General features: G+C 34.3%; 2 protein-coding genes and 2 non-coding genes across 11 annotated transcripts; 3 read left to right on the top strand and 1 right to left on the bottom strand.

Moving 5' to 3' along the window:
- The first annotated feature begins 7022 nt into the window (after positions 1–7022).
- LOC128032178 (small nucleolar RNA R71) lies at positions 7023–7129 on the top strand. Its single transcript, XR_008188307.1, has one exon. It is a non-coding gene; the product is annotated as a small nucleolar RNA R71 (small nucleolar RNA).
- Positions 7130–23198: 16069 nt separating this feature from the next.
- LOC105791377 (uncharacterized) lies at positions 23199–28438 on the top strand. Of its 5 annotated transcripts, none has more exons than XR_008198844.1 (10): positions 23199–23322; positions 23598–23832; positions 24066–24149; positions 24237–24279; positions 24384–24656; positions 24737–24780; positions 25021–25080; positions 25197–25316; positions 25702–25935; positions 28199–28438. It is a non-coding gene; the product is annotated as an uncharacterized LOC105791377 (transcript). The 5 variants fall into 5 exon arrangements; XR_008198843.1 differs by having other exon boundaries at positions 24595–24656; XR_008198841.1 differs by lacking the exon at positions 24237–24279 and adding an exon at positions 27592–27795 and having other exon boundaries at positions 24595–24656.
- Positions 28439–34518: 6080 nt separating this feature from the next.
- LOC105791380 (uncharacterized) lies at positions 34519–37621 on the top strand. Of its 4 annotated transcripts, XM_052634656.1 has the most exons (5): positions 34519–34859; positions 35302–35457; positions 36034–36105; positions 36581–37078; positions 37377–37621. In XM_052634656.1, exons 1-5 carry the CDS (start codon positions 34728–34730, stop codon positions 37386–37388), a joined length of 870 nt encoding a protein of 289 aa, XP_052490616.1. In that variant the 5' UTR covers positions 34519–34727; the 3' UTR covers positions 37389–37621. The 4 variants fall into 4 exon arrangements, with proteins under 4 accessions (XP_052490616.1, XP_052490615.1, XP_012474889.1 ...); XM_052634655.1 differs by having other exon boundaries at positions 34520–34859; positions 36581–37621; XM_012619434.2 differs by having other exon boundaries at positions 34521–34859; positions 35302–35454; positions 36581–37621.
- Positions 37622–38774: 1153 nt separating this feature from the next.
- On the bottom strand, positions 38775–40880 carry LOC105791381 (reticulon-like protein B3). Its single transcript, XM_012619438.2, has 5 exons — positions 40567–40880; positions 39866–40046; positions 39634–39775; positions 39359–39428; positions 38775–39270 (listed from the first exon to the last, which is right to left on the bottom strand). The coding sequence occupies exons 1-5, from the start codon at positions 40757–40759 to the stop codon at positions 39089–39091; spliced, it is 768 nt and encodes a 255-aa protein (XP_012474892.1). The 5' UTR covers positions 40760–40880; the 3' UTR covers positions 38775–39088.
- Between the last annotated feature and the right edge of the window lie 31209 nt (positions 40881–72089).

Consider the following 72089-nt stretch of genomic DNA (forward strand, 5'->3'; position numbering starts at 1 on the left):
ATTTTTGAATATCTCCAGAAAGCTTATTGCTACCACTACATATGTTGCATGATGTCCATCAACTTTGACAGCTTATCTCCAAGATCTGGGTGAGGCGATTGAGTCCTGAACATTGAAGTTGTGACGTCAGGTCCGGTTACTAGTTCCATTGGTTCTACCTTATCAAGGATTTCAGCTGACTGTATTGGTTCGATCTCTGTGGGATCTTTTTCTTCTTTTGCTTCGAGATCCTCGCTCTCTTCAACTCATTGTTGTATAATAGAGTCTCTGACTATTTGGTAGAGGTCCCAATCTGTGATTGTGCCCTGACTATAACATGTCTTCTTTATGTTTGCAAGAATTTTAGCTTTCAAGCACAAAATTATTATCGTAAAGGGAAAGTAAGCTAGGCCAGAACATCTAGTGGCACAATTCTACATTTCTCTCAAGATGATTTTTCCCACATCCATGGACTTTCTAGTTAAAATCGAGTATAATAAGACCATTCGCTCTAATTAAATAATAGTCTCATGTGAAATAGGCATAAGGTTGAATTGAATGAAATAGAACCATACTTTCGCTAGTGGTGTCAAATATTCTCTACGACAAGTGTGAATTCCTCACTTTGACATAATCCACTTAGAACCTAGAACTGTAAGTTCCTTGATAATTTCTTGTAGATTTTCAAACTCAATATTGCTCGTCAAGGAAGAATATTCATCGTCTTCGAAATCAGGTAACTCAAAGAATTCATTAATAGCGTTTGAGGTTATTGGTATCTTGATTCCTTGAATAGAAACTTCTGTTAATTCGTTTGAGGTCAAATTTTCATAAAATTCACTAACTAACTCCTCATCTGCACTAGGTCTTTTCTCGCAAAATAACTCCCAATTGAGAGCTTCAGCAATTTGTCAAATGCGTGCAATGAAATCAATATAATTGCTTTCTTTCAACGTAAATCCTTTTTTCTGGGTTCATCTGTTGATTCTTGAAAACGCTTTCATATCTCACTTTGGCTTCTTCACAATGGAATTTGTTTTGTGATTCATCAATTTAAGCTGAGGCACGAGTTCTTTTGCATTGCGTGATTAACTTGATCATAAGATAAAACAAAGATTTTCTCAAAAAATTAATTAGTATAAAATATTAATAATTCAATAAATTGAAAAATTAAATAATTAAATAAAATTAAAATTTAGGAGAAAAGTTTATCTTACCACCTTTTTATAAAGATTAAGAACTCAAAGAAAATAAATATAAAGCAAAAGACGTCGGTTTAGGGATGGTTGTAGGGTGTCTTGATGGTGTGGTGCAATAAGCAAGGGTGTTGGTGCGAGTAGCAAGGCAGCAGCAGCATGCTAGGGAGCAACGTTGCGCTAGGCGTGGCTTGGAGCGATGGAGGTAGCAGTAATGTGCGGATCTTTGCGTGAGCAGCAGTGCATGCATGTGCTTCTTGCGGATGTTTGGAGAATGGTAGCACTTCAAAAGGCCGAAAGAGCTTGGTGAGTCGCTAGGCGCACGAGTGATGGGGAGGCTCTTTGGAGCCGGCGTGCGGGCAAGTGCAGCGACAAGGAGCAGGTTGTTGGGTTGTTGGCGCACATGGTGTGCGTTGAGGTTGTTGGTGCCGAATGTGGGTGTTGGCGTGGCTAGGTTGAGGTGATGCAAAAAAATGGAACAGGTGGGTGAAATTTATGAAGGGAGTAGGAGTTTGATTAGAATTCTTAAAACAAATTAATAATTAAAATATTCTAAGTTCTAATTTTATATAGAGTTACCAACAATTAATAATTAATATAATACATATTAAGTTATTATTTGCTATTAATTTATTGAACAACTATAAAATATGACCAAATTTAAACTAATCCTAATTCTATGCAAAGTTGATAATAATTAATATATATTATAATAAATATAATTATATACTAATTATTACCATCTTATTTATTAAATTAAATTAAAACATTTATTCTAGATGCCTTTGAAAATATTTGCAACAAGAGACATCTAATTTTTTAATATTTACAAAAAAAGCAACCAAAATTTGAAAATAGTTCAATTAAGTACCTAGACTTAAAGAAAATTTGAAATTGAGTTGCAACTTAAAACTTGGATCAAAATTGCCCCTTTTATTTGAAAACTAAAAATTTATTTTGTCATTTAGGGAATAATTTCTCGGAAGATTATGTTAAAATCAATTCCCAGGAAAAATTGGAGGGGTCACAAGCGGTCCCGCTTAAGTTCTAATCTCCTAGACAGAATTTATTTAAACATACTAATCCTGAAAATATACTCTAAATAATTTATTTAAAAAGAAAAACAAGAAAAATTAAATATATAATAAAATGAATGAGATTTGATCCCTATTAGTTTTATCTTCCCAGTAATATTTTAAGCGCTGAGCATTGATTTGAAAATTACCTCCCTTACTTTGAAGTTCAAAAACTCCGTATGGATAGACTTGGTGAATCGTAAATGGACCGGACCAACGTGATTTGAACTTACCTGGAAAGAACTTTAATCTGGAATTGAATAACAAGACTTGCTGACCTGCTTCAAATTCTTGAACTCGAATGTGCTTTTCATGCCATCTCTTAAGTATTTCCTTGAGTAATTTAGCATTCTCGCATGAGAACATTTGAAATTCTTCTAACTCATTGAGTTGAAGCATCCGTTTCTCTTTAGCAAGCTTATGATCCAAGTTGAGTTGTTGGAGAGTCCAGTAAGCTTTGTGCTCTAACTCCAAGGGCAGATGACAAGCTTTCCCAAGACCAACATATAGGGTGACATCCCTAAAGGTGTCTTGTATGTTGTCCTGTAGGCCCATAAAGCATCATCCAGTCTTTTGGACCAATCTTATCGATTTAGGCAAACTACCTTCTTGAGTATGCCTTTGATCTCTTTGTTTGCCAGTTTAGCTTGCCCATTTGTCTGCAGATGGTAAGATGTGGCAATCTTCTGCTTCACTCCATGTTTGTCGAGTAACCATCCTTCATCAGTGATGATAGCTCTTGGGGTTCCAAACCTTGTGAACACATGCTTCTGCAAAAACTTCATCACAATCTTAGCATCGTTCGTCGGATATGCCTTGGCCTCAACCCACTTAGACGCATAGCCTACTGCTACTAATATGTACTTGTGACCAAAAGATGGAGGAAAAGGACTGAGAAAGGCAATACCCCAAGCATCAAATAATTTTACCTCAATGATGTTTGTTCGGGGCATCTCATTTATGTTGGTGATGTTTCCAACCCTTTGACATTGATCACAACTCTTTACGTAAGCATATGCGTCTTTGAATAGTGTTGGCCAAAAGAATCCAAATTGCAATACCTTGGTCGCAGTACGTGTACCTCCGAAGTGTCCCCCACTCGGAGTTGAGTGGCAATGATATAGAATCTTATGTACTTCATCTTCTGCCACGCATCTCCTAATCATTTAATCTGCACACTTTTTAAACAAGTATGACTCTTCCCAGAAATAGTACATCACACCGTGAAGAAACTTTTTCTTTTGATGATACGTCTTATCAATCGACATCAAACCACAAGCTAAATAGTTAGCAATATCAGCAAACGAAGGGGTATTACGGACCTGATTTACCTTCAGTATGTGTTCATCTGGAAATGTCTCCTAAATTGATATAAGTGGAGAATTCCCTTCTTGCGGCTCCAATCTGGACAAGTGGTCTGTTACTTGATTTTCTACTCCATTTTGATCTTGAATTTCTAGATCGAACTGTTGAAGTAGAAGTACCTATCAGATAAGTCTCGGCTTAGAGTCTTTCTTGGCATGTAAATACTTAATTACTGAATGATCCGTATAGACAGTCACTTTGGTACCTACAAGATAAGATCAAAACTTGTCAAAAGTAAACACAATAACAAGTAACTCTTTCTCTGTTATCGTATAATTCAACTGAGCTCCCGTTAGAGTTCGACTTGTATAGTAGATGGGATGAAAAACTTTATTCCCTCGCTAGCCCATGACAGCTCCAATCGCGAAGTCACTTGCATCACACATCAATTCAAATTGCAAATCCCAGTCTGGTGTGACAATTATGGGTGCCGAAACTAACCGACTCTTCAAATCTTTGAAAGCTCTTAAGCACTCCTATCAAATTTGAATGCTGTGTCCTCCAATAATTTGTATAAGAGTTTAGCAATTTTGGAAAAGTCCTTGATAAATCTTCAATAGAAACAGGGGTGGCCCAGAAAACTCCTAACACTCTTTACAGATGTTGGAGGTGGGAGTTTCTCAATAATGTCTACCTTTGCTTTATCTAGCTCGGTTCCATGTATTGTTATCCGATGCCCTAGAACAATACATTCTCGTACCATGAAATGACATTTTTCCTAGTTGAGTACGAGGGTTTGTTTCTTCTCATCGCCTTAGTACCTTGGCTAGATTGGCTAGGCAATCATCATATGTATCTCTGAATACTGAAAAATCATCCATAAAGACTTCCAAGTATTTCTCAACCATGCCAGTAAAAATAGACATCATACATCTTTGAAATGTAGCAAGTGCATTAATAAATCAAATCGCATGCGTCTAAATGAAAATGTACCATATGGGCAGGTGAATGTTATCTTATGTTGGTCTTCTAGTGCTACTGATAGTCTCACCTTACGAGTCTATCTAGCATTTGGTCCAAAAATGACAAAGGAAAGCAATCTTTCCTAGTCGCCTTGTTCAGCTTCTGGTAATCGATGCAAATTCTCTATCACGTAACCATTCTAGTTGGTATCAACTCATTATTCTCATTCTTAACGACCGTAATACCTCATTTCTTTGGCACGCACTGGACTAGACTTACCCACGAACTATCTGAGATGGAGTAAATTATACTCGCATCTAACCACTTGATGATTTCTTTCTTTATATCATCCTTCATGATAGGGTTCGGTCTTCATTGTTCATCAATCGTCCTTTTTCGCCATCTTCCAAGATGATCTTGTGCATGCATACAAACGGACTAATACCACGAATATCGGCTATGGTCCATTCGATAGCCTTCTTGAATTGTTTCAATACTAGAATGAGTCTCTCTTCTTGCTCAACGGTTAATTCCGCTGAAACAATAACAAGTAAAGTAGAAGCGTTACCTAAATAAACATATTTTAAATGTGAGAGAAGTACCTTCAGTTCTAATTTAGGTGGCTCCTCAATTGGCACTTTTGGTTGGGCATAATCTCTATTCTCTAATTTCAAAGATTCAAAGTGAGATTGCGTATTAAATCCTCTTTGATTAGCTTCTATCAAAGCTAAGTATTCATCCTCCACTTCATCACTTGGAGGGTCTGATGTCAAAATTTGCTCTAACGGGTCCTCAACAAAGTTAAGTTCCCTTTCCATGATTAATCCCTCTAAATCAAACACTGTAGAACAATCATCAATTGTGACAGGAAATCTCATAGACTTAAAAACATTAAATGTTACCTAATCGTCCTGAACACTCATAATAAGCTTGACCTTCTGCATATCAATAAGGGTCCTTCCAGTTGCTAGGAAAGGCCTTCCTAAGATGATTGGCACTTCTTTGTCTACTTTAAAGTCTAGAATAATAAAGTCAGCAAGAAAAATAAATTTATCTGCACGTACCAATACGTCATCGATTTTTCCTTTTATCGATCTGCTAATTGAAGTGTAGCCGTGGTAGGTCTAACTTCACCTATCCCCAACTTCCTAAATATTGACATGGACATCAAGTTGATACTCGCACCCAAATAACATAGTGCCTTACCACAATATGTTGTTCCAGTGTTGCAAGGTATGGTAAAACATCTAGGATCCTTCAACTTCGGGGATAGTTTCTCTTGAAGATATGCATTGCATTCCTTCGTCGGGGCTACCGTCTCAAATTCTCCTAGTCTTCATTTTTTAGACAGGATATCCTTCATGAATTTGACGTAGTTCGACATTTGTTCAAGTGCTTCAAACAACGGGCTGTTGATATGAAGTTGCTTGACTACGTCTAGGAACTTCTTGAATTGAACTTCGTGCTTCTACTTCTAAAGTCTTTGAGGGTAGTGTGATGGAGGCTTTTTTATTGGAACTGGTTAATTTATCTTCTGTGGCAATTCTGCATCTAACGAAGTTGTTAGTTTATCAGAATTAGCTAGTTCAGAAGTTCCTTATCAGATTTTACAGATTCAGGTTCCGGTGAAACTAAAATTTTAACACTCGGTTGAACTTCCTCTAAGTCTTGAGCATTAGCTATCTCCTCTTCAACTTCGATGGTGTTGGGCTCTAATGTCAATTCGCTCCTCAATGTTAATGCTTTACAATGCTCCTTCCCAAGATTCCTCGAATTCTCCGTATCACTAGGTAAAGCACCTTGTGGTCAGTTTCTGAGTTAAATTGCAAGCTGGCCCATTTGGTTTTCCAGGTTTTTCAATGTAGCTGATTGGCTTTAGATTAAGGCATCATTCTTGGCTATGTATGCCTTCAACAAGTTTTCTATGCCATTGGATGGTATAACTTAAGATTGTTTCTGAACTTGTTGGGTAAAAATAGGTGGTTGGGCCAATCTAGGTTGGGCGTATGTGTTACTGGGTCCAGCCTATTGGTTACTCCAGGAAAAATTAGGGTGGTTTCACCATGATGGGTTATAGGAATTGGATTGCAATCCTTGCCTTCCTCGATTTTGGTTTTGGTTACCCATGTAATACACGGATTCTGGGTTCGATGAACATTCTTTGAACAAATATTCTTCCCCACAATAGACACAGGCTATATTTTCAAATTGATTGGGTGGCTGAGCTGCAAAACTATTAAAATTTTTAAGCATTGAAGAAATCGAAGATACTTGAGATGGAAGTGGAATGAGAGCGTCTACTTCATATATTCCAACGACTCATTTTTCTAACGCCGATCAATTGGTTGGCCATTGATAATTGTTGTTGGCAATCCTCTCAATGATTTCATAAGCCTCGTTATAAGACTTAGAAAGGAGAGCACCATTAACAGTAGCGTCCACTACCATCCTCGTGTGAGCATTGAGGCCATTATAAAACGTCTCAAGTTGGATACAATGTGGGATTCCATGATGAGGGCATTTCTGTAATAATTCTTTGTACCTTTCCCATGCCTCATACAAGCACTCATCATCCATTTGTTGGAAAGCAGTGATCTCGTTCCTCAACTTAATGTTCTTGCTAGGCAGGAAATACTTCATGAGGAATCCTTCTACTAACTCTTGCCATATTGAAATTGAATTTGGTGGCAATGAATTCAACTAGGCTCGAGCTCTGTCCCTTAGTGAATATGGGAACAACTTCAATCGTAGCGCATCTTTAGGTACTCCGGCTAATTTGAAAGAATCGTTCACCTCTATGAACAGTCTTCAATGCAGGTGAGGATCTTTGGTAGGCATTCCACTAAATTGGTCCATTGTCTGAAGCATCTAGAACATGACTAGCTTCAGCTTGAACTGTTGTGCCTCGATTTCGGGTCTCCTAATACCAAGATTAAGATTATTAAACACTGGCACGACATACTGTCTTAGAACTCTATCCCTATCATCTGCGATAAGGATAGGATTTTGAGCAGGGTTTGCTCCGTTTCCTTGATTTAGATTTTCAAAGTTCATCTCCTCGGTCCTTCTCTGACTTGCTTGTCTTCTTCGTTGTCGAAAAGTTCTTTCAATCTCAGGGTCTACGATGAGTAAATTAATGATTCGATCAATACTCATAAACACCTAAAACAAACACAGAAAAATTAATTAAGTTAAAATCAAACAGAAAAATAAACCAAAATACTAAATTACTAAATTAAAAAATAATGACTTTTTAAAACAGTCCCCGGTAGCGGCGCTAAAAACATGAAACGAAGGAAATGTGCAAGTGTACACCACTGCAACAAGTAATAAAGTGACAAGTAAATGTCGAGTTATCGTACCCACCGGGACTGTGACAAGAATTATTTATGAATGCAATTCTAAAAACACTTTGGTGAAGAAAAAATATTTTAATTTGAGGAGGTGATTAAAAACTAGGATTTTAACTAAGTAAAATAAATAAAAATAAAATAAAATTTCCAATGCACGATTCCAAAAGATGATTTTAATTAAGATGACATAATTGTTCTAGATTAATTACATTTCTTAACTTAGAATTATTAAACTCATGTTTATGTTGTTACGAATAAATTCACGAAAACTCGGTAATTTGCTAACTTATGAACATACTTACCAACCAAAATCCATTTATCTCTTGACTATATCTCTATGTCAATTCAACCGATTAAACAAATTTTACTAAGAAAATGTGTTAATGCTCATACATACTTATGAAATTAAAATAATCTCTTGTACATATCTCTATGCCAATTCAAACAATTAATTCAATCTCATGAGCACCTAAAAGATTACGTGAGGTAACAATTTATTTCTACCTTGAAAAAGTTTAATCACAATAATCTTGCAAGTTCTGCAAGGCTAACGTATCGTTAGATACTGTTGCTAATTTAAGCCTCAGCTACCTTAGACGATTAAACATGCTCTGATTAAGTATCGTGTCAATTATTTACAATTTAAATCCGGTTAAATAATTAATTCATCAGTTACCTTAAAATTGTAATTCAAGAATAACTTAGTCATGGTTTTCCTTAATCAAACATCTTACCGAGACCTATAACAACACAAACACAATTTTAATAACTCAAGTAGACAAAATGCAATAAACCTAACACGAATTAAATTTAAGTCATATTAAATAAATTAAACATATCAACATCCCAAATATTCATAGACATGTTCATCATAACAACAACAAAAATAAAAGGATAGGGAACAAGAATCAAATCCAGTATTTCTCCGAGGCTTGACTAGTTTGCTCCGCTCCTCCTTCTCCGCTTGTTCTTGTTGAACCAAGGCTTCCATGAACACTTAAATGCTACTCAAAATAGTGGTTGAATGACTCTTTTTCAAGAGGTGAAATTGGCAAAGGAATAGGGGAAGAAAATGAAGAACAATGGAAGGGAATGAAGAGAGAAAAGTGAGAGAGAAGTGAAGAATGAAAGGTTTTGAGATGTGTTTGAAGTAAGCAGCCAAGGGAAATATTTATAGGTTGAGAAGGCTGCTAAAAATAGCCAAAATCAGCAGCCAAAGACTCCCCCCATGGCCGGCCACACATGTGGCATGTTTGAAGATTTCAAACATGCTATTTTTAGGTAGGGGCAAATCTTGAAAGGCATGAATAGTGGAGGGGTTTGAATGCAATTTGAAGGATTCTTCAAGGGCTATTTTGCAAGCCAAATAATCAGTCAAACAAGCTGATTGGGTCAGCATGTGGGACTGTTTTGGGCTGCCTAGTGCTCGATTGGATTGGTTTTCTCGGTTCAGCTCAACTGGGCCACTTTTCATAATTAATTAATAATAATTTATTTAACCCAAATTAACTTGGATTAAAATTAAAATTAATTATATTATGAATTAATTCACATAACTTGGACCATCTTAGGCTGAAAAATTAATTCGCCTTGATGGTTCAATATTGCTTCTCGATTTTGCGCTTTTAGCAGTGTCTGCTGAGCCATTTTTCACCCTTTATGCAAATTTTTCGAAAATAATCTAAATTTGATATAAAATTAATTAAAATTAAATATTTTAATAATTGGAGTGTAATTTAATTATTTTATATTAGTTATATATTTTCGACAAGAATTTTACTGAAACTGCATGAATTTGAGTTAAAAAGTGCATGAAAAAGTGTGTATATTTTCGTGTTTCCAGTAGTTAGCATATAGGCCAATATCATACGGACCTGTATTCTCTGGTCCTCTTAATGGAGCACGACGTGTGGGTCTACCTTTACCCAGCTCCTATGGCTCATTTCCGGTTCCACCTCCTAGGCTGTCAATTGCTTCCTCTGGCCCAATAATTTCAATCCTGTTTGCTTCTATCGAGAGACCATTACTTTGTATCCCGATTCTGGTGCTACAAACCATGTTCTCCATGATGCCTCAGTGTTGCATGACTCAAGTAAGTATTCAGGTAAAACACCTCTACTTATAGGTAATGGAACATGTGCCAATATTGCTCATTTAGGCCATAGTGTCATATCTACTTCATGCAAACTTTTGCATTTGACAAAATATGTTACATGTTCCTACTAGTCGCAAGAATTTGATCTCGATTTCTCAGTTTTTTTGGGATAATAATGTTTCTTTTAGTTTCACCTTTTTCATTATCTTATAAAGGATATCTAGATCAAGAAAATTCTGCTTCGAGGCCACACGAATGATGGGTTGTATTGGTTTTCTTCGGTGCCCTCCTCCACTATTTTAGATTTCGTTCGTAGTTTCAGTTTCTCCTTCAACAACATGATTTGGGAGATAGTTCTTGCTTATCTACTAAATGTAAGTCATTTGAATTACGGCATCATTGATTTGGGCACCCGTCTTCTAGTGTCCTAAGTTTGGTTTTAAAATCTTGTAACGTTCTTATTAATGCAAATAAAATGTAGCATGTATGTTCTGCATGTCAACAAGGGAAATCACATAATCTTTCATTTCTGGCTTCTACCACCGTCTATCACAATCCATTCGATCTTGTTGTCTCCGATTTATGGGGTTTGGCTCTTATTAATTCTAGGTCCATTTGGTATTATGTTTTGTTTGTGGATGTTCATAGTCAATTTATTTGTTTGTATCTCATTCAAAAAAAATCTCAAGCTATTGATTGTTTCATGCATTTTTAGAAATTTGTTAAAGTGCAATTTGATCGGGACATAAAGAAATTTTAAAGTGACTATGGTAGTGAATTTCGTTCGTTCACTTCTTATCTAACTAAGCTTGGCATCCTTCATCGTGTTACATGTCCATACACATCAGAATAAAAGGGAATTATTGAAAGAAAGTAACTTCATGTGGTGGAATTGGGCTTACATTACTTGCTCAAGCCCATTTATCGATGAAGTATTAGGGTAATGCTTGTAACACCCCTAACCCATCTTCGTCGTCGAATTAGGGTTACGAAACATTATTGATCAAGAGGAATTCATTTAGCATCATATCATTAAATATATTAAAATTATTTAAAACCAGCCCATCTTATGAATTTTGTCCTTAAATCGAGCCTTCGATGCCCCAAAAATAGTTTAGAAGCAATTCAGGACTAATTTGAAACAAATCAAAAAAATTTAGGAAAGCGTGACAATTTACAAAAACAAAGGACACACAGCCATGTGGAATGTCCCAGGCCGTGTAACTTTCAAAATAAGGACACATGTTTGTGTCTCAGCATGTGTAACTCACTGAGTTGGGTCACATGGCTATGTCGCAAGTCATGTGCCAGACCGTATAACACTCTGACTTGTGACACACGGCCGTGTCGCATTCCGTGTGCTAGGCCGTGTAACATACTGATTTGAAATACACGACCGTGTCTCTGACCGTGCGTGGCATACGACTAAGTGACACGAGCATGTCTCAAGTCGTGTGCACCTAAATGAACCTTAAATGACAAGTTTACTATTCCAAACTTTCTTAGACACTAAGTAAACCATTTACCAACCAATAGACCTATCCAAATGACATTAAGCAAGCTCAAATCATAATATTTTCTATCATCTTAAGTGCCTAACCAATGTATCCTCATTGGTAACACAAATATACACCTAATCAACAATATAAACCATCATCTAAAACATGCAAATTCACACAACTTAACTTCTAACCAATATGCCTATCATAGGCACCTCAAATCTTAACAAGTCAATTAAACCTCTTAGTCATACATATTCCACAAGTTTATTCAAAAACATATTCCATCATTCAAATTCCATAGCAAGGCATTAACTATTTACATTAAAATCAACATTACACATACCCAAAACAAAAGGAAGATCACAACAAGCCTATTACATGCCATATAATCCAAAATAAACATTCCAAAAACTACCGAAAATAGGTGGATAATGAGTGATGATCCGTCCGTCCAACCTTCAAAGGTATCTACAAGAACAGAAATTAACACAAGTAAGCTCATTGAAGCTTAGTAAGTTCGATATACAGAAACAATAAATTTTATCGAAGTAAAAACAACATTTCAACCAAAAATAACTTAACTACAATTTTTTCCTGTCATCCAAAATATCAACCCGGTGAATTGCATAATTCAATTCAAATCTCAATCAAAGTTCTCCGAGAATAATATACATATCCACAATATAATCAATTCTAGATATCAATTACATATCATGCCATTCAAAGTCATTATTTAACTATAATACAATAATTTACGATCTGATGAACGATTTACAAATACAAGCACAGTAATCCATCCGAAAATACGCCAAATGCTCATAAGAGTTAATCCAACCAATACACGCCAATTGCTTTGAAGAGCTAATCCAACCAAAAACACGCCAATTGCTCTAAAGAGCTAGTCCAACCGAAAACACACCAAAACAGGGAGTATAACACGAGAGTTCACAACAAATGCTGAACCTCGTCCTACTCGAGAAAAATGCATGTATAACACCACATCAACCTCCACTCCAATCCCCATATACACATCGTCATTCAATTGTACTCTATCACGCATTCATCTGATCCAATATTGAAATTCAATGACATTTTTCAAACAATTTTAATTTAACAATAAAACAATTAATATCCATTATATCATATTATATCATCAAACAATTCATATATATATATATATATTAAATTATAAACTGTACGAACTTACCTAGACTAAGTTGTAAGAGTTACAGAAGTTTAGGGACTATTCCTCTAATTTACCTTTTCCAAGTAAATCAACAGGGTCTTGATCTTAATGCAAAATTCCTAATTATTAGCTTACATTTCATATTCCAATTTATTTACATTTCATATTCCAATTTAAGTTACATTTTATACCCATATATTTTTTGAAATCACACAATTACCTCTAACTTTTAAATTTTTCAATTTAGTCCCTTAACCCCAAAATCATCAAATTAATTATTTTCCTCAAAATTAGAATATAGTAAAATATTCTAGGCCCTAAAATAGTCCACAAAAAACCTCCTATTCACCAATAAACCATGCGATTTTAATATTTTAACAATTTAATCCTTTAATAAAAAACTAACTAAAATCACTTTACAAAACAACCAAAAATTATATTCAAAGCTTCAAACACATTATTATCATCACAAACAACCAATATTCATCAATGGTAACTTCCAAAATTTTTAACAGATTCAAAAATAAAGGAACGGGTTAGCTAGACCTAGTTGCAACGATCTCAAAAACATAAAAATTACAAGAAACGGGTATCAATTTCACTTACATGCATCCACCTAAAGCCACCAAAACTTTAAGCTTTTGAAAATGGAGGTTTCAACCATCCAAGAAGAAAAATGTTGTTCAATTTCATTATGTTTTAAGTAAAATTTTAACTTGTTTACAAATTTGCCATTAAACATATTTTATTTTATCATTTTCATTCAAGTTGTCGTCCAACCATATTAATTAGGGATAAACTACCATATAGGTTCTTCCTCATTTAGTTATTAAGCTATCTAATCATCTAAATGAAATAATTACTAAGTTTTGCACATTTTACAATTTAGTCCTTTTTCTTTAATTAGCTATCTAAACGTTAAAATTTCTTAACCAAATTTTAATACGACCTGAATGACTCCATAAATATTCTATAAATAATATTTTCAGGTCAACACGATGGAAATTTGTGGCCCCAAAACCACTGTTCCGTCACCATTGAAGAACAGGTTGTTATAATGCTTTTTCATGTGTTTGTCCATATGATCAATCGATTGCCTACTCCAGATTTCCAAGATCGGTCCTCATATTTGGTTCTTCATGGCATTCCTCCAGATTATGATCGTCTTCGTGTTTTTGGGTGTTGTTATTCGTATCTTCATTCATTCAATCGACATAAGTTGGAGTTTTGGTCTCAACCTTACACTTTTCTTAGTTATAGCCTACAACACAGGGGTTATCAATGTCTTGCTCCAAATGGTCAGGTGTTTGTTTCCCGTCACGTAGTGTTTGATGAGGACTAATTCTTGTTTGAAACGTCATCAAGTGCTCACTATGTGTCCCTGCACTTAGACCGTACCAACATATTCGTTCCTGCCCTTCGTTCCTGTTCAACGCACAAATTATCTAATGTCATAGTTGTTTCTCCCTCGATATCTCAGAGGTTCACTTTTTTGTGCCTACAAGTGTTCTGATCTCTTTTATTTCTCATCGTGCTCCTTCTTCGGGGTGTTTGCTTACATCTAAATTTCATGACCTAAATCCGGTTGAAAGTAGTGGTAGTGTTTGTTTTTATAATGGCTCTACTGCTCTATTTCCTACACTAAAAGTTCTAGTTCTTCTTGATGATGTTCTTCCACCGGTTAGTCCTCATTCTACCAATACTTATTTTATGGTTAACTGGTCGAAAATTGGTATTTTTAAACCAAAAGTCCTGACGATTGAACTTGTCGAATGAGAACCCTGCAACATTGAAGAAGCTTTTGCTAGTGTTAAGTAGAAGACGACTGCTTAAGAGGAGTATGATGTTTTACTTCGTAACAACACATGGTATTTGGTTCTCTTACCTCCAGGTCAGAAAGTGATTGGTTACAAGTGGATTTTCAAGATAAAACGGAATCCTGATGGTACAATGGCTTGTTGAAAAGGGAAATTGGTTGGAAAAGGATGTTCTCAGGTTCCTAGGTGTGATTTTCGTGAAACGTTCAGTCTGGTGGTCAAACCTTCTACAATTCATACAATTCTTCTTGTTATTATCACTAAATGTTTCCAATTGTGACAGGTACATGTCAATAATGCATTCTTTAATAATGATTTAACTAAGGAAGTGTACATACAATAGTCTCTTGGTTATGTCCAAACAGATTAAAATTGGCAACCACTTGTATGTCGATTAAATAAAGCCTTGTATGGTTTACGACAAGCTCCAAGAGCCTCGTTTGATAAGTTGAAGGCATTTATCGTTTCCATTGGTTTTGAGCTTTCCAAATCCAATGCCTCCTTATTTGTTCGCATTACCAATATGTTTTGTATGTGTTGGTTTACGTGGGGTGACATAATTATTACCAGTGACTCAAGTACAAAGATTGAAACATTTGTCAACCAATTGTACACTGAGTTTTCACTCAAGGATATGGGGTTCCTTCACTATTTCGTAGCCATTAAGGTAAATTCACTCAAGTATGGTGGTCTCCATATTTTTCAATAGAAATATGTTCTTAATTTATTGGAACGATGTCTATGTACAAAGCTAAAAGAGTACCTACACCCATGATTAATTCTTGTCAATTGTCAAAGCTTATGAGTGAACCACTTTTCGATCCACATGAGTATCATAGCATTGTTTGAGCATTAAAATATGTGGTTCTTACTTCACCTGACATTGCTTATGCAATTAATCTTATATGTCAGTTTATGCACGCCTTGACTAATGTTCACTTTGTTGTAGTCAAGCGGGTTTTGCGTTATCTATATGACACTATTAACTATGGGTTACAAATTCAATCATCTGAACGACTATCTCTAGTTGGGTATGTTGGAGCAAATTAGGGTCTTAATTTTAACGACCGTCACTCAGCCACTGGGTATTGTATGTATTTTGGTGGGAATCCGGTCTCTTAATATTCCAAGAAACAATAAGTTGTCTCTTGTTCAACAACTGAAGTAGAATATCGAAGTATAACAGCTATTGCAGTGAGTCCTTGTTGGTTGAAATTCATGTAGCCCTAAATGACAAAACCACTATTTGTGTGATAATTCTAGTGTGATTATCGTTGCTGCTAACCTGGTTCTCCACTCAAAGTTCAAACATGTTGAACTTGACTTTTTCTTTGTTTGTAAGAAAATTACGGATAGAAAGTTGATTGTGGGTGAAACTCCAACATATGATCAAGTGGCCAACGTTCTTACCAAACCTTTATCATTGTTCCATTTTTTTCAGTTAAGGGACAAACTCTGGGTCACAAAAGTTGTAGATGATGAGTGAATATTAAAGTTAGTTGAACATAATTAGTTAGATTGTTGAGGATTTTGTTATGTTGTTAGCAGTAGTTTATCAATTGTTTAGTTGTGTATAAATTCATTCATTTGTATCAAAAGTAACCAAACTATTTATGGTAAACATGGTTTGCAGCACTAGAATCGAGATACCAAGTAGTAGTCTCAATAGAAGCAAATGAGACTAAAATTGTTAGGCCAGAGGAAGTAAGGGACAACCTAAGAGGGGGAACTAAAAATGAGCCATAGGAGCTAAGCAGGGGCAGGCCTACACAACGTGCTCCATCAAGAGGACCAGAGAATGCAGGTCCGTATGATACTGGCCCATATGCTGGTTAGAAGGAGACTTAATTTGCTTGGACCAGGGGTTTGGACTAAAACATCGGGCTAGTTAGAAAAACTGGTGGGCCAGAGAAACCCAATCGTGGTTGTGACCCAACATAAAAAGAGAAAAATTTTGAAATAGGGTTATAGCCTCCCATCGAAACCCTATCTGCCACCGAAAAACCTTTAAACGACCTATCAAATCGATAGTAGCATCGTTGGGCAACATGCCCTATCCAGCCACACAATTGACACTGCGGATGGCCACAACTACTCCAACCGCGACTATAGTAAGAACCAAGACCACCACGATGTGAAAAACTAGTCGTACGAGAATCAGCCACGGCGACATTTTGTTTAGTAGAAGACAACGTGAACTGAGCAGGAGGTTGTTGAACCAAATTCATCTGAATAGAAACCTCGGAGGTGAACTATTTCTGTCTAGTTTCACACTCAAAAAGCATGTTGACAAGTCAATCCAAACAAAATAGCTCAGACGCAAATGAGACACAGTTAGAACAGACTCAAATTCCACCGAAAGGCCAGCAAGAATAATATCTATCTGTTTATCATCGGAGACAGTATGGACAGAGGCATTGAGCAAATCACAAATACCTTTGATTTTAGTTAGATATTCCTTCACCTAAAGATGACCTTTCTTTAGAGAATGCAAGGTATGCTTGAGCCAAGAAACCTTGGCACTAGAAGTAGTGACAAACAGGAAGCATGCCTTACTCCAAACGGCGTGAGTGGTGTTCGCACCTGTAAAACATAACAACACATCGCTACTGATAGTTGATAAGAGCCAAGAAGCCAAGAGTTTGTCTTGTTGACAATAAGAGGTGAAATCAGGTTAAGAAATTAACTTCCCTTCTTGATCCAGCACAAACTGAGGAGAAACAGTGAAGGTTCCAGTGACATAGTCAGTGAGCTCATATCCATCGATGATGTGCATAACTTGCTACTGCCATTGGACAAATGTGTCCTATTAAAGCTTGATCGTGTCATGCCAGGGAAAGAATGCACAACTCGGTAAGTACCATCTCCATCAGAAAAACATGGAGACGATGATCTGTTGACACAAGCTGAATTCTAGTGAGATACACCTTCATTCGTGGAGGTTTCGAGATGAACTATAGTCATTGAGCACAACAGAAAATAACCCAAAAAATAGCTCTGATACCATGAAAGAATCTTACAAACAAACACAATAAAATAATATACTCTGATTTCTTAATAACAAACTAAGAAAATAGCTTGAGATTTCTTTTGAATGAGATAAAACCAAGAAAATCGAGTATGAACATCCACAAACAAAACATAATACTACCAATTGGACTCAAAATTAATATGGTAATATTATTTAAATTTTGATTATTACATTATTATATCTTATTCTTTTATTTTAGAATTTTTTATTATGGTATTTTTTACTCAAAAGGTAATTTGAAAGGTATATAGTATATTTCAATAATATTCTAGGATTATTTTTTATAATTCTATTTGAATACTTTTAAAACATAAATTAATTATTATTTGCATATTATTTTTGAAAATTACACTGTCATACATTATACTTAATTTTAAATTATATGAAAATATTAATATAGCTATTATAATGGATTAATTTTTAAAAACTAAATGAAGCTTTATTGCATTTTGGATATTAATTAAGTTTAAAATAATTTCCTTGCTAAATTTAATATTGATACTCATTTAAGATATTTTTATATAAAGAAATATGAAATTTTGAAAATTTTATATTAAAGTAGATTTATTTAACTATGACAACAAAGATTATTTGTCAATTATGTCTTTATATTACTTTAATATATATATTAGATATACTAGTTTTTTACCTATGCAATGCACAAGTTAGTTTGATTTATTAACCTTATAAATGTTGGAAAAAGTGTAAATTTTTGAAAACTTTGAAGCATATTTTTTATTAGTAAAAGTAGAGAGTTGAATCATAAAATTATAGTTTTATATTCTATTCCATGAGACCTTTACAACGGTATATCATATGCTCAAAACAGTTGAGTGATGAATGAGAAATTGATGTTCAAAGTTAGCTACTTATGAAAATTTGTTGAGGAAAAGAAAAGCTTAGATCCCACATTGGTTAATACCAAGTGTGAGATATGTATATATATGGGACCCACTTGAAAGATTATTGAATGACTAAGTTTGAAACCCTGCCTCGCGCGCAAGGGGTGCAAATCCAAACCCATCAAGGTTGGGGTGCATTCGCACGACGTGGGTGACTCAAAATGTTCGGACTGGTTGGGCTTAAGAAGGGCCTACAGATATTTTAAGCCCAAGAATAAATTTATTTTTCTCAACAAATATTATACAGAATCTGTTTTAAAAGGACATATATCTTGATTTGATTTGATTTGGTTCCAATCAATTTGATTTTATTTTATTCAAATTGATTTAAAGGCTCATTTAATGTAGATTTTCATCTTTATTCATGGAAATTTCCAAAATTCCACCATATTGAATGCCTATAAAAGCCTAAAAAATTCTATAGAATTTGTAGACACACACATTGAATTTATTTTGCTCTCGAAAATTCTTCTCTTTTTCTCTCTATATTTTCATACGTTTCTGTGATAGAAGAAGGCAAGGTTTGTTTGTTGATCACTACAGAGGTGTTACTGCTTCAATCATCTTGTTGTTGTATCCTGGGAGACAGTCGACCAACGTTTCTCCAAGTACCATAGGAGCGGCCGAATCTGACTTAAGGAAACTGTAAAACAGGCCTCAACATCTAGTAAAACTTGATTCTCTTATTCGATTTTTTATTTTCATAATCTTATTTATTTAATTGGTTTTTCTATATGATATTTTAAATATAAATATTTACTTAATTTGTTTTATTTAAATATGGTTTTTTTCATAAATATAAATATTTATTTATATTTATATTTGTTCACTAATGTGTTTTGTCAAATAATAAGTAATTTAAAACATTTTCATAATCATTTTAAAAATTCGAAACAATTTAAATGTATTTACAATTTATTTTCATGTAAATATGAGTTGAATGTCTTTAACACAATGGATTCAAAAAATTTATTTTCACCAAAGTTTTTTAATTCTTTTTAATTGCAATTTTTGTAAAAGTTAAAGTTTTACTTAAAATTTTAAAAAGAAAATAAGAAATAAGTTGTTTTTAGTTAATACTTATTTTAGTAAGTAAAATTTTAAAAACTTCAACAATATATTTGTGTTAAAGAGTAAATATGGTATTATAATTGTGAAAGAAGTGTATATATTGAAAAAATCCTTTAAAATTTAAAGGGGGTTAATATTATTATTTTACATTTAAATAATAATAATTTAATATTACTTTTTACAAATTTATGATGGTATTATTAACTATAATGTTGGAGTGCTATTAGGAAAATATAATATCACTACACCAAAACAGGCTTTTAGCAGCGTTTTTAGCGGCGTTTGGATAAAAAAACGCCGCTAATGATCGATCATTAGCGGCACATTACGGAAAACGCCACTAAAAATAAGCATTAGCGGCGTTTTTGAGAAAGCGCCGCAAAAAACCTAAGCCCAACGACGTCGTTTCTCGAGCTTTCGAGGATTTAGAGGAGTTTATAAGAAAGCGTCGCTAATGATCAGGGCTTTAGCGGCGTTTTTGGGAAGCGCCGCAAAAAAACCTAAGCCCAACGATGCCATTTTCTGAGCTTTCGGGGATTTAGCAGCGTTTTTAAGAAAGCGCCGCTAATGCTCAGGGTTTTAGCGGCATTTTTGGGAAAGCGCCGCAAAAAAACCTAAGCCCAACGACGCCCTTTTTTAAGCTTTCGGGGATTTAGCGGCGTTTTTAAGGAAGCGCCGCTAATGCCTAAGGCTTTAGCGGCGTTTTTGATAAAGCGCCGCAAAAAAACCTAAGCCCAACAATGCCGTTTTCTGAGCTTTCAGGGATTTAGCGGCGTTTTTGGTAAAGCGCCGCTAATACCCAGGGCTTTAGCGGAGTTTTTGGAAAAGCGCCGCAAAAAAAAACCTAAGCCCAACGACACCGTTTTCTGAGCTTTCGGGGATTTAGCGGCGTTTTTTGAAAAGCGCCGCTAAAAATATTTTATCTTAATTGGTTTATTCATATTAAATAAAATTCAATTTATTTCTAATTGAATATTTAAAATCTTCGAAAAAATTATGACACGAGAAATAATTTGAAATAAAACACATGGAAAATTTAAAATATTATTATTTAAAATAATTGTAAAAGAGATAATAATAAAATTGTTTAGGGTTTTTGGTTTAGGGTATATGATTTATTTAAGATTTAAGGCGGTTTAGGAGTTCATATTTTAAGGTTTAGGGAGTATGGGTTTAGGGATTATGGATTAGGGTTGGGATTTAAGGTTTAGGGGTTAGAGGGTTAGGGTTTATGGATTAAAAGTTAGGGATTCAGGGGTCGAGTTAGAGTTTTGGGTTTAGATTAATTATTTTTTAATTTATATTTTAAATATGTTCTTATATAATTGTAAAAGAGATAATAATAAATTTGTTTAAGGTTTTTAGTTTAGGGTATATGATTAATTTAAGATTTAAAGCCGATTTAGGAGTTCATATTTTAAGGTTTAGGGAGTATGGATTTAGGGGTTATAATTAGGGATTATGGTTTAAGGGTTGAGATTTAAGGTTTAGGGGTTAGTGGTTTAGGGGTTAGATGTTAGGGGTTAAGAGTTAGGGATTTAAGGTTTAGGGATTCAGGGGTCGAGTTAAGGTTTTGAGTTTAGATTAATTATTTTTTTAATTTATATTTTAAATATCTTCTTATATAATTGTAAAATAGATAATAATAATAATAATAATAATAATAATAATAATAAAAAAATCAAATATATTGAAATTATGAGTATAGTTTAAATTATTTAAGAGATATATAATAGATAGATTTTATATGTATTGAATGGTTAATTTAGAGGGTTTAAGGTTAAGGTTTACTTGAGATTTGTTAAATGATAAAATTTTGATACAATTAATTAATGCTTTTATATTTAAAAAATGTAATCTAAACCATTTGATATATTTAAATTAGTTTAAATAGAATTAATAAATAAGTTAAAAAGTATTAGATTGATATGGATATTTATGTATAATTATTTATTTTGGAGAGGACCAAATTATAAGAAAAAAATACAAAATAAAAATGAAATAAAAATGATATGGATATATAGGTAATTATTTAATTTAGATCATTCTAACTTAATAATTAATTACAACCATTTTATCATTTGTTTTCTTATTAAAATATACAATGTTTATTTTGAGAGTACTTTTTATTTTATTTTATAAAAAATCAATTTATAAAAAATAAAAAAAAAATTTAGCATAGCAAAACGGTGTCATTTTGTTCAAAATGAAATAGCGGCATTTTTGTAAAAAACACCGCAAAAAATAAATCAACTTATAAAAAAAATAAAAAAAATTTATAATAGCAAAATGGCGTCGTTTTGTTCAAAATGAAAAAATTTTGCGGCGCTTTATAAGAAGCGCCGTTAAAGGTAAGCAATAGCGGCGTTTTCTATAAAAACGCAAAAAAAATAAATCAATTTATAAAAAAATAAAAATTTCTAGAATATCAAAATGGCGCTGCTTTTGTTCAAAATGAAAAAATTTTATGGCGCTTTATAAGAAGCGCCGCTAAAGGTAAGCAATAGCGTTTTCTATAAAACGCATAAAAAAATAAATCAATTTATAAAAAATAAAAAATTTAGAATAGCAAAACGGCGTCGTTTTGTTCAAAATGAAAAAATTTTGCGGCACTTTATAAGAAGCGCCGCTAAAGGTAAGCAATAGCGGCGTTTTCTATAAAAATGCCACAAAAAATAAATCAATTTATAAAAAAATAAAAAAAATTTAGAATAGCAAAACGGTGTCATTTTGTTCAAAATGAAAAAATTTTATGGCTTTATAAGAAGCGCTAAAGGTAACTCAATAGCGGCGTTTTCTAAAAAGCAGCAAAAAATAAATCAATTTATAAAAAATAAAAATTTTAGAATAGCAAAAGCAGCGCCGTTTGGTTCAAAATGAAAAAATTTTGCGGCTTTACAAGAAGCGCTAAAGGTAATTAATAACGGCGTTTTCTATAAAACGCATACAAAAAATAAATCAATTTATAAAAAATAAAAAATTTAGAATAGCAAACGGCGTCGTTTTGTTCAAAATGAAAAAATTTATGACTTTATAACAAGCCGCTAAAGGTAACTAATAATGGCGTTTTCATAAAAAACGCCGCAAAAAATAAATCAATTTATAAAAAATTTCCCAAAATTTTTACGCGTTTTTATCCCAAAATTTCCCCCTGAAACCCCTAAATTTCCCCCCCTAAAATTGGTATCCTCAAAACACCTGAGTGTTTCTCTCTTCCACCACCGTCTTCATCACCATCTTCCCCTCTCTCCCTCTTTTTGCATACATCTCAGAAGAGCTCATAGTTTAACTGTTTCTCATATTTTTTTATCCCAATATTTCAAATGAAATATTCTTTTTCCCCCCTTCTTTTTTTGATTCCCCCCATCCCCAGAAATCTCCCTAAATCGATTCCCCAGAAATCGATTCCCCAGTAATGCTTAGCCTTTTTATTTTGTTCCCTTGGTGATGGAGTTTGCATTTTATTGTTTATTAACCTGATAGGATTTGCTTTTTCTGCAATTGCTACTGGATTTTCCAGGCATATGTGCAGATATAGCAGTGTCAAAGCATGAATACTGGTCGGCATTGGCTCCTCTTCCATTTGAAGTTGTTGTCTCAGCTGGACAAAAGGCTAAAGAGGAGGCCTGGGATAAAGGCTAGTTCATTTTCTGACTACATCCCGTTTAATCCCTCTTTCTTTTTAATATATATTATTTTGACCTATTAAATTTTAGAACTGTTACAGGTGGTGGACATTTAGACCGGAGTAAAATTGTTCGGGATCTTAATGATCTGACTGGAGAAGGAAATATTGAGAGTATGCTTTCAGTTGAAATGGGCCTTAGGGAATTAGCATCTTTGAAGGTTGATTTTTTTAAGCAAAATTAAATATTAATTTGGTATACTTTTCCTGGATGTTCTACATCCCTTTTTATAAATTTGTGTGCCACCTCTATGATGGTTTATGCCTTGCGCATTAACTTCTAAAAATTTTAGTAGCAGTAATACTTCTTTCCCTCCATTCTGTATTTATATGAATTTCTATTTTATTATTACTTATGTGTTTCATCTGCACTTTTTGGAGTACCACTTCGTTTTTCTTTTTTCTTTTTTAATTTCACGCTCAATACTGCTTTCAGGTTGAGGATGCTGTTGTACAGGCATTAGGCAGGCATAGGCGACTTGGTTAACGTTGTATAAGCAAATGTTGATTTTCTTTGTGAAATGGTTGATATCCTCAAAGTTGAAGTCTTGGAAGAACAGCTCAGTAGAAAGAGTGAGTCATTGGCAGGGTTACGCCCATCATTAGAAAGAATTTTGGCAGACATTCATGAACGCTTGACTTTTCGTGCTCGAACATATATCCGTGATGAGGTTTGTTATTGCTTATGTGTGCTTTCATGCATATGTTTGTGACTTTATTCTCTGTTTTTGAAAGAACAAATTATTTTAGTTGTCAATCTTTTGAGATTTAAAAATAAAATTGCATACAGTTGCACTTCATGTTTACCATGTTGGGAGAAACTATATTGTGCTTTCTGAATGTGCCTGTCTGAGTTAATACCACACATCCCAACACTGAACATATTGTCTTCTTGAATACTCAGATTGCAAATTATATCCCGATTAACGAAGACTTGAATTATCCTGCAAAACTGGAGCATTCTGCAGACGTGGTGTCAGAAACAGCTGTAAGTGTTCTTAACAATTCTTTGCTTCTCTTATAGATTGGATTATCCTGCAAAACTGGAGCATTCTGCATTTGTCATTGGTTGCAGACAATGGAAAGCTACTTTCCTGCAAGTCAATTCAGACCCTCATGTAAATGCTCTTTATTACCACTATTTATAGAACCTAACTTGATTTCTACAATTTGTATTGAGTTATTCTCCTCCTCTTGTGCTTATAAATTGTAACTGTTATAGGCTTGGTTAACGTATTTCTGGAGAAGAGCCAAAGTGTATGGCATGGAAGATGATATGGCGTTTTCTTTTTGTTTTGTTCTACAATTTTCAAGTTATTCTTGGGTCTCATAGTTTTCTACTTTTACTCTTTTACTAAGATTAAATGCCATCAGGATTATTGTTTCCTCTAATAGATCTAGCATATCGATTTGATTAAGCTTCTTTGTTTCAGCGCTTGAGAAGCTGTTAAAAGATCATGCTGGAAAATATATGACTGGAGATGAAGTTTCTATGGTTGGTTTCATTCTCTCCTGTTTATACACGCCTTTGAATTAATGTGGTTTGATTTTATTTTATTTTTATTTTTTTTGAAGGGGTGCTTCCTGCAGCAATATGTGATTAAGAAAATGTAAATCAGGTATCATCTAGATGCCATTCTGCCCCTGAACTATATATGCCTTTGGATTTTAGATGAATTAATGAGTTAGCCATAGATCTAAGTTCTGTTTGACTTAGCTAATATCATCTACTGTTGCTTGTTATGAAACCCTTTTAGAAGTTCACTCCTAATGTACTATAGAATAAGAAATATCTGAAACTATTTATTTTGAAATGTTCTGAATAATACATAAATATGGTCTGTTGACTTTGTTTGCAGGCAGATCTGTTTCTAGCACCACAAATTCTGGCTGGGATTGAACGATTCAATGTTGACATGGTAATCTGCTTATTCCATTAACTACTAGTTTCTGCATCCAATTGATATTTGTTCACTTTTAACTCATTTATGTCTACTGGCATGAAAATGGGAATTTTCCTTGTCTTAAATGGAAGGAAACAAGAAGAGCCTGGTTGATGCTATTGAAAAAGGGATTGATCTATGCAAACAAATACTAGAACTGTATAATGATTATTACCATGGCAGACTGATGAAGTTAGTGGTAATTGGTGGTGGTAAGTTACTTTGTTGTGATTCTCTAGATTTGTGGCCATTGTTTACTCTCTCTTTCTAGTCTCTGAGGGCAACAGTGCTTTTAACTTGGATGGCATTTATTTTCACTGCCTCTTTTTTCCTCCATTTCTGTCCAAAATTTTGTTTTATTTTTCATATCCATTTTACCTTGTTTAGACAGCTGATTTTTTAACTAATTTTTTTAAGTTTATAACTTTTCCATGAAAAGCTTAAACATACTTAAGCATTTTATTCTAATTTTTTGAAGGAATTTCAGTGCTTATTGTACATATGTCAGTTGGAAGAAAATTATGGTGTAATTGTTATCTAAATTATTTGTTTACATCTTTAATAGCATAATCATGATAATACTTCTTGATGGTGCAGAGTCTTTGGATGTACTTTAGCACTGGGTTGTTGAATTATTTTCTAACGTCAGACAAGGTTCTCAAGGAAAGCCAGAGTTTAAGGTGGAAGGTCCTGTCTGGAGAGCTGGTAAACTTTACAGGTTAGAGGCAGTTAAGGATGTCCATATCCTTGAATTAAGGTGGGCACTGCCTTGTCTTTTGCAAGCGTATCTGCGGAAACCAGAAGATTATCTGGCTCATCTTCTTGGCCATGGTATGTAATTCTGTGTTATCCTAATGCTTAAGTAGTACGTTGCTCATGGAAATAATAATAACAAAGAAAAGGATGCATGTGCAAATATGAAGAAAATGTGAACTGTCCAGTTTTGATGCCTTAAAAGTAATAAGTTATTCTTGATTTGCCTGTAAATGTGGATGTTATTTTTCATTTGCTTCAATTTCTATGCTTGCTTATATGCATATATGCATGTCCATCGCCAGTCTGTGTTCCTTTTAATCATTGATGGATTCAGGGTCGATGTTTCTTATTTTGGCTTTTTCAAGTTTTCATCCATTGATTGATGTTTGTAAGCAAGTATTTCTTGGTTTTAGTTGTTGCACTTAATTTCTTATTTCATATCTTAAGTTACTGGCTTTATTCACAAATATTTGTTTGGCAAGTGGTGAAGTTTTATGACTTTGTTTCTTGTTTTTTAAATAAATATACTTATGGGACACCCATGTCACACATACTTTTTGTTCAACTTAATAATCATGTATGAAAGCTTATCTTTTGATGTTTAATTCATCTTTTTGTGTGCAATGTTGCATGTCATGACATTGAAGTCGATGTTGGAGTGTTCAAGAGTAGCAAGTTATGTTACTACATCTTATAGAATTGTTTGGTTTTTTCTTTTCTTTTGAAATTAGAGTTTCTGCAGTAATTTATTCTTTTATAATAAATATTCTCTAAAAGGTAAATGGATAGTCATAAAACTGTTTTATTCTTATTAGCAAGAAGTGAACTCCGACCTAATGATTAAGATATTGTTTGGTTTTTATCATAAAAATTTTGCTCTCAATTCAATAGATGGAATACATGTGGACATCGGACGGTTTGGATTAAGTTGCTTCAATTTTTGTATTATTTTAAATATATTATGTGAGTTATATTTAAGTATTTTAATACATGGTTTGGGAAATTATGAATATGATTGAGCTACTTTTTGTTTATATTTATAATTTTATTATTTAAAAAATTTTAATTTAAATTAAAATTAAGTATTAAAAAGTCGAATTTGAGATTGGGAATTGAACTTCAGCTAATTACAATTAGCTATGAGTTTAATGAAGTAAACTTGAGAAATTTTAACTTTTATTTTGATTTAAAATTAGAATTTAAAAATAAAATTCAAAATTACAATTTTGCATTGAGCTTGAGTCATGTAATGTCAGCCTTTCATTTCCCGCCTTAGTTACGACCCAGCAACAAAGTTTTTTTTAGAAAATAAGGCAATGTTTTGATAAATTGGAAAAATAAAGTTTTGGTATGCTATGGTCTGCATTAGTTTCCTTTTGCTTATTTGGACTTTGAATGTACATTTCTGGTAACTTTTGTTTATGATTTATCAGGATAAGAAAAGAATATTTTGTTTCTTCCTTTTACTGTTTTATGTTTATGGTAGATGTAATGGGACTTGCGAGTGCATGATGTTAAAATTTAGTCACAGATTGACAATTATACTAACATCAATTGAATTAAAATTTAGTCGGCATATATGAATAAAAAAGTTTGACTTGCGAGTGCATGATGTTAAAATTTTTTGATAAATGATCGTTTATTTTGCCAAGAAAATTGGTCAGAAGTGAGCGTTTTGATTTTTAAATCTTTTTTAGCGTTTTGAATTTTAGGAATTATATATATAAACAGATAATATTACAGTTGCCCGATGACTCAGAAGTGAGCGATGAACTATGGGATGAGGTGATAGAGTTAATGAAATTTCGGGTGGTGGACAAGGTTCCGTTAATTCGTATGCTTGCAGTCCGGGCACTTTCACGATTTGTAAATGATTCTGAAAATAGCGACATTCTTGATTTATTTCTCGAAGTCCTTCCATTGGAACAGAACTCGGTCAGTGTGTAAACTTATATATTGCTTCTGTTGTCTCGATGAGTTGCGTGATTTGTTATTGTTCCTATTCTCTTGGCTCCAATTTTTTTGGTTGAAAACTTGATGTCTAAGTGTATGCTTGAGTTGGCAATCAATCCTGTGAAATAGTTTCTAGTTAAGGTGGCATAGAAGCATATAGTCCAAGCATAATCTGTTCTTACAATTTATGATTGTTTTTTGGTTTCTCCTCTCCACAAATTGTCTAATGTATTTGGCAGAATGAGATACATGCATTTCTCTATGTGGATTGGTAACCTATATCTTTGATTTGAGGCATAGTTTGATGACAGCATAACTTATTGTTGAAGTTATACAGCCATGTTGTTTGCATGCTGATGACCAGTTTTGACGTTTAATATTTCAGAATTGAGATGGATTTCCAGCTTGGAGGATGTATAGAGCCTGGAGAAGTTTATGATAAATAATGTGCTTGTTGTTGCACTTATATTAAATATTGTACCCTTTTTTGCGAAATTGTTGTATTTTGAAATATCTTTAAGATTAAGGAACTATACTAAATGCGGTCACAAAACTTATGTAATTCTAATATAGAATGTAAACAATTTTCTTATGTAATTCTAATATAGAATGTATCTTGTTTTAATTTTCTTAATTTAAATTCATTAATTTTTATATTTAGCTTTAAGTTAAAATTTTAATAGAAATTTCAAAAATAAATATTATTTAATTAAATTTTTTTAAAGTCATGTTTTTAGCGGCATTTGTGAAAAAGCGTCGCCAAAGGTCATTAGTGGCATTTTTGGCAGAAGCGCCGCAAAAGGTCATGATCTTTTAGCGGCGTTTGTAATAAAAGCGTCGCTAAAGGTCCTGACCTTTAGCGGCGTTTGTAAGAAAAGCGCCACTAAAGGTCCTGGCCTTTTGCGGCGTTTTTTAAAAGCGCCGCTAAAAGTCATGACCTTTAGCGACGTTTGTTTCTAAAAACGCCGCAAAAGTTAGCGACGTTGTCAACAGCGGCGTTTTCTGTGGCGCTTGTGAAAGCGCCACTAAAGGCAAAAAAACGCCGCTAAAAACCTGTTTTGGTGTAGTGTATTATAAAGGTAATTATTCTGTACATCTTAAATGGAGTAAAAGAAATTTCACAAGCAAGTTTAAGATGATGTCAAGTGTCATTTTTCATTATTTAACTATTATCTTATTATACTCTAAAAACAAATGACATCAACCCGTTATCCATATTATAATTAGAGACTATTGTTATACAATAATATGATTTTCACATTGTAATGGTTACACAAAAAATAATACAAATAATTAAAATACACAGAGGAAAAGAAGTTACATTAATAGTTGATATTTTAAATATGACTTATTTAACTTATTATTTATAATTTTCTTAACCAAATTGATGTATAATTAATTTGTGACATCAATTCAATTACACAGTTACATAATATTTTGAATTATTATTACTCCAATGCCCTAAATCTTTAAATCGAAAAATGTGTATCCTCTATAATATTAATAGGCGCTCCCCTTATTATTTTTGACATCATAGAATTTAAATTAGCAAATCACAAGAGAATAGTGTAAAAAATGTCTTCTCTGTGAAAGCGCTGGTATTGTGGATTCTTCTGTGAAAGGATTAATCCTTAAAAAGGTTTGATTCAGAGATAAAGATGATAATACGGATAGTAATATGTTGATCGACATGTCTACAACAAACAATCTCTTAGAGAGACGAGCTTGTAGGTCACTCATCCAAGATTGTTAGCAATGGCTTAGAGGAAAAAGAAGATTTTAATATTCTAGAAGGGGACATACAGAAGTCCTTTGTAAATGGAGTTCCATCTATTAATTTTTCAGATAAGGTCCACCAAATTCTCATCATAGGTATGGATAATACAGTGATTTTAAAACTTTTAGGTCATAATATTGGTTTTTCAATTTTGCAGAATAAAGTTCATAGCCTGTTGAAACCCTCGTCACCATTTCACATGATGGATATTGAAAATGGCTATTTTCTGGTTAAATTTCAAAACAAGCTAGGCTACGAGAACGTTCTTTTTGAAGGCTCTTAGATCATTTTTAGCCAATACTTAACAGTACAACCATGGACGATGGCCTTTAACCCATCACAGGCATATCCGAATATGGTAATGGCATGGATCAGACTCCCTCGTTTACCAGGGTATTTGTATAAAGCATAAAATTCTGGTCGAGATAGGGGGAATGGTTGGAAAGGTAGCCAACTTAGATATGAACACAGACAGTAAGGCAATAGGTCGTTTTGCCTAGATGGTTGTTTATGTTAATTTAGAGAGGCCATTGGTGTCCCAAATCTTAATCAATGGCAAAACACAAAGAGTGGAATACGAATTACTACTGATGGTTTGCTTCCACTATGGAAGGTATGGCCATGTGAAGGAGAGTTGTACCTTTAGAAATTCTGAACTGAACGCGAAAAAGAAACCAGCACCGCCTGAATTGCTACCGAAAAATCACAGTATGGTCGTGGATAGACCGGAAGAGAAGGGCAAGAATTATGGGCCTTGGATGCATGTAGAAAGGAAACCAAGGTGGAAGTTTAGGGATATTGCGCAGAAGAATGTTGAAATTCAGGAAAAGCATATGGAAGGTTCCCGTTTTAGGTCCCTGACTGATCGGGATTTGAATCCATAATTAATTTCTGGAGATGTGAATGGGTTGACAGATATTCGGCGTAATAAAGGGAAGGGAACCCCTAGTGGAAATCAACAAAAAAGGGAGGCTTCTCACCAGACCAATGGTTGGTTGGATAATGGGTCAAGGAATAAAAGCCAATTTAATGAGTTGGGCTTTAGAAATATTGCAGGCCAGATAAATATTTCTAAATGTGATATTGGACCAACTGTTGGGTCTAACTTGTCAAACAAAAAGGCCACAACGATTTCTCATTTGGACGGGGGATTCTTTAATAATCTAAGGGGAGAAAAACCAGTTTGGGCCTCGGTGGACCAATGGAAAATAAGGCTCGCTCCTTTTGAGACCAACCAAAGAAGGGCTTGGTGAACCAATAAGAACCTGCTGCTGATAGTAGTAATGGGAGTCGGGCAAAGGAAGGGCTCCTTTCAACCCGTAAATGACATCTCATGAGGTCGCTTTATAACATCCAAAAGGCTTTAGATCATTATGATTCCAATCATTTAGTTCAACAAGAATTGAAGATTCGTGATGAGTTGGAAAATGTGTTTAACCATGAAGAGTTGCTTTTGAGACAAAAGGCACAGTACAACTGGCTTCAACTAAGGGATCAAAATACTAAATTCCTCCATAGTTGTACAATTCAGAGAAGGAAGTTTAACCGTATCATGGCCTTACGTCTCGATAATGGAGAGTGGTGCTTTGATTAGAAAATTCTACAAACAGAGGCAGTGGGTTTCTTTGAGAAATTATATGGAGAAGTTTCGCAGGTCATGTGAGACCTTCCAAACAATATATTTCCACGTCTTAATCCTTCGGATATTGCTTTCTTGGAAAAGTTAGTCACAAATGAAGAGATCAATAGGCATTATTTGACATGACTCCGCTAAAAGCTCCAGAAAGTGATGGCTACCATGTACATTTTTTTCAAAGTCAATGGGATACCCTTGGTAATGATGTTTGCAAGTGGGTGAAGGGGTTTTTTTCTGGGAATCCTATTGAATCGGAGTTGAATAATACTCTGATTGTTTTAATCCCCAAAAAGGATTACCCTAAGAAGTTTAGTCAGTTTCGTCCTATTAGTCTGTGTTCTGTCCTGTATAAATTGGTAACGAAAGTGATTGCAAATCGGTTTAAATTGGTTTTCCCTAAATTTATTTATTAAGAGCAAGCTAGATTCATAACTGGTCGAAATATCTCTGATAACATTATTTTAGCGCAGGAAGTCATATATTCTATACGATGCAAATAGAATGGGAAAAATTAGATGGCAATTAAATTGGATTTGGAAAAGGCTTATGATAGAGTCAGTTGGGAATTTATTGGCGCTTCTTTGAAAGCTACTAGGATACCTAAATTTCTTCGAAAAGTGATCATGTCGGCAATATCTTCTTCTTCTATCCAGATTCTTTGGAATAGAGTTCCTACCCAGAAGTTTAAGTCGATAAGAGGGATCCGACAGGGATGTCTACTATCGTCATACCTCTTTGTGTTATGCATGGAATGGCTTGGTCATAATATTCGTTCAGAAATTGATATCAGCAGATAGAGACCAATTCATCTTTCAAAAGTGGGCTATGCAATTTCTCATTTGTTTTTTACAAATGACTTGGTTATCTTTTGTAAAGTAGAGCTTAATCAAGTTTATTTATTGTAGAACATTTTGAACCACTTTTGCGAGTTTTGGGGGCACAAAATCAATACTCGAAAAAGTAGTATTTACTTTTATAAAGGAATTGAAGATGATACTCATAATCGAATTACCCAAATGTTAAGCTTTCAGGAAGTTCAGAACCTTAGTACCTATTTAGGTGTCCCTCTCCTTCATGATAGGGTAACTAACAGTACTATAAGCTTTTTTGTTGAAAAGGTGAGGCGTAAATTGAAAAATTGGGATGCGAGGAAGTTATCCATAGCGGAAAGAATAACTTTGGCCCAATCAGTTCTTTTATCCATTTCGAATTACTTTATGCAATTTATGCTGATACCAAAAGGAGTTTATGCAAAAATCGAGAGATTGGTTATGTAGTTTATTTGGGGCTGCGTTGATGGTCATCCAAAAATGTCATTAGTAGGTTGGGATTCAATATGTTAGCCACGGTCTCAAGGTAGGCTAGGTTTTTGTCACTTGAATGATCAAAATATGTCATTTCTCATAAAGATCGATTTCAAATTAGTCTACAAGAATAATGTTGTATAGGTTTGTGTCATCTGTTTGAAATATGGTTGGAAAGAGCAACTTCCATAGTTTATTACTAGGAGCCAATGTTCGCGCTTATGGCGGTCACTCTCTAATATATGGTCTTTGCTTCGTGAGAACTTAGCTTGATCCATTGGTGACGGCACAAGCATCCATTGTTGAAATGATTATTGGATCCCAGGTATTGGTCTTTTACTTTCACAAATTCCATCTTTTGCTAACCTTGGTTTGGATTGCTTTGTAAGGGATTTGGTCAACTCTGATGGAAGCTGGAACTTGTATCTATTTTTCATATAGTTACCTGAAGAAGTGATTAACAGGATTTTTAGTATCCCTCCTCCTCATCCTGATTCGGGCTCGGACAGGGTGATATGGACTTGTTTAGCATAAGACGCCTTTTTAGTATGTAGCGTTTTCTTGTCTTTAAAAGAAGGAACTTGGAACTCTAGAGAGGATTTTTGAAAGATTATTTGGAAATATGAGGGATATCTTTGTCCTTTGGTTAGCTTTTAAACAAAGACTCATTACTAATTCGGAGCGCAAAAGATAGAGGATTGGCCATAGTAGCTCTTGCACTGTGTGCGGGCATGATTTCGAGGATATGGTGCATGTACTCTTAGATTATTCGGCAGTGAAGGATGTGTGGATGCATGTGCTTCCAAATCAACTCCAACAAAGGTTCTTTTCTAACACTTTTCAGGTTTTGCTTTCTTCTAACCTTTGTTGTCATTTGAGATTGCAGAATAGTAGGGTCACATGGTCGTGTTTCTTTGGATTAATTGCTTGGTGCATCTGGAAGAATAGGAATCATCTTTCAGAATGTTTCTTGGTCGGTAATTGAAGTGGTAAAAGTCTCTATTAGCTAGGCTCGTCAATTCGAACTACATCTTAGTAGGTGCAAAAACAATACCCCCAGCTCAGGTTACATTACTAATACCAATTGTACGTGGGTCCATTTACTCACTGATGGTGTTGTAGTTGGAGATACGGGCAATGCTGCTACAGGAGGCGTGGTACGATATCAGTTTAAAAATTGGATTCTAGGATTCAATTGTTACTTGGGTAATTTTTCTCCGTTTGAGGCTGAAGTATGGGGTACCCTAGATGGGATCCTTATTTTACTAAATAAAGGGTACAGACAGACCATAATTTAGATTGATAATCTTGAGGTAATTCAAGCCTTGACTAATTTTGGATTGGAGGATTTAGGTATTACTGTGCTTAGAAGGGCCCAACGTGTTATAAGAGTTGAAGGGCAATGGAGGATCAAACACGTGCCAATAGAACAAAACTTGGTTGCGGATCGACTAGGTAAACTTAGTTTGATGTGGAAATTAAGTCTACAGGTTTTTGATGAGGTCTCTAGGAAAAAATTAAAATTTTTACAAAAGGATAAAGAGAGTAGTGCTTTTATGCAATTAATTTGATATAACTTATCTTTTCTTTAAAAAAAAAATTTGCAAATCACCAACCTAAGACTAAGAGTAGGAATTAATAATAGTTTCAAAAAGTAGCATCGTATTGGTTCACTATTAATTTTTAAAGATCTAAGTCTACTTGCGATTTTCTTTTGAACACCAATCTCTTCTCTCTTCTCTCTTCTCTCTTCTCATTAGACATACTGTATTTTCCTTTTTTTATTGACAACAAACTGTATATTCTAATCCTAAATTGAAATAGCATCTCTCAATCAATTGGGGGAATTGGACAAAATTGCAATTGCATCGAGATTTTAAACCTAATGAAATTTTTTAACTTATTTTGGGGGAAAATCAAAAGGTAACATGAAAGGGACCACCAAATGAAAATTTATTAATTTTAGGAAAAAGAAGAATCCCATTTCCCGGAACTATTATTATTCACAGAAATATGAATTCCTCCATTGGAAACAACCCCGTAAAATCCTGTCCACCACCCAAAAATAAATCACCAAGGAAACTGGAAACTAGCTTCCGCCACCCTTAACACAGAGACCCAAATTCACAAAAAAAGCTGTCATTTGCAGTTATGCCTTTTAATGCAAGCTGACAGAAGTTGTTGAAATTAGGGCCTCATGTTGAGCTCCCACTCTCTCTCTCACCGCCCTATTCTTGCACCTTCTCTCTCCAAATTTCGGGTTCCCAACCGCCCCCCTACCTTTTCTTTATCCCGGATCTTTGAACACAATCCCAGGCTCACCAAGAGCGTAAGTACAAATGCTCATGCATTTTTGCTGTTTTCATTTTTATGTTAAACTTTACCTCTGACAATCTGAAGCTGAAAAGTGAGCTGCCGAGAAAATGGAGGAAATTTTAATTAAAACAAAATTGGAAATTTTAATCTCTCTACGCCTGTGTTGGTTAGTTAAACTTTTACCTACATGGATATTTTTTTAATATTGGTTTTTGACCCTGAGCTGAATTGTAGTTAGTTTGGTTCTGCTTGGTTGCCGAGAAAATGGAGGAAGAAAGAGTAAACTATGTATCTGGAAACTTGATCAGGCCATTTAAACCAGAAAGTAGCTTTTGTTAACATGTTGGGTTTTCCTTTTTTGGTCGTTCAATTGAATATCTCCTTATTCCAGTTATGTTAACTATAATATTGGTTCATAGTCATTTATGGTTAATGGTTTTGTTTTTAAATTGCAGAAATGGAAAATTTCATGCTTTAGGCATGAGGGGTTTTCCCCAGAGAATCCAAAACCTGAATACATTGAACATTTTCTGCCTGAAGAATTAGTGCAAACTGAGTTATATAAGTCAAGTGCTCACAGAAGAGATTGGAAATCTACTCTTAAAGAGGTGGTGTGTTCCTTTAATGTGGTTAAATTCAATGCAATGGCCTACCTTCAGTTTAATCTGTATGCCCACTACTACTCTTTGGTTGATCACTGACTCTATAGCAACGAGCCTGCTGAGACTGGACGATGGATTTATTAACCAAACTTCAGTCTGAGATAGAATTTATGGGAGAATCAAGGTGTTGCTCGTTTGTCATAGGTGAACTTACTGGCAATTGTTGAGAAAATGTTATATGGCATATTTTACTAAATACCATCTGACTCTTAGCACAATACAGACTAGGTGGTTCTAGATCAAAGGGGTAGAAATAGATTCAAGGGATAAAAAGTTTGAGCACTTCAATTGTTGAGAAAATGTTATATGGCTTATTTTACTAAATACCATCTGACTCTTAGCACAATACAGACTAGGTGGTTCTAGATCAAAGGGGTAGAAATAGATTCAAGGGATAAAAAGTTTGAGCTTTGAAGTGCAGAGTTTGTCAAATGTGTAAACATGTTTGCTAATTTCTTTACATTTTTGTTCTCTCTTTTTCAACAATATAGGGAAAAATGATGAAATTATCTGGTTATAGTGCAGGCTGCTGATGCTGTCTCGAGGGCTGTTGGTAGCGGGTGGACTGTACCATGGACAGCAGAGACTATTCTGCAGGTTAGTTTGTTTTACTTGGTACTCTGTAGAAATACATTTGGCATCTGCAACTGCCTTCTTAGCTTTTGTAGATGTTAAGCATGATTTGTCTGTTAATTAGACAGAAAGAAGCAGCTAAGAAAGTTGAGACTGTCTTACATTCTTCCTAATTTGTCACTGGTTGTAGTTTCAATATTTTCTGCTAGATAGCATGAACAAATCTTTGTTTATTGTTTCATAGCTGGCACTTGACAGTTTTTTTTTCTGTCCATGAGATAAGTATTGAAAATGAATTTCAGTAAATAAGTGGAACAATTTTTTATAATAGATTAAAATCATCATATCTGAAGCTAGATGTTAATTAATAAGACTAGGAACTGTAATAAATGAGGGGACTGAAGGAATGAAAGGTTGTTGTATGCCAGTCTCATTGAAACTTGGATGAAGTATAAATGTGTCAATCAGTTGCATGATAATATTTTTTGTGGTTACGCAGGTTATGCTTCTTTGGGTAGCTGCATTTTGGTTCATTGGGTCTTGGATGATTCCTTTTGCAGCTCACATGGCAGGCTTCAGCAAGGAATCTCTAACATTCAAAGGACAAGCCTTGTTCAGCCTTGTGACTGATGTAACTGAAGGCCTTGCTGGGATTGCAATACTACATCGGTGTCTGTCTCACTTTCATCCCCTTCCATCAGATTGGTTTAAATTTAGCTTGAGAGGGAAGTGGCTCTTTGATGTTGCTCTAGGATGCCTCATGTTCCCTTTCGTCAACCAATTATCTCAGTTCAATCTGACCTTGTTGCCCCTTATGCCTTCTACACCTGTAACCCTTTCAAGTGTTGAACAGTCAATTTTAGCAAGAGATCCAGTAGCCATGGCACTATATGCGATAGTTGTTTCGATTTGTGCTCCTGTGTGGGAGGAGATAGTTTTTCGAGGTTTCCTTCTCCCTTCCTTGACCAGATACATGCCTGTATGGAGTGCAATACTGGTAAGTTCAGTTGCCTTTGCTCTGGCACATTTTAATGTACAGAGAATGTTGCCGCTTATTTTCCTAGGAATGGTGATGGGTGTTGTTTTTGCACGGTCGAGGAATCTATTGCCATCTATGCTTCTGCACAGCCTCTGGAATGGCTTTGTGTTCTTGGATTTAATGAGATAATCAATCTTGTCTTCTCATGTTAGCTTTGGCTGATCCAGTGCTAGTGAAGCATATGCGTCAGGCCAATTTTCTGGGGTATGCTTGTTACAGTATATTCTTGATTGAATGAATGCCTAGGAATTTACAGGTCTCCAACTGAATGGTACAAGCAACACGAATGCGATTCAGTTGATCCAACATGGCTCCACAGAACTGCTCCACTGTTTCTGTTTGTCCACTATACCAGGGACATTAAAAGCAACCGAACGGAATGAAGATTGCATGTCCATTTTGGCCAAAGGCAGCCTTCAATCTTGGAACTGTAAAACTGCAAATTTGAATTGTTAGATGAGGACTCTTTCTTTATGGTAGATAATAATTCTTGCTTTTCCATTTGTTGCTAGGGTGTTTGGAAATTCATTCTATTTTTGTGTAGGCCAAGGCTACTAAACCATCAATCAGATGATATTTTAACAAAAAGGTCTTAAATCTTTAATTATGTCCAATAAAAACAAAAAGGGTCTCCTCTTTAAGTAAAAGATTAAATTTAAAAAAAAAAAAAAAAGCACTTTAGGTACAGGGAATGCATGTATTTTCGCCTTGGAAATAATAGAGAAGTAGATACATGCGCGTGTACCTTCCATTTATCAATATCTGGACGGTGATTCCAGTTTCAGGCCCCAACATTGTCTCTCTCTTTTTTTTTAATTAATTATAAAATGCTTTTGATAAGGTTTTAATTTTTCGGTTTGCATTTCATTCAAAATTTGATCCTTCCCATTGTCAGTAATCATCATCCGCACAAAAAGCCATAAAGACCAATTACAGAGGATGCATGCAGTGCATCAAATGAGTCCTAGATTCAGGAGAAGTTCCTCTCAAATATATTCAATATTAATGGAACAACTGGAGTGACATTGATCCATTTCTTAAGTGCACGGTAGGGCAGTTGACAAAATCACAGAGGTTGCACCAAACAAGCATGTTATATTTAGTGACACGAGAGCAAAGGAGCTAGTGATGCTTCTTCTCGTAAGGCCCGAAGAACTTGCAGGTGGAACTGTAAAGCCTTGCAGAGAAATAAATGTTATTTGAAGGAAGATATGCTAGTCAATGTCAATCGCCTAAGATGCTGGACCAAGCTTCGCTGATATGCCTACCTCTCAAGACTTGTAAAAATGGCTGGAAGAATATGTGAATCCTTCCAACTATTATCCATCTTTGTTGAAATGGTCAGAGTAGAATAGGAGTACGATGCCAAGCGAGCAGTACTTCTGCTCTTGTGATAATTTTTTATTACTCAACTCTCTTACATCTTGCCAGTAGCACGGTTTTGTACTTGGAGCTGCACCAACCATTTTGTAGTTTCACGCAGGATTTCCTACCATAAGCTAGTTACAATTCTAACGCAAACCAAGATTTTACTCGTATTTCGAAGAAAATACCTAAGATATCAAATACTATAGGATGCACATCAGATATCTAGCCATAGACTGCAGTTATCTGTCAACAGTTAACATATGCAACAAACATACGGCAAAGTGAATCATTCAGAAAGGTATCCAGAATAATTTGAGAGAACCTTCAACCCAATGTACAACACACTCATTCACAACATGCAATATGATAACATATTGCTACATTAACATATGTACCCATAAAAGGCCACCATGTATGTAGTAAAAACAAGATCTAAAAAGAGATCACATATTTCATCAAATTGTGAACAGTGACTATGAAAATAAAGGTATGAAAGCAGGCCTCTAGCTAATACTGGATACAATATTTTATACTACCTTCACAAACACAGCTAGCAGATGTATGTCAGGACCTAGCAACACCAACATCTTCACCGGTAATCTAATCTTTCTTCTTCTCCTTCTCCTTCTCCTTCAATGGTCTCTTGGGAATCTTACTCAGTACTTTTGCATCAAACACTGCATACTGCTTCTTGATCTCATGCCATGCTTTCTCGGTCAATTGGTCCACCTTGTCTTCATACTTCTCATACAGAACAGGCAGGGTGTGCAGTAGTACGAATACTATTTTGCAAAACCATTAAAATAAAATCAGGAAACCAAAATGTATTTAAGGGAAAGGAAGCAAAGCGTTAGAAGGTAAGTCATATACCTATGTAGAACAGTGTCAAGAAGTTGCACCAATTTCCCACAATAGACAAGACCCACAAGCCAGCGATCACCTGACCAATCATAGTGCCGAATCCAATATGATGGTCAAATGCATAGTAAAATGCTAGACATCTTTAAATAGATAAAAAGCTCAGGGAAAATTAAACTATGTAACTATTGCATCAGTATCTTAATCATAAGTCGAAGGAATAACTGCAAATAATCAACAAGAAAGCTATTCATAACAATAAAACAAGTAAAGAAAAAGAAACATACAGAGAGGAACTTCTTAAGATCTCTTCCTGATGCAATATCCCGCAGGACGGCGAAACCCCGGTTAATCTCAAACCTAAGCGCTTGGGCAAACTCTAAAACTGGGTCCTTGGGGATTTGAACTTCAGGGATGCGAGGTGGAGACCTATTCAAAACAATTTAACATTATCTCAAGCAATGAGAAACCAGAATACAAATACAGTCACTAAATTAAAGATCAAATTCAAGAGCTTACTTGTGGATGAAGGTAGCAGCATTTGACCACAAGAAGAGTAATGCAAGAGCAAGTATCAACAAGTGACAGACTAGTGTGAGAAGGTGGTACTCGAGCAATTCAAACAAAACCCAAATCACAGTTGCAACACCTAGTGCTCCTGCCGAAATCTTTTTGTTCCTCCACAGGAAAATATCAGCCTCTATTACACATACACCCAATTATAAGTATGCATTATAAACAATTATTGCCAGCCAGAAGGTAGTAGTTACTGATGACAATCAATTAAAATTTATCAAATTGTTATCAGGGAATATTATTGATAATCAACTAACATGCTACAAAATTATTGATGAAATAAGATAATCTCAGACTGTGTTCCTTCTCATAAAGCAAAAAAAGTAAACTTCAGTACAACAATTCACATCAAATCGATTAAAGATCCAAAATTTTACTTTCTTCCATAGTCAAACAAATACCAACAGATCAAAAACCTTAATTCAACTCGAACAACATCAGTTAATCAAAACCTCCATCTAAATCACTGAGCAAGATATAACTCTTTACGATCACCAACAATTTTTTTTTTTTGAAAAGGGAATTTCACGGATGCAAAACGAAAACCGAAACTTCAAAAAGAAAAAAAAAACCCAGACTTAAAAGAAGCTAAAAAACGAAGTGAACAAATTTAAGAAATGAAGAAAAGGGTTTTTGTAACATACGTTTGCCTCCACCGAAAACGTCGTGGACGGGCCTTTCTCTTCCAAACAGACGGAAGACTTTGGCCTTCATGGAGGATTCTGATGGCTTGTCATCATCGGAATCCGAGGAGGAGGAAGATAAATCATGGCCTTTGACCTTCTCTGATATCTTCTCCAACAACGATTCCTCGTGCTTGTCTTCGTGATCAGACATTATTTTCCCACAGGATTTCTATAAGCCTAACTACGAGTTTGAAGATCGAAAAGGAAACTCGAGAAACGGAAATTACAGTGTTCTACTTCTACTTGTGCTATTCTGTTCTACTTTTTTAAACTCGAATTCCTTTTGAGGCTAAATAGATGGTCTACACATTAGATTTAATCTGGACCGCTTAATGCTGCGGTTTTGATCTGGACTGTTCATAGGTTTGGATTTCCGAAGCTGTAGGTTTGGAGTGGAGCAGGCGTATGTAAAATGATCATAGAGTAGGTTTTACAGATTCGAGGTTAACGGGCGTTAGATTTTGATGGGGACATTCGTTGACTAAAACGTGGAATTTTATAAACCGTCAGATTTGTTTATTTTCTTGATGTTGGAGGCAATGGCGTAAGTCCTTAATTATTATATTAAATTAGTTTTATTATTTTAATTGGGAAATCCCAATTAGAAGAATGAAATTAATTAAAAGATTAAAAGACATGATGAATTTGTAGACAAAAATAAAATATTTGAATTTTTGTAGACTTAATTGAAGGACCCGCTTATAATTAATTAAATGATTGATTTGTGGTCAAAACTAAAGGCTCTTAACTTGAAAATTATGAGTCCCTTTTCAATGTGTGATGTGTCTCTTCTAGATTTAACAAAGAAAAATAAAATAAATAGACATAATCTAGAAACATGTTTCTAGGAAAAGGTTCATCAACATACAAATACATCTAATACCGCCTTCTCGAGTATAAAAATAAGAAGATATTGAATATATATTTACATGTTTTAAAGTAAGGTGCAGGACATGTGTCTTATTCCTTATCATTTATTACTACTCACACTTGTAATCTGATAATGCATGCATCTGACAAAATGTGGGTGAAATTTGAAGCTCGATTTGCAAATAGAGGAAGTTAGGCTGTGGAAGCATGCGTTGTAAATTTTTGGGACTTGTTAGTGGTTAAGACAATTATCTGACAGCCACAATGCGAGTTTCCTCGTAGGGCCACAAGAGGAACAAATAAGAATATCCCAACAAATACGTGAAAGATGTAGCCATAAAAAGCATCACAAATTCAAAAGAAACAGCAAATTCTGTCATATAACCCTTTTGAAGCTTATGTTGACAGATGTTGATGACCCTACATCCAGTTCCGTTCCTATGTGACCAATTCATTCAGTCACGGTTAAGAACCGGCTTTCAACAAATCTAAGATTTGAACCCCACAGATCCAGGAGCTAACCAGTAAACATGTATGTCTCATTGACTAGCATAGTCATAAATCAGCTCATTGAGGGAACTGTTTTGTCATGAATTAACCATAATGACCATCCTTTAGTCATAGAGGGCAACCTTTCAAGGCTCGTTAGGAATATAAAGGGCTTCGCTAATGCTGTCCCTCACCCTCAGCTTCCAAAATGGCAAAACCCCAATCAAACCAAGACATGTTCCCTTTTCTTCACAAGTTCAAATGATCAACATCTCTTCACAAGTTGTGTTGCGGTAGGCAGTTAAACATATAAAGGCTACCCTTTTCTTCACCCATAGACTTCCTGTTCTTCCATCTTTAGGTTTTATAATACAGAGAAAAAGAAGTATAAAGTATTGGATGACCCTACAATACGAATAAAGAAAAAAAAACACCAATTGCTGGACAAAAGTAGAGTAGGGGTAGGATTACGTACCTCATTTGTTGCTGTAAAGATTAGAAAAAAACAATCCAGAAAGAAAATATATAGCCTCCTCTAAGTGGCTTCATGATATCAGCTTGTATGCTTTCAATCAACAAAATACGGACTTGATCTTCAAATGCTATGGTCTGCAGTCTACAATCGAAATAAGGTCACACTGCTATCATAGAAGCCAATGGCATATTGCTTTGGTTGTAAAAAGAGAACATTCCAAACTTCAACGAATATGCCTTATCTGCTTACACTTGGAAAAAGTAAAAATTAAATTCTGCAGCGCGCGTCTAGTAGCTGTGAGAAATGCCAGTGTGACCCAGTTATTGGCAAATAAAGCAGCAAGCAGGGCCAAGAATATTTTTATACGTAAAAGAAATAAGGAGAATTTTAGAACTTAAAAACAACCCAGATTGCTAGGGCCTGGGGCAAGGTACTAACATTTGGATTGGGCTTAGGGAGAAACTGGTTTAAAAACCCAATAAACTTGAAAAGGAGAAGCAATAAAAAAGATTAAAAAAGAGAGTAAAGGAGCTAGAAATGGGATATGCCCAAGAAAAGGAACAATTGTTGTTTTCCCCAAGAAAATGGATAAGTGATGGGCTATCCTTCATCTTCAAAAGGAGGGGAAATGGAACAAAAATATGTATATGGCCAAGACTGATTACCCTCATAATTTCAGAGGCATTGATGTTTCTCTTTTATAGACTAGTTAACTTGTTTATGCATATCTAGTTTTCATCTTTTTTGTATCTTGGATGAAGTTGATTAGCTGCAAAGTTCAACATTTCAATGCTTTTGTGTTTTATATGTTGTGCATGCATACCAAACGTTTACCGCTTTAATAAAGTCAAGGTTTTAAAATTTTGGTGATTAATTTTCCTTGTAGTAGAAAAATTAAGAGAACAATAATAATAAGTAAAAGGGAGATGAAAATTCAAGAAAATTTTCATATATTAAACTTTCACTTACAATGCGCTTTATTTATAAGCTCCTTTGCATTTAATTAAATAAATGTAAATTAAGTCTTCTTACTTACTTGAAACATCTCATGGTCATAAATGAACCGAGAGTTTTATCTCATCACTTTAATAAGGGTTTAAAGGGTTATAGATATTCATTATTAATGTATTTACAACACTCCCCTTTGGATGTCTTTTAAATAAAAATATGCCTCATTAAAACCTTTATTAGGAAAAACCCTATGGGATAAAAATCTAATGAAGGAAAAAGAATACACAATGTCCTATTACAAGTTGTCTCGTTAAAAACCTTTATCAAGAAAACCCAATAGGACAAAACTTTGGTTAAAGAAAAAGAATACAACATGTTTTAGACTCCCTCTAATGGCAACATCACATTACATCTTTGAGTAGATGCTTTCAATTTTGTATACTAGTCCTTCAAACTAGAACGAATTTGTTGAACTTTTATATTACCTTTCTTCTCAAGATCATGAGTGAAGAATAATTCTAGTGAAATATGTTTCGTTCTGTCACATTTGAATGTAATCACCCTTCAATTGAGCTATACATGATGCATTATCTTCGTATAAGATAGTTGACATATTTTCCTGTAAAAGCAAATTACATATCTTTTAAATATGTTAGGTTAATAATCTTAGCCAAACACACTCTCGGCTTGCCTTATGCACTTATTTCTGCATGATTTTAAGAGGCTGCATCTAATATCTGCTTTGTTGAACGCCATGATATGACAATACCTCTACATGTAAATAAATAACTTATTTGAGATCGGTTTTTATGCGGATTCGATAAATATCCAGCATTAGCATAGCCGACTAATAGGGATTTTGAATAAATTGAATAAAATAATCCTATATCAATGGTCCCTTTGAGATATCTAAATACATGTTTAATTCTATTACAATGTCTACGTGTTGGAGAAAAGCTAAATCTTGCTAACAAGTTTATAGTGAAAGCTATATTATGTCTTATGTTGTTTGCAAAACACATCAATGCCCCTATGACATTTAGATACTGTACTTCAGAACCAAAAAATCTCTTCAACATTCTATCAAGGACGAAATTGATCTTTATTCACATCTAACGATCATACAACCATCGGGGTACTCAATGAATGTGCTTTATCCATGTAAAATTTCTTTAAAATCTTTTCCATATAAGTTGACTGATAGACATGAATTCCATCTTTTAAATGCTCAATCTGCAGGTCAAGACAAAACTTTGTTTTTCCAAAATCTTTCGTATTAAATTCTTTATTTAAATAATTTACTGCATTTTGAAGTTCTTTAGAACTTCTAATAATATTTAGATCATTAACATAAACAACAATTATGACAAGATTTAATTTAGACCTTTTTTTATAAAACAAATAGACAAATTGGATCATTTTATAAATTTCTTTCAACAAATATTCACTAAGATGATTGTACCACATATGTCCAAATTGTTTTAATCCATATAAACTTTTCTTTAATTTGATTGAGCAATTTTCCTGATAAACTTTAGATCCTTCTAGGATATTAAATCCTTCGGGGATTTTCATAAAAATTTCACTATCAAATGTACCATACAAATAGGCTATAACAACATCCATTAGTCGCATGTCAAGTTTTTCACGTACAACCAGACTAATAAGGTATCTAAATGTGATTGTATCCAGCACAAGAGAATATGTCTCTTCGTAATCAATGATGGGTCTTTTCAAAAATCCTTGTATTACAAGTTGTGCTTTATATTTCCTAAATTTATTTTTAAATCTCTAAATTTCCTTCTCGCTAGCGGTGGCCGACTCCAATTGAATCAAGGAATTAATTCAGCCTTGAAGAGTTTAATTGAAAATAAAACTCCAGAGGTGGAGCTAATTTATCTGCCGGGTTCAACTAGGAAAAGGGGATAAGATCAAATTTAAATTTAAATTGTTGGAGGTTATTATCCCATAAATAGAGATGACCAGCGATTGAAAAAGGGTGTGCGGAAAACAGAGAAAAAAGCAGAGAGAACAGAGCGAAAGGTGTGACTCAAGCAAGCGAATTTCAAAATTGGACCAAAAAAACCCGATCAAGTAGTGGAGTAGCACTAATAATTTCACTAATTAAGAGAAGGGAAACCCGACGACTTCCTTTCCCAAGATTCAGTTTGTAATTCATGTTGTTTAAATTGATTCTTGTTTTGCTTTACTTGCTATGAGCGGCTAATTTGCTTAAGCTTAGTTAGACACTTATGAAACCTAGCACAAGTGATTTGAAAATTTATTTTGTTCTAAAATCGAATTCGGCATTCTTGAGTTGTTTGTTTTTATCTCCCAAGGAATTTTTTCTAAGTCAATTGGATTGATCACCTATTTAATTTGGGAATTTTTCTTATAATCATTTAAGTGCAAATTGAGAAATCGAATTTCTTAATTAAGCTTAGAATTAGTGATGATTAATTGGCCGCAGCTAATTAAGACAACTTCGGATTTAATTTTAGAAGCCGCTGGTGGATTTTCTTTGGTTAATGCCAGGCGAAGTCTCTAAAACTCTAAAAAAAACCTTTGATAAGTCGACACAGAGATAATTAAAGGTAGGTTTCAATTATGAACGTTCTCTAATTGAACAATTTACTAGGGATAAGAAGTCGCTTCGTAAGTGATTTGTTTTTAGCCTTTCTGCTGATTTGGCTTATTAGAATAATTTAAGGCTGCAAAGGCTTTGTGATGGGTGGATTAAGGCGTCAATAACTAGGCATTTATTTTCCTTGATAATTTTTCAGCATTCTGAATTCAAGCTAAAGCATATTTGCTACTTTAGATTATTTTTAGCAATCGTAAAACATAAATTCCCCCCTCATTTTTCTCCTTCCTCGCATGCATTTTACATTACTTTAATTTTAAATCACTTCAAATAGATTTATTGCAAGCTTCTTCGTGGGACTATTCCCTATTTACCCTATATTACTAGTTAATGTTGGTTAAGTAAGCGGATTTAATTTGGCAGTCGTAAACGACAGCTACCAAATTTTGGCGCCGTTGCCGGGGAAGCGACGTAGTCAAATCTATTTGATTTTCAGAACTTATTTTGTTTTCTTATTTTTGTCTATGCAGGTAGATTAGTCCCTATGTATAGGTTATTAAGGAGTGGACGCCGAACATCGAAAGACCCTATTAACATTACCGATCAGCAAGCCGAATATCCCAACCTCCACGTTGAGCATAACGTTTCAGAGGATATCAACATGGCCAACCAGACCTTGAAGCAATTGGCCGCACCTAACTTTGCTGCACAACCACCATCTATCACTTATCCCGCCCTTGATAGGCCATTAAAACTCAATTCGGGATTTCTGAATTTGTTGCCGAAATTCAATGGACTACCAGGTGAGGACCCTTACCGTCATATTAATGAATTTTTAATTACTTGTTCAACTATGCAGCCAGATGGCATTGAAGAGGAACAAATCAAGCTCCGAGCTTTCCCTTTCTCGTTACAAGGTTTGGCGAAGGACTGGTTATATTACATGCCGCCAGGTTCATTCACAACTTGGACAGGGTTACATAAGGATTTCCTTGAAAAGTATTTTCCGGCATCAAGGATAGGGTCGATTAGGAAAAAAATTTGTGGAATTAAGCAGTTGGTAGGTGAGTCACTATATGAGTACTGGCAAAGATTTAAACGGCTATGTGCGAGTTGTCCACAGCATCAGATTAGCGAGCAGCTTTTAGTGCAATATTTTTATGAAGGTTTAACGCCACAAGATTGAGGAATGATTGATGCCGCAACTGGAGGTGCATTGGTTGACAAAACCCCTGAGCAAGCCCGAAATTTGATCACTAATATGGCACAAAATACACAACAATTTGGTCTCAGGAGGTCCGACTTGGGTAAACGGATGGATGAGGGCCAGTCGAGTATGATGGAGGCTCAATTAGCTAATTTAACGGTTATGGTAAGTAAGTTGATGACTGGAGGTACTACGAAAGCTTCACTATGTGGCATTTGTTGTTTAGAAGGACATACAGCAGATATGTGTCCGACATTACAGGAAGGGGAAGCTAACGCCGTCTTTCCAAATCAGAGTGATACGAGCCAAGGAGGTGACACTCAAGGGGTTATTTTTCCTAGTGGTCCAATCACTAGAAGCAAGTCACGACAATTAAAATCAAAGATGAATGCTTTTGTCCAAGACTTTGTTGCTACAAATTTAATTCATCATGTTCGTGACGTTGACAAATACGGGAATGCGATTCACTGGACCAATCTTGGAATAGTGCAAGCCCATAAATTGGTGGATTAATCTTTTAGGTATCTTATTATTATTATTTACTTAATTCTCATTGGTTGGGACACATCACTTATGAGTTAAGTAATTTTATTGGTTAGGTTATTATTTATTTATTTTCTTAGATAATTTTAAAGAGTTTTATTAGGGTTCAATTACTCTTGTATTTTACCTATAAATAGGCTTGCTTTCTACACATTGAGGGGAGGTCGAATAAAAAGAGAGTATTTGTTTTCTTCCAAATTTGTGTGAGACAAATTTTTGAGAGTAGAGTGATTCTTCTCTTGCTATTTAGTTTGGAGTTTGTTACTTTCGAGGGTATTTCAGAGTTACAAATATTCAAATTTCTTTGCCGTTCATCGATGTTTCTAGAGGTTTTTCTTCTAGGGGTTTCGTAGGGAGCCGCTCAATCATCGGCGTTTTTGGTTACAAGTTAACCAAGGGTTCCATAGGGCAAATCTATTTTTTTCTTTATTATTATTATTATTATTATTATTTAACTAATTTTATTTATTCTCGTTTTATTTCTAATTTGTGTTTCTCTTGTGTCTAGATCCGGGTTTTCGCATCAGTTGGTATCAGTTTCAGGCCATTCGGTGTTATTTTTGAAGCTAAAAAAAATAGCAAAAAAAGAAGAAGCAAAAACCGCAAAAAAAATCGCAAAAAAAAAAGTTGCCTACCTTTCATACGTAGGTTTCTTCTTTTCCTATTATTGTTATTATTTTTATTTTTCCCAAAATTGAATTTCTTTTCCTTCTTCTTTTCTTGACTCAGGTATAATTAAAGCTTCAATTTTTGAAAATCTTAAGACACCAAACGTTTCCGATTTTTGTTTTTCTTTTTTAAATTTGGGTAGAGTTTTCTTAAGTTTTCTTCTTATTAAAGCTTTTCTTTTACTTTAGAGTTAGGGATCGTTGCAGGTCTACATTTTTTTTGTTTCTCTTACGCTTTCTAACACTTTGTTTCTTTTTGTGTTAGCATATATTAAAGGCACGCACAATTCCTTCATCCGTGTAGCCTCCATTACAAATTGCGTTGTCAAGTTTATTGGCATCTTAGAGCAATTAGGGTCTTCATTGTTTCTTTGAAGTTTGCACCTCCATTATTTGATCTTGATTAGTAACCCTTTCTAAACATATTTACAAGTTTTGAATCATTCAGAGCGTTATTCTTTTGAGAGCTAACGAGTGAGGTTATTATTATTTTTTCTTTCTTGTTCTTGTTTGTTTGATCTTTCACAGATACCATGCCGCTCACTAGATCCCAAACTAGTAAAAATGAAGAGGATGAGCAAAAAAGAGAGAACGATCCTCTTTGGTCGAGTTGTTACAAAAAGAGATGAAAAAGTTGCAAACTCAATTCGAACATCGCATGACCCAGATGTTACAAGAGCAAAGGGAGTATCTTGATACAAAACTTACAACTCAAGAGAGATACATTGCCGATAATTACAAGAAGTTGAACGAAGCCTTTATAAGCCGATCAAATTCGCGAGATCGAACTTTTAAACGAAGGGAGGACCATGTTTTTGATGATGACTTTGAGTCCGAGTATGTACCTAGAGAAAGGTTGGAACGAAACAATGACACCCCCAAACCAAAATTTCTTTCTTTCTCAAGAAAGAATGATCCTGATGCTTACCTTGATTGGGAGGAAAAGATGGAAGCAGTCTTTGCTTGTTTCAATTACTCTGATGAGAAAAAGGTAACATACGCTGTCGCTGAGTGCATTGATTATGCACTAACATGGTGGAATCAATTATGTAAAAGCAGGATTCTTTATCGAGAGCAACCTGTTACTACTTGGGTTGAAATGAAGCGCATCTTGCGAAAACGGTTTGTTCCACCATACTATTATCAAGAACTCCATCAAAGACTCCAACATTTTGTTCAAGGAGATAGATCTGTGGATGACTACTACAAAGAGATGGAGACTATTCAGATTAGAGCCAATCTTGTTGAAGAGGCTGAGGTGACTATGGCTAGATTCCTTGCCGGCCTAAAGCCTGAGATTGCAAATCGAGTTGAGTTACAACACTACATGGATGTTGAAGAGATGCTTCAAACCGCACTCACCATTGAAAAGTAATTACGAAAGAAAGGGACAACGAGGGGTGCTAGTTCAGTTTCTAATCCTGCTTGGAAAGGAAATTGGCAAAAACAAGATGATAGATTGTGGAATGGGAGAGATGCACGGTTCAAGCCAAATGAGCCTAGAACTTACTCCAAAGATAGAGGTATGCCTAATTCATTTAAAGGTTCTACTTCTACTAATCGAGCTCCATCTTTTTCTTCTACTTCTCCTAGTGCCATTAAGTAGCCAAAAGATATTACCTGCTTGGGTCACTATGCTCGAGAATGCCCTAATAAAAAGTCATTGGTGATTCGAGAAGATGGCGAGGTTGATTTTGAGTCTGATAACGAAGATGAGATGCCTCATTTGGAAGATGCTGATGATGTGCATACTCATGATGAGTATGAAGAATACTTGGAGTATGGTGAGAAAGCACTTGTTGCTCGAAGGGCTTTAAATGTCCAGTTTAAAGAGGAAGGGCGCGAACAAAGAGATAAAATTTTCCACACGAGATGTTGGATTGGTGGAAAACCTAGTTCATTGATCATCGATAGTGGAAGTTACAGCAATGTGGTGAGTTCTTCCCTTGTTGAGAAACTTGGCCTACCTTGTGTGAAGCATACAAGGCCATATCGCTTGCAATGGCTGAATGATAGTGGGGAGGTAAAAGTATCTAAAGAATGCTTAGTTTCATTTTCCATTGATAAATACTCTGATAAAGTTTTGTGTGATGTTGTTCCAATGCAAGCTGGGCACATATTACTTGGATGGCCATGGCAGTTTGATCGACGAGTAAATTATGATGGTTTCCTTAACCAATATACCTTTGTGTTCCTTGGAAAGAAGTTTACTTTGGCTCCACTTCCTCCTCAAGAAGTCTACAATGATCAACTCAAACTTGCTAGTGAGATGGGTAAGGGAAGTGAGGTAAAAGCATTGAAAAAGGCTGAGAGTAAAGAGACCCTTAGTGTTAAAAGCCAACTTAAAGGCCCAACATTGGTGAGTGATTGCACACACAAGTCACGAGATGAGAGAGTGAGTTTATTCGCTAGGTTTTGAGATATCAAATTTGCTCTTTGTACAAAACAAACCTTTGTAATTATTAGGTTTAGGGAAAACTTTGTTTTGACTAACCCTCATACACATTTGCCTAGTTGTTTTGTTGATCTTTTGCAAGATTTTGAGGATGTATTTCCTTCTGAAATGGCTAAGGGATTACCTCCTTTACGAGGGATTGAACATCAAATTGACTTTGTTCCTGGTTCGAGTATTCTGAATAGACCAGTCTATCGAAGCAATCCTGAAGAAACTAAAGAGTTGCAAAGGCAAGTTGAAGATCTCTTGGAGAAAAGGTTGATTCGTGAGAGTCTAAGCCCTTGTGCGGTCCCTGTACTTCTCATCCCAAAAAAAGATGGTTCTTGGAGAATGTGTGTTGATTGTCGTGCTGTCAACAAGATTACGGTAAAGTATCGATATCCAATTCCTCGATTAGATGATATGTTGGATGAGCTTAATGGTGCATGCATTTTCTCTAAAATTGACTTAAAAAGTGGTTACCATCAAATAAGAATGAAACAAGGTGATGAATGGAAAACTGCTTTTAAGACTAAGTATGGCCTGTATGAGTGGTTAGTCATGCCATTTGGCTTAACTAATGCTCCTAGCACATTCATGAGATTAATGAACCACATACTTAGACCTTTTTTTAGGAAGATTTGTCGTTATGTATTTTGATGACATACTGATTTATAGCAAAACTTTGAATGATCATGTTGGGCATGTTAAATTAGTATTGGATGTGTTAAGGCATGAACGACTCTTTGCTAATATTGGAAAATGCACCTTTTATATGGATAAGCTTGTTTTTTTGGGTTTTGTGATAAGTTCTACAAGAATCCATGTGGATGAGGAGAAGGTAAAGGCAATTAAAGATGGCCTATCCCTAAAACTGTTTCTGAGGTAAGGTCTTTCCTTGGGTTAACCGGTTTCTACCGCAGGTTTGTTCGTAACTTTTCCATAATTGCTTCGCCTTTGATCGCACTTATTAAAAGGATGTATCTTTTCATTGGATGATAAGTAAGAATTAGCATTTAATGAACTTAAAGATAAATTGTGTAATGCTCCTATTCTTGTTTTACCTAATTTTGAAAAGACCTTTGAGATTGAATGTGATGCTTCTGGTGTAGGTATAGATGCCGTCCTCATGCAAGATAGTAAACCACTAGCCTACTTTAGTGAGAAACTTGGTGGAGCACATTTGAACTATTCGACCTATGATAAAGAGTTGTATGCCTTGATAAGGGCATTAGAAGTTTGGCAACATTACCTTTTACCAAAGGAGTTTGTGATTCACACTGACCATGAATCACTTAAGCACTTAAAGGGACAAGGTAAGTTGAACAAGCGACATGCGAGGTGGGCTGAATTCATTGAATCTTTTCATTATGTTATAAGGTATAAGAAAGGTAAAGATAATATTGTGGCTGATGCTCTATCAAGGAGGTACACTTTACTTAGTACTTTGCATACTAAGTTATTAGGTTTTGAGTATCTCAAAGATTTATATGCCACTGATTCTGATTTTGCAAGCATTTATGACGCATGTGAACATGGTGCATTTCACAAATTTTATAAGCATGATGGCTATCTTTTTCGAAATAATAGACTATGTTTACCAAAGTGTTCAATGCGAGAATTGTTGGTTCGAGAGGCTCATAGTGGTGGTTTTATGGGTCATTTTGAAGTCACTAAGACTTATGATGTTTTACATGAGCATTTTTATTGGTCTAACATGAGAAAACTTGTTGAGAAAATTTGCTTTACTTGCATTACTTGTAAACAAGCTAAATCCACTGTGATGCCTCATGGTCTATATACTCCTCTTCCTGTTCCTAGTTCACCTTGGACTGACATTTCAATGGACTTTGTAATAGGTTTACGAAGGACAAAGCGTGGACGAGATAGCATCTTTATGGTTGTGGATCAATTTTCTAAAATGGCTCATTTCATTCCATGCCATAATACTGATGATGCAACCCATGTTGCCGATCTATTTTTCCTTGAAGTTGTGAGATTACATGGAATCCCAAGGACTATCGTTTCCGATAGAGATGCAAAATTTCTTAATCACTTTTGGAAGGTGTTATGGGGTAAGTTAGGTACTAAACTACTTTACTCTACTAAATGCCACCCTCAAACTGATGGTCAAACCGAGGTGGTAAATCGAGTTTTGGGATCTTTGCTTAGAGCCATAATAGGTAAGAATGTTAAATCTTGGGAAGAATGCATACCCTATGTTGAGTTTGCTTATAATCGCTCTGTTCATTCTTCCACAGGTTTTACTCCTTTTGAGATAGCATATGGCTTTAATCCACTTACTGTTTTAGATTTGCTTCCTTTACCTTTGAATGAGATTACTATTTTAGATGGTGAAAGGAAAGCTGATTTAGTGAAAGAGATCCATGAGAAGGCTCGTAAAGCCATTGAGAAAAAGAATGAGTCCAATGCACATCGAGCTAATAAAGGGCGAAAGTAAGTCTTGTTTGAACCTAGAGATTGGGTATGGGTGCATATGAGGAAGGAATGATTTCCTTCTAAGAGAAAGAATAAACTTGATGCACGAGGAGATGGACCATTCCAAGTACTCGAGAAAATAAATGACAATGCTTATCGCATTGATCTTCCTCGTGAGTATAGTGTTAGTGCTACTTTCAATGTTTCTGATCTTTCTCCTTTTGAATTTGATGTAGGTTCAGATTCAAGGACGAATCTTCTTGAAGAGGGGGAGAATGATATGAGCCAAGGAGGTGACACTCAAGGGGTTGTTTTTCCTAGTGGTCCAATCACTGGAAGCAAGGCACGACAACTAAAATCAAAGATGAATGCTTTTGTCCAAGACTTTGTTGCTACAAATTTAATTCATCATGTTCGTGACGTTGACAAATACGGGAATGCAATTCACTGGACCAATCTTGGAATAGTGCAAGCCCATAAATTGGTGGATTAATCTTTTATGTATCTTATTATTATTATTATTTACTTAATTCTCATTGGTTGAGACACATCACTTATGAGTTAAGTAATTTTATTGGTTAGGTTATTATTTATTTATTTTCTTAGATAATTTTAAAGATTTTTATTAGGGTTCAATTACTCTTGTATTTTGCCTATAAATAGGCTTGCTTTCTACACATTGGGGGGAGGTCGAATAAAAAGAGAGTATTTGTTTTCTTCAAATTTGTGTGAGGCAAATTTTTGAGAGTAGAGTGATTCTTCTCTTGCTATTTAGTTTGGATTTTGTTACTTTCGAGGGTATTTCGGAGTTACAAATATTCAAATTTCTTTCCCGTTCATCGGTGTTTCTAGAGGTTTTTCTTCTAGGGGTTTCGTAGGGAGCCGCTCAATCATTGGCGTTTTTGGTTACAAGTTAACCAAGGGTTCCATAGGGCAAATCTATTTTTTTCTTTTATTATTATTATTATTTAACTAATTTTATTTATTCTCGTTTTATTTCTAATTTGTGTTTCTCTTGTGTCTAGATCCGGGTTTCCGCATCACAGAGAAGGTATGATCCATACTCAGCTACTTATAATAAGGGGTGGAGAGATCACCCTAATCTTAGATATCAAAACCGAGCTATGCCTCCAAGATTTGAGCAGCAAAATTCCCGACCATATAATATGTCACAACCAACCCATCAAAACTGAGTGCCGAAGCCAAGACCCATACCATGCTTGAACAAATGATGAAGATAATGGCTGACCAGAAGAAGGAAACCGATGGAAGGTTTCAGTCTTTGGAATCGGCAGTGAAGCAGTTGCAAACCAGAGCCTCGTCGACCGACGTAAATCTTGGGAACTTGCAAGCATAGGTAAATAATCGGTTACCATCACAGCCCATGGCAAATCCGAGGGATAATGTCAGTGCTATAACCTTACGAAGTGGGAAGGAGTTGAGATCGATACTAAAGAAGGTCCAAAACAGCGACGAGGAAGACGACACTGAGGTACAAAAGGTCTGATTTAGTGATATTGAAGAGGAAAATTTAGCCTTGCCAAAGGCTGATTTACAACTGTCGCAAGCAGCACCAAAGGAAGCAGGGAAATCACGTTGTCAACAGCCCACTGCTTCGTACGATGGAGCAAATTTTAAACAGGAAATGAGGGTTCCCGAGCCTCGAGCACAAGCAAGTCAGAACGCTAATAATCAACCTTGGTCTTATGTGCCGAATGCGCCATTTCCACAGCGTTTGAGGAAGGAAAAGTCAGACGACGTCAATGCCGAAATTCTAGAGACTTTCCGCAAGGTACAAGTTAATATTCCATTGATTGATGCAATAAAACAAGTGCCTAGATATGCTAAGTTTTTGAAAGAATTATGCACATCTAAAAGGAAATTAATTGGAAATGAAAAAATTAGCTTAGGCGAAAATGTCTCTGCAGTATTTCAAAAGAAACTCCCAACTAAATGCAAAGATCCGGGAATGTTTTCGATACCTTGTAAGATAGAAGACCTTAAACTTGATAGAGCTATGCTTGATTTGGGAGCTTCTATAAATGTCATGCCTAGGAGTATCTACGATAGGGTTCAATTAGGTGCATTAAAAGACACAGGACTGATAATTCAACTTGTAGATAGGAGTAATGCCTACCCTTATGGTGTTTTAAAAGATGTTCTAGTGCAAGTGAATGAGTTAGTCTTTGCAGCTGATTTTTATGTTTTAGACATGAGACCTAATGATAATTCAATTGATGTGCCCTTACTCTTAGGAAGACCTTTTCTTAAGACAGCTAGAACGAAAATTGATGTGCGTAAAGGGAATTTAACTATGGAATTTGATAGTGAGATAATTAAATTTAATATATTTGATGCTATGAGATATCCCACTGATATTAATTTCGTATTTACTCTTGATGTGATTGACAATTTTGTTCAAGATGTCTATGAATTAGGGGATGAGGACGAGTTGAAAAGCGTTCTGGCTAAGAGCATTTTTGATATTGATGAGCAAGAATTTATCATTTATGATTCTTTAATTGACTCAGTTTATGCATTAGACCACCCAAATTGACACGATTCAAGCCGATCCTCCCTGACCTTACGGCGACTGGTAAGTAAATTCCTTCATTGATTTCACCACCTAAATTAGAGTTAAAAGAGCTGCCCGAAAATTTAAAGTACATTTATTTGGGGGAAAATCAAACTTTACCATTGATAGTGTCGAATGCTTTAACCGAGATGTAAGAATCTAAGCTGCTTAGAGTTCTTAGGGAGCATAAAGAAGCCTTCGGTTGGACACTAGCCGATATTCGGGCCTTAGTACGACTTTATGTACTCATAAGATAGCCTTAGAACCAGATTCAGTCCCCAAAAGAGACCCCCAACGCCGATTGAATCCACCAATGATGGAGGTAGTTAAGACTGAAATTTTAAAATGGTTGGAAGCTGATGTCATTTATCCTATAGCCGATTCAAAATGGGTAAGTCCAATTCATGTTGTACCTAAGAAGGGAGGAATCACAATAGTTACCAACAAAGAAGGGTTGGAAATTCCTACAAGGGTGCAGAATGGTTGGCAGGTTTGTATAGATTATAGGAAGCTGAATAAAGCCACTAAAAAAGACCACTACCCCCTCCCATTCATGGATCAAATGTTAGAAAGGTTAGCTGGTCGCTCACATTTTTGTTTTTTAGATGGCTATTCAGGTTATTTACAGGTACCCATCGTACCTAAAGATCAAGAGAAGACCACCTTCACTTGCCCGTTTGGAACTTATGCCTTCAAGAGAATGCCTTTCGGATTGTGCAACGCACCAGCCACTTTTCAAAGAGGTATAACGAGCATATTTTTGGATTTTATTTCACATCTAATGGAGGTGTTCATGGATGACTTTACTGTTTATGGTGATTCATTTGATCAATGTTTGCATCATCTTGTGTTAGTTCTTAGACGTTGCATTGAGACTAATCTGATATTGAATTTTGAGAAATGTCATCTCATGGTTGAGAAAGGTGTAGTGTTGGGGCATGTCGTCTCAGCTAAAGGATTAGAAGTCGACCAAGCCAAAGTCGAGGTAATTAAAAATCTACCTTATCCAGTTACTGTGAAAGGAATTCGATCTTTCTTGGGACATGTAGGTTTTTACCGTTGGTTCATCAAGAATTTTTCGCAAATATCGTCATCTTTGTGTGCATTGCTAGGTAAGGATGTCACATTTGAATTTAATGAGAATTGCAAAAAATCTTTTGATGAATTGAAATTGAAATTAATCACGGATCCTATCATTCAAGGACCGAATTATGCATTACCCTTCGAGATTTTATGTGATGCTAGTGATAGGGCTGTTGGTGCGGCACTTGGGCAAAGAAATGGTAGGGAGTCTTATATTATTAGGTATGCTAGCGAGCTATTAAACCCAGCTCAATACAATTACACCACGACCGAGAAAGAGCTCTATGCCATAATTTTTGCCTTAGAAAAATTTAGAGCATATTTGTTAGGAGTCAAAGTTGTTGTATTTTCTGACCATAGTGCTCTTAAATATTTGTTGCATAAAAGAGAAGCCAAGCCTAGATTGATTAGATGGATTTTGCTGTTGCAGGAATTTGACCTAGAAATTAAAGATAAGAAAGGTAAAGAGAACCTTGTGGCCGATCATTTGAGTAGGATAGAAACTAGAATTTTGAGGGATGAGCCGAGTGATTTATTTCCCGATGAGAGGCTTTATAGTGTGTCTAGTGTTTTGCCATGGTATGCCGACATAGTGAACTACTTAGTGACTAAAGAGTTCCCTATGAATGCACCTAGACATTTAAGAGAAAAAATTAGAAGTCAAGCTCGATTTTACTTATGGGAAGAGCCATACCTTTGGCGATTTTGTAGTGACCAAATAATTAGGCGTTGCGTTGATGATAGTGAGATAGATTCGGTGCTTAATTTTTATCTTTCTCGAGAGGGTGGAGGACGTTTTGGGCCTAAGAGAACAGCTCATAAAATACTTGAGTGTGGGTTATTTTGGCCGACTATTCATAAAGAGTCATATGCATTTTGTAAAAATTGCGCATCATGTCAAAAAATCGGCAATTTAAGTAGCAGAAATCAAATGCCATTACATAATTTTTATGTTTGTGATATATTTGATGTATGGGGTATTGATTTTATGGGCCCTTTTCCTTCTTCTTTCGGTTATCTATACATTCTTGTGTGTGTTGATTACTTGTTGAAATGGGTAGAAGCATTTCCAACTAGGGCCGATGATGCTAGAATTGTGGTGAAACTTCTTAAGACCAACATTTTAAATAGATATGGGGTACCAACGGCTATAATCAGTGACAAGGGAACACATTTCTGTAATAGAACCTTGAAAGCTTTATTTGCACAATTTGGTGTCACCCACAAAGTGTCGACAGCTTATCACCCTCAAACCAATGGGCAAGCTGAGAATAGTAACAAGGAAATTAAGGGAATTTTGGAGAAAATTGTGAAGCCTAATAGAAAAGATTGGAGCCAACGGTTAGATGAAGCATTGTGGGCTGTTCGAACAGCTTACAAAACGCCAATAGGGATGTCGCCTTATAGGGTTGTTTTTGGGAAGGCGTGTCATCTTCCCGTAGAGCTTGAACATAGGTCATTTTGGGCTGTTAAGCAATGCAATCTGGATTATAGTTTGCCAGGTGAAGAGCGCAAGTTGAAGCTGCAAGAATTGGAGGAGTTGCGCTTGGAGGCCTATGACAATTCAGTCATCTACAAAGGTAAATCGAAGGCATTTCGTGACTCCAAGCTGATGCACAAGGAATTTAAGGTAGGGGAGAAGGTACTACTATTTAATTCTAAGTTTAAACTGTTTCCCGGTAAGTTGAAATCAAGATGGCCTCGACCATTTATAATAACCGAAGTGCATCATCATGGGGCAGTCAAAATTCGGAGCCTCGATACTAATAAAATTTTCAAAGTAAATGGTCACAGGTTGAAACATTTTTATGAAGGGGAGCGAGCAGCTTGGATGGAGGAGATCAATCTTGAGGATCCATGAGGAATTGCAATGTCGAGCCAACGACTTAAAAACAAAGGCGCTTGTGGGAGGCAACCCAAATATTCAGGGAAGTTTTCTTTTATCTTTTCCATTATTATTGTTTCTTTCCATTAAGTAAATTTTTAATTTTAATTCTCTTTTGCATTAGGGGCAATGAAAACATTAAGTATGGGGGAGAATCAACTCATTGATTTTCTAACGTATTTGATGCTTGTTTTGTTTTTAGCAACTTTCATGAATAAGACTTGTTAAATTTTCTTTAGGGAAATATTAAAATAAAAGAATGAAGATCTATTTCATGAATTCAAGTTGATTGGGGTGGTTGTATGTCGATTGGTTGGGTTAAATTTTGTTTTCAATTGATTGATTTTGGTTAATAAAAAAATAAAAATAAAAACATTTTATCTGCTTACTTGATCAATTATGTGCTCCTTGTGAGGAATTTGAGCCTAGAGCGTAAGTTGGGACATCCATGCCAACTTGAGAGGTTATTATTCATTCATGTGTGATTATTGTTATCGACTATCAATTACTCTAGAACTTTCTTTAGATCTTATTAAGGCTAGTAATACATTTGATTTCCATTAATATGATTTCAAGGGCAATAGGAATTGTTGACACCATTTTTTTGATCGAAAACGGGGTCGACTTGGGTTTTGAAAAATGAAACGGGAGTCGCCACCAATCCTTTTTTATGAGGTGTGATTGGATCACCTCGAAAAAGTGGTTGTTTTTAATAAACGGTTTGATTTTATTAAAACAACAAGTTTGGCCCACGAAATTCAAAAAAAACGGGTTCGGGAGTCGGTTACGCACGAGGAAGGATTAGCACCCTCGATACGCCCAAAATTGGTACCTAGTTGATTACTTAATGTCTTAATGTCGAAAATTGAGAACTTTGGAGAATTTTAAAAATACGATCATTTTATTAAAACGTTGAAAATTTTCAAGTAAAAGGGAATATTTCACGTTATTCGAGAAAGAGAATCATATCCAGTAAGTTAGGACATAATGTCTCGAATTCCCGATACGCGAATAAAAAATGCTTATTTAAAAGATATTTAATTATCTTGGATTTAAAAAGGGATCACGACCAGCAAGTTAGGACACGATCCTTTTTTAATTCCCGATATTGTTTAAAACTTGAGTTTGAAAAAAAATTCGTGTAATAAAGTTTAAAAGAATATTCAATTGTTTAAATCAAATGAAGAAATCGCAACCCAATACGTTAGGGCACAATTTATCAAAATATTAAACACTAAATATTACATTTATTTCGAAAAATCCTCGTTTCGAGAAAACAACATGTCACATCCAATGCGTTAGGACACAACGTATTGAATTCTTGATAACGAGCTTGTTATCATTTTTAAAGAATAATCTCGATTATTTAAGTTCAACGAAGAAAGTCGGAACCCAATACGTTAGGGCTCGATTCTCTCGAAGATCCAAAATACCGAATATTACTTATTTTTTTTAAAATTTCTTTTTTAAAATCTAAATAGAAATGGGCGTAATGGAATGATGATGGTGTAAGCAAAATAATCACGAGGAAAACAATATATAAGTAAATAAGAAGTCATATATATATAAATAAAATCAATCGCGTATGTACAATAATAAACCAATATAAAGCATAACAAATAATAATAATGGACATGTAAATAAATAAATAAATGAAGAAAATAAATAAAAGATATACACATATGAATTATAAAATATAAAAATATAAGTATTTACATATATATATAAATAGGTTATAAAATACAAAAATATATAAAATATAAGTATGTACATTATAAAAAGTGTGTATGTACGAAAGGTATGCATTTTAAAATATAGGTGTATATATACATATTTTGGAAATTATAAATATAAACGATACTTGTGTGTATGTATATGTATATAGGAAAATAATAAAAGGTATATAGATATATATAGACATGTATTAAAATAAAAATGTGTTTGTATGTAAAATATATGTACAAGCATAATGCATATATAGATATACATACATATATATATATATATATAGAATAAAAATAAACCTAAAAACAAAACTATTCAATATATTAACGAATAAATAAAAGGGCAAATAAAACTAATAATGATAATAATAACATTTAAAACAGCAATGATATATCATAATGATAATAATAAATATTAAAACAACCAATTTAATAATAAATGACTAAAATCCCACATAGAGGATTAAATTGAAACTTAAACAAAATGCCAAGGCCGAAACCAAAATAAAGAAAATAAAAGAAATACAGACAAAGGGGTAAATCAAAACGCGCATGAAAAAATATGGGCTAAACTGGAAATTATCCCCTGTCGATTAAACGACGACGTTCTAGCGAAGTCCAAGCACAGGGTTCACGGACCAAATCGAAAGAAAAATAGAAATATGGGGCAAAATTAAAACAAATAATAAAAGTGGATAGGACCCAATTGTAAACAGCCTCAAAAGCGGAAGGACTGAGGGCGCAATTAACCCTTTGTCCAAAAACACGCGGATCCTAGGCGATTCTGGTCGGGTCGATCCGGGCCGAGTCAAAACGACGTCGTTTTGGGGCTTAAGGACGCCGGCCAAAACGGCGTCGTTTTAAGGGCCTATAAAAGGCAAATTTCTTTCAAAAAAAAATCATTCCTTCCTTCTCACACACAAAAAAAACCGATATGCTCTCCCTCTCCCCTTCTCCGTTCCTCTCTCCGGCCAAGGGTCCGGCCAAGCGCCATGGCGCGATTCTGATCACGCAAGCATCGGCCAGAAAAAGAACGGCGGTGGGGGTCCAAAATTTCCCCCTCTTTACCCCGCATTTAGATCTCGACTTCCTAAACAAGGATCCGGTCTCAAAACAACCAAAAACGAAGGAAAAGGCCCTCAACGCTCCCCTACAGCCGACTCTGTCACCGGAGAAAGAGCCTCCGACGATGAGAATACGGATCGGCCCGGTGAGTTCCCTTTCTCTTTTCTTCTTTTTTATTTAATATGTATCAGAAATGAAAAAAATGAATAAAAACTAAAACAAAAATCAAAGCCAAAGTCGAAATCAACCTTTTGATAATCTGTTTTTTTTATTTGATGTTTTCCTCCTCTTTTACATTTCGATTTGAATGGCTTATATAGCCATTTACAACTTTCTCTTTTTTTAATCCATTATGCTATCATTTCTCTTCTTTTTCTTTGCTGTTGTTGCTGCTTTCTTTGCTTGTTTGCAGGTGAGCAGTTGGGCGATGGGACGTGCACGGCGCAAGTGGCAGAGCAGGTGGACGAAGGCCCTAGGTGCGGCGCACCTAGGGTTGCTGCTGTTTCTCTTTTTTTTCTTTTTTGCAAATGGGCTAGGGTTAGGTAAATTGGTGTTGGGCCTGCTGGTTGTAATTGGGTATTGGGTCTTTTATTTGTAATGGGCCCAGGGTCAAAATGGGTAAATTTGGGCTGTACAGGAATTAAGCCACGATTACTGATAAAAGCCGACCTTGACATTATTCCAATTAGTTAGCCAACTTGAAGCCTTAATTTCCCAATTTTTCATGTACCTCTAGAAATTAAACCAAAGCCTGAATAGACTCACCTTCTTAGGCTAGTTATTTCGGTTTGGAAGTTTATCATAATTTCGACATATGTTGGCCAATATATGGTGGTTTTTTAGCTAGAAATAAAGGGCTGATTTTCTTGAAAGGAAAAAAAAAGAAAAAATTAATATGAATAAGTTGCAGCCTTGCTATGAACGAAGCATGAAATGGATCAGTTGAATCAAGTGGTATGGAAATGAAAACGATTAAAGGCTGATTAGTCATCTGCTTTTAAAAAAAAAGAGAAAATAAAAAAAAGGGAAAATAGAGAAGAGAAATAAGGGAATTGATGACTTCCGAATGATTTTACTAGCCTAAGAGAACTAGCTCCACCATCCAAATAAATTCCTCCCGTCCACTGCACATTACCTAGGCCTCATTACAACCTTTATTTTGTCTCGATTATATTTATGGAATTTTATGTGTTATGTTATAGGTAAGATGGACAAGCAAGCCTATGGTGGTTAATTACGGTCGATTTCAATTTGAGAGCATTATACTAGCCTAAACACAATGAGTGAGGAGTGTTAATAATTCTTTCCGGTGAGAATTTATCGAAGAAGCATGATTAATTTCCTCTTCCTCTCTTGAATAAACCAAAATCTAAATTGATTGATTTCAAAATTCATCCCAAGCATAGGCGATGCAACAACTCTTGATTAGACTTGATATTTTTGAAATTCTTCTTGATTTTCTTTGACTTGATTGCTCAGGGACGATCAATAGTTTAAGTATGGGAGAGTTTGTTAAGTTCAATTTTTAGCTTAATTTACTCGACTAAATTATCTAAATTGTTGATTAATCTTTGATTAATTAAATTTTAAATCAACCTAAATTACATTAAGTACGTTCCATACCGTGATAATTTATTTTCATTCCAATTTGGCAAATTAACGTCAATCTTATGTCATGTGCAGGTGAGGGACATTTGGACAACCACATGGGCTCAATTTAGAATTAAAATCGCATAAATTAAGCTGCTGGAAGAGGATGGTCAGATGCTGGTTTTAAAGAAATTAAATTGACAATGAGACAAAGAAGAAAATTCGGTCCAATTGGATGTACAGCAGGCCGAATATGCGACAAAATCAGCAGGAGAATTATTTTTAAATCTCCAAATTTCCTTCTCGCTAGCGGTGGCCGACTCCAATTGAATCAAGGAATTAATTCAGCCTTGAAGAGTTTAATTGAAAATAAAACTCCAGTAGGCTGGAGCTAATTTTATGTGGCGGGTTCAGCTAGGAAAAGGGGGATAAGATCAAATTTAAATTTAAATTGTTGGAGGTTATTATCCCATAAATAGAGATGACCAGCAGCTGAAAAAGGGTGTGTGGAAAATAGAGAAAAAAAGCAGAGAGAACAGAGCAGAAAGGCGTGACTCAAGCAAGCAGAATTTCAAAAATTGGACCAGCAAAAAACCCGATCAAGTAGCTGGAGTAGCAGCTAATAATTTCAGCTAATTAAGAGAAGGGAAACCCGACGACTTCCTTTCCTAAGATTCAGTTTGTAATTCATGTTGTTTAAATTGGTTCTTGTTTTACTTTACTTGCTATGAGAGGCTAATTTGCTTAAGCTTAGTTAGAAACTTATGAAACCGAGCACAAGTGATTTGAAAATTTATTTTGTTCTAAAATCGAATTCGACATTCTTGAGTTGTTTGTTTTTATCTCCCAAGGAATTTTTTTTAAGTCAATTGGATTGATCACCTATTTAATTTGGGAATTTTTCTTATAATCATTTAAGTGCAAATTGAGAAATCGAATTTCTTAATTAAGCTTAGAATTAGTGATGATTAATTGGCCGCAGCTAATTAAGACAACTTCGGATTTAATTTCAGAAGCCGCTGGTGGATTTTCTTTGGTTAATGCCAGGTGAAGTCTCTAAAACTCTAAAAAAAACCTTTGATAAGTCGACACAGAGATAATTAAAGGTAGGTTTCAATTATGAACGTTCTCTAATTGAACAATTTACTAGGGATAAGAAGTTGCTTCGTAAGTGATTTGTTTTTAGCCTTGCTGCTGTTTTGGCTTATTAGAATAATTTAAGGCTGCAAAGGCTTTGTGCTGGGTGGATTAAGGCGTCAATAACTAGGCATTTATTTTCCTTGATAATTTTTCAGCATTCTCAATTCAAGCCAAAGCGTAGTTGCTACTTTAGATTATTTTTAGCAATCGTAAAACATAAATTCCCCCCCATTTTCTCCTTCTTCGCATGCATTTTACATTACTTTAATTTTAAATCACTTCAAATAGATTTATTGCAAGCTTCTTCGTGGGACGATTCCCTATTTACCCTATATTACCAGTTAATGTTGGTTAAGTAAGCGGATTTAATTTGGCAGTCGTAAACGACGGCTACCATTTTCTCATTTCATTTTCACGCAAATATCCGTTTATATCCTACCGACTTTACATCTTTAGGTGTTTGAACTATAGGTCCAAAAACCTAACATTTAGAAATTGAATTCAATTATCTTGAATTACGTCTTTCCATTTTGGCCAATTTTTTTTTTCTATTTCTACTTTTCTCAATAGATTTAGGCTTAGGATCCTCATTTTCTTTTGCTATTTCAATAGCAACATTATAAGCAAAATTATTGTTGATAACTATATTTTTTTTTTCCATTTTTTCTAAAGTAACATAACTTATTGATATCTATTTGTTATCACTATTTTCAGGTACTTGAACCTCGTCTGGATGTAATATCCCGTTTTCTAGTGGTGTTTAAAACATTGGTTTTGGGACCACAATTTTGATATGTGAGGTTGTGTTTTATTATTTAATTAATGTTTGTAGAGTTACATTAGGGTTGTATTAAATTTTGGTGAAGAAATTTTAATCTTTACCTAGTTAATTTAAGAAAAAAGACTAAATTGTAAAAGGTAGAAACTCGTGCCATAGTTGAATTGTATGGATTAAGTGGTTTAATTATTAAAGGAAGGAGGACTTATATGGTAATTAAACCATTTCATCAACTAATGTACGATAATTAAATAGAAATAGATTAAAAATATGTGATAATGGCATAATTGTAATTAATTTAAAAACAAAAGAAAAGAAAATGAAAGAAAGTATTATCATCTTTGTTTTATTTTTTGCTCGAGAATCGAACACTATTGTTGGGAGAAGAAGGAAGCTTCGACTAGATAGTTTTCTATGCATGTAAGTGTAATTACATTTTTGATATCGTTGCAACTAGGTTTAGCTAACCCGTATCTTCGTTTTTGAAACTATTAAAAATTTTAGATGTTACCATCAATGAATCTTTGTTATTTTGGGTGTTAAATGATGAAATGGAAGTTTTAGTTGTGGATTATGATTAATTTATAAAGCGATTTTTGTTAGTTTTTGATTAAAGGATTGAATTGATTAAATGTTAGAATTGATAGGGAATTTTGATAATTTAGAATAAATTTGGGCCATAAATGGAAGGGTAAAATTTCGGTTGGCATGATAAGTTATAAAATTTTGTCAAATGTGGAACTTTGAGTTTAGGGACTAAATTGAGAGAAATGTAAAAGTTTAGGGAAAATGTGTGAATGGTGAAAAGTTAAGGGTCATATGCATTGAATTGAATGTGAAATGTATGTGAATTTAATAGATTGTATTTAATTACTATATAGATCAATAACCAAGTCAAAAGACAATAATCGAGTAAAGTGGAAAATTACGGAGTAAATTGTAGGTAAGTTCATAGTGTTTTAATACATAAATGTAAATTTATTGTTATTATGTTATTATTTTCTAGTTAATTAAATATATATATGAGAAATTTCATCGGTTATTTATATAATAGTTATTATTTTAACTGAGTACATATGAAAAGGAATATTTGATTGTTGCAATTCTTGAGATTGCATATTATTGACATTAATATATTGAACTATAGTATGTGTACTGAATTGTGGAAGTTCCCTTGAATGGTGATTATGTTTAAAGGTAACGAATTTACGTATAGTGCCCGGTTGAATGTAGTAATCGTTAGGATATGATTAGCATGCCAATAGGGTTAGTATGCACGCTTATATGGGATTGCATTTCGGCGCCTCTGTTTGCACTTTGGTGCCTCTGTTACACTTCGGTTCCCTGTTTGCACTTTGGTGCCTCTATTACGCATCTATGATGCTTCTGGTGTGGTGTAGTTACCCAATTATCCGAGTCAAGTTACTAGTTTGTCGAGCTATGAAATAATTGAATTACAATTTATCTATATGTTAAAATGTTATTGTATAATCATAGTACTATTAAGTGAGAAATATTACAATGAATTTCTTGATTTCATGTATGGATTGCTTCATTAAGGAAATGTGAATTATGGTATGAATAAGTCCTTTGAGAAGGAAGTTATTATGATATATTTGAATATGTGAACAATTACTAATGTGATTTGTGAACTTATATTTGATTATCATGATTTATAAATTATCTTTTTGAATATTTATTTTGAATGAGGCAAGTTAATTTTGATGTTATACAATGAGGTTACTAAGCTTCTATAGCTTTCTTGTTTAATTTGTGTTCTTTTGTAGTGGTCAAGTTTGCGGACTGACTGGACGGATCGACTGAAGGCTCACACTATCCAGCCATTTTGGTAGCTTTTGTATCTTGTTTTGGGATGTGGCATGTATATAGGTGTTTTGTTGTAAAAAATGAAAATGCTATGCTATAATGGTGTTTCTAGTGAAATGCCTGGTTTAAATATGTATGTTTGAAATGTTTTTGTTTGGGTTGATTCTTAATAGTCAAGAGCTAGATGTTAACACTTTGGAATGGTAATTTTTTAGTATATTTATGCTTTGGCCATTTTGGTTGATGGTTTGATCATGAATAGGTGGTTAATGTTATGTGTTCTTCTTAGCTTGGTTGTTTGAATGAATAATCTTTGATCATGGTGCCTTTGAAGGACATATTGGTTAAATATAGGATAAAGGAAATTTAGGCATGTAATTGATGATTTGAATGTGTTTTTGATCCTAGGAAATGATCTAGATATGACATGTCTTGTAGTGCAAGGAATGGTGCATGAAATTGCTTGTTTTAAGGGTCAAAAATGGTGCACATGGTCTGAGACACAGGCTGTCACACAGCCGTGTGTATTTATTGTTTTTAGGTGTAGTATTTACATGGCCTAGCACATAGCCGTGGGATCCAAAACAGTTTGTCACATGGCCTGCAACACGATCGTGTGACCCTATTTTGAATACTCATACAGGTGGATACACGGGCTGGGACACAACCGTGTGTCCTGACTTTGAATGCTCACACGATCTAGGTTATGTCACACGGCTTGGCCATACTGCTGTGTGACCCCTGTTTCAATTTTCAAGTTTTTTTAAAATTTTCTGATTTGTTTTTATTTGATCCCAGATTGTTCTCAAACTGTTTTTAGGGCCCCATAAGCTCGATTTAATACCCATAAGTGTAATTATATCATAAATTGATTAGTAAGTTATATGTTTGTAATTTATTTGTTTAACTGTTTTGTAAAGAAGTCAAATTGTTCCATTTTGCTCGGTGACACTTCGTAATCCCTATTTCGGCAACGGAGACGAGATAGGGGTATTACACTGGGGTTTTTTTTATTAGTTATATTTTTGGCTTCTTCTTGGACACTTGCCTCTATAATATGACCAGCTTGAATATTTGCTCACTTCCTTTTACGAGGCTTTTTATTTTTGAAACTGACTGGCCTTCTACACTTCAGGTGTGGATTATTTTCTTTTGCACTAACAGTTCGCCCTATTGGGACATCAATTCGTATTGGAGCATTTTTTCAACTGATATGTGAGATTTTGTAATTCTCTTTAGGTTAATAAATAAATCTCACAGTTGATTTGTAAAATGAATTATCTATTGAACTTCTAGTTCACATAGCTTTGTATGAGGATCTTAGACAACGATAATTCATTCCAAGTACTTTATTCGTCCAACCTTTTATTCTCTGCCCCTAATGTTAGGAAAATTATCTCATCATGATTGGCAACTCATGTCATAACTAAATATCGAATTAATAGCTCAAAAATATTTAATAATATAAGGAGACTCATATCAATATACATTTCCAACCTCCTATAATGGTCCATCTTTGTGTGTTGTGATGGAGCAATTGACATGTATACAGCATATCCAAAAATTCTAATATGGAAAATATTTGGCTCTTGACCAAAAGTCAACTGTAATAGGGAGTATATATTATAACTTACTGGCTTGATACTCACAAGTGCTTTTGCATGCAAAATAGCATATCCCTAAGTTGTAACAGAGAGCTTTGTTCTCATAAGTAATGGTCTAGCTATTAGTTGGAAGAGTTTAATAAATGATTCAACTAAATTGTTTTATGTGTGAACATGAGCTATAGGATGTTCAACTTTTATCCCAATTGATATACAATAATTATTGAAAGCTTGGGACATAAATTCACTAGCATTAGCAAGATGAATTGTTTTAATTGCATAATCTGAAATTAATCATTTAAACAAGCAATATTGCAAACGACATGCTGCGAGTTGATAACACATGTGATTATTTTGTAGATGCATCTACCAAAACCATATAATATCAAAACCATCAGCATGGTGGCTGCATGGGCTCATATTTATTTCAAAAATCTAAAACATTAAATCTCAACTTTAGCTAGTGAGTTTTTAATAATCAATATCATTGAGAACAATCAACACATGAGAATTCTTTAAATTAAATAAACTTCTGGTTCTTTAATGAATGTCCATATGAATTATCAATTAATTTTCGCATCATATATGATCCAAGATGGTCTAACTGGTCATGCCAAGTAGTAAATATATTTGTATCAAGAAATTTCTAATTTACTTTAACATATTTTCAATTGTACAAATAATGTCAATATAAGTTTTGACAATTGATAATTTTATTATCATTCTTTTACTTTGTATCCACATATAATAAGTATTATGACATTTACTTCGAAATATCTAAATCAATGTGAAGTCCTTAATGTCATTAACTCAATAAAAGAAATATAATTTGCTAACTATTATATGCAATATTCACTTGAGAATATGCCAAAATCTTCAAATGACCAAATTGACTTTAATGATCAAAAGTGATTATAAAATATTTATTGCATACATTCACTTCAAGGAATTTGCAAAAATAATTTAGACAATAATGTAAGCATATATCATATTTCTTACCAATAAGATCATATAGGTATCACCCACTTCAAGGAATGATTAATTAATATAAATCATTGATCATTCTATTATAAGAATGAACATTTAGCAACATTTCAAATCATCCATCTTCTTATTTATTTCCCAATAATGACAATAGGTTCCATTTTCATATTTATTATGTATTGCTACATTCACTTTGGGGAATGGAGCAGAATCAGTGGAACGAATAACTCGTTATTTTGTTTAGACCAAAGAATGCATGGGATCAATTCATAATACTTTTAAAATTCTTTTCACAAGAGTTTTGCATAATCAATTAGCTATTAAGAAATAGTCAAGTCATGCATGGAGTTTATTGTAAACCAAATGTATGGATAAAACTAACATCTAAAATATCAAACCTGATATAATGTTAGTGCTAGAAAAAATTCATAAGTCATTGTAGAGATGCATGAAATTTACTTCAAAACAATATGTTTCATGTTCACTAAAACCTTTCCATTTATAATTTGATCATATCATTTCTCTAAATAATTAACAAATGGAATAACATAAAGCGTATGAACCACCTTTAACAACTTTACAAAAGTAACAAGTTTCTTAGGGCTATATAGTAGGAAAAATATAAGTCATTTTCAAAATTAAACCACGTGAGTTTTTCTTTTATGCTTCTTATCAAACAATAATCGGTTAATACATGCGAGGTCCATAGAAATGTCAATGGTCAAATTAGTATAATGATTTTCATTTTAAATTTATGAAAATGTTTCCAACCAAAATAATTTAAGAATTAAAATGACGATTAAACTTGAAATTTTATATTAGAATAAACCCAAAATCAATTTAAACATTCCTTAAAATTACCTTTAGAACTACGCATGTACTAGTATTAAAAATTTTAAATTGTATAACCAAATTAAGAAGAGACAGAGAGGAGCGTTATCTATATTTGAACTAAATCAAATATGAATAATAAAAAATTCATTGGTTTATCAATACAAATTTACCTACTAAATATGTTTTAACCAAATATATTATTTAATTATAGAACCTATTATAGCGACATAAGTAAGTCCATCAATATTCATTTTCATAAATAAATAATATGCTTAAAATAGTAAGTAGTCAATGGAATCAAAACTTAAAAGAAATATCATCTCAAATATTTAAATCATATATCAAATCAATTTAATATTTAAAGATGCTATTGTTGAGGAAAAACACGTAAAGATAGAGATCTAATAAGTTGATATATCTTTGTTGTTTGACATTGAGTCTTGATGATTTTATCATGAAGTAAGCAAATAAAGCTCTAGTAGTATACTTTAAATCCAATCAAAATTCATCAATAGCAAAATTTCAAAATAACTTATATGATATCTTGATACACCCCAATGTTAAGAACATTGAATTAAAATTATACAAATATCAAAATCCAAAACATATGTTGTCTATAAATTAGAATATGTATATTCAAATTGAAACCATCAAATAAACACATAAAACAATTAGTTTAATGATGACTAAGAATCGATGCAAAGTCACATATTCGATGAACCTTAGGCCTTGATTAATAAAAATGATTGATAAAATTATGGAATGTTATTTACAAATCTATCAATTTATAACATTAAAATTAATCTATCATCATTCAAACATAATCACCAAGCAATTATCAAATAACATATATTAAGAAAAAATATGAACAAAAATCTAGGTACATATAAGAATGTGATGTGATAAGTAAATTTACTTGAATTTCTTATCTTCTACTAAAGCTTTAGTAGTATGGCAAGCAATCCTTACATAAAATTACTTTTGATCAAAATCTATATTGAGATAAAATATTTTACCATCCTTAAAATTTAGAAATAAAATAAAATAAACAAAATCATCATAATTATTCAAGACTTAAAAAAATCAAATATGAAACATTAAATAAAAACTCCCAAAATTTTTTGCATCTTGTGTCTAAAGCTTGAATGAACAATTATGGAGGGTAAGTCGATCTTTAATAGATAATGATTTTACTTCTAAGCAAGATCGTCTTGATAATGTTTTATAGAAAATTAAGAGAATAATAAGTAAAAGGTAGATGAAAAATACAAATAATTTTCATATATTAAACTTTCACTTACAAGGTGGTTTATTTATAAGCTCATTTGCATTCAATTAAATAAATGTAAATTAAGGATTCTTAATTAATTCATTGAAACATCTTATGGTCATAAATGAATCGAGAGTTTTATCTCATCACTTCAATAAGGGTTTAAAGGGTTATAGACATCCATTATTAATGTATTTATAACATCCTTCCTATTTTTTTCTTAATAGTGATTAATTTTTAGTAATAACATTAACAATGAAAAGACCAAATTCAAACCAGCGAACAATGTTTTTATTTAAATTAGATTACATATCTACATAACAAGAATTGCATATGTAGTTTATACTCAATAATATTATTTGTCACAAGTATTACAACCAATTAAACAATCAAATTCTAATTGACAAGACAAATATTCTAAGTTGTCAAATAAAATGCTATATTTATAAAACCTAAATATTT

This window comes from Gossypium raimondii, chromosome 8 (genome assembly GCF_025698545.1).
Source record: "Gossypium raimondii isolate GPD5lz chromosome 8, ASM2569854v1, whole genome shotgun sequence".
NCBI lineage: Eukaryota > Viridiplantae > Streptophyta > Magnoliopsida > Malvales > Malvaceae > Gossypium > Gossypium raimondii.

Excerpts from the sequence above, each read along its gene's own strand:
- LOC105791380 (XM_052634655.1), top strand. The coding sequence starts at position 34,728 with ATGTTGAGCTCCCACTCTCTCTCTCACCGCCCTATTCTTGCACCTTCT. Across the intron at positions 35,458-36,033 it reads AATCTACTCTTAAAGAGGTG|GCTGCTGATGCTGTCTCGAG; the intron begins GTGTGTTCCTTT and ends GTTATAGTGCAG. Across the intron at positions 36,106-36,580 it reads CAGCAGAGACTATTCTGCAG|GTTATGCTTCTTTGGGTAGC; the intron begins GTTAGTTTGTTT and ends GTGGTTACGCAG.
- LOC105791381 (XM_012619438.2), bottom strand. The coding sequence starts at position 40,759 with ATGTCTGATCACGAAGACAAGCACGAGGAATCGTTGTTGGAGAAGATA. Across the intron at positions 39,776-39,865 it reads GCTGCTACCTTCATCCACAA|GTCTCCACCTCGCATCCCTG; the intron begins GTAAGCTCTTGA and ends TGTTTTGAATAG. Across the intron at positions 39,271-39,358 it reads CTTGACACTGTTCTACATAG|TATTCGTACTACTGCACACC; the intron begins GTATATGACTTA and ends TTTGCAAAATAG.